The sequence below is a fragment of the Micropterus salmoides genome, unplaced genomic scaffold (assembly GCF_014851395.1).
Source record: "Micropterus salmoides isolate LMB-PRFRI ecotype aquatic unplaced genomic scaffold, ASM1485139v1 Ms_hic_scaffold_3, whole genome shotgun sequence".
NCBI lineage: Eukaryota > Metazoa > Chordata > Actinopteri > Centrarchiformes > Centrarchidae > Micropterus > Micropterus salmoides.
This window is the reverse complement of record NW_024042261.1, coordinates 14,675,908-14,747,996: the sequence shown is the minus strand read 5'-3', so window position 1 is coordinate 14,747,996 and position 72,089 is coordinate 14,675,908. Positions and strand designations below refer to the sequence as shown.

General features: G+C 40.8%; 1 protein-coding gene across 5 annotated transcripts; it reads right to left on the bottom strand.

Annotated features, from left to right (window-relative positions):
* Positions 1 to 24,756: 24,756 nt before the first annotated feature.
* Positions 24,757 to 62,438, bottom strand: ets1 (v-ets avian erythroblastosis virus E26 oncogene homolog 1). 5 transcript variants are annotated; one of them, XM_038692581.1, is made up of 10 exons: positions 62,298 to 62,438; positions 60,863 to 60,964; positions 56,340 to 56,487; positions 36,547 to 36,666; positions 35,620 to 35,820; positions 35,226 to 35,303; positions 34,605 to 34,850; positions 33,018 to 33,278; positions 28,356 to 28,474; positions 27,789 to 28,004 (listed from the first exon to the last, which is right to left on the bottom strand). In XM_038692581.1, exons 2-10 carry the CDS (start codon positions 60,929 to 60,931, stop codon positions 27,789 to 27,791), a joined length of 1,458 nt encoding a protein of 485 aa, XP_038548509.1. In that variant the 5' UTR covers positions 60,932 to 60,964; positions 62,298 to 62,438. The 5 variants fall into 5 exon arrangements, with proteins under 5 accessions (XP_038548512.1, XP_038548513.1, XP_038548509.1 ...); XM_038692582.1 differs by having other exon boundaries at positions 60,863 to 61,031; positions 62,298 to 62,392; XM_038692583.1 differs by having other exon boundaries at positions 60,863 to 60,961; positions 62,298 to 62,321.
* Between the last annotated feature and the right edge of the window lie 9,651 nt (positions 62,439 to 72,089).

Here is a 72,089-nt window from a genome sequence, read left to right as displayed (position 1 = left end):
GTTGTGCTGTGTTTTTTACAAAAGCCTGATTGAGAATTAGACAATATATTGTTAGTAGGTAGAAACTCTTTCAATTGTTCACTCACCAGAGTTTCCATAACCTTAGCCAGGACAGACAATTTCGAGATGGGTCTGTAATTGTTAAAATCTGTCGGGTCTCCCCCTTTTAACAGAAGAAGAACAAATGCAGATTTCCATATAAGTGGAATTTCATTCGTGTCCAGGGAGAGATTAAAAATATATGTCAAAGGTGGTGCAATGAATTCAGATGCTAATTTTAGAAAGTAAGGTTCCAAGTTATCAGAACCAGCCGATTTTCTAATGTCTAAAAGTTTGAGGGCTTTATGCACCTCTGAGACTATAAGTGGATTAAAACTAAAAGAATTACTCACTCTAATATGACCATGAGTATGACCTTTAGGGTGATTCTGATGTGAAATGTTGAGGGAGTCAAACAAGGAACCAGAGGCAATAAAATGCTCATTAAAACAGCCAAGCATTTCAGCCATATCAGCTATTTTATGTGAGTCCTTAAGAATGCATGGTGGCAGCTTGATGCCAGTTTTATTTCCAGCCAAGGATTTAATCGTCTTCCAAAATTTGAAGCGGTTGTTTAGATTGTTTGAAGTTTCTATAAGTAAGTGGTCTGCTTTGGCTTTTCTAATAGCGATTGTGCACAAATTGCGCAGTCTCCTGAAGAGCAGCCAGTCAGAATCCAGGCCTGTTTTCCTGGCTTTTGCCCAGGCCTTATTGAGCTCGTGAAGTGAGTTGGCTAACTCTGAAGTGAACCATGGATTGTTTCTGCCTTTTTACTCTATACTTTCTGAGGGGAGAATGCTTGTCAACAATTTCTTTAAAACTAACATAAAAAAATTTCAAAGCATTTTCAACATCAGCAATAAGATACATTTTATCCCAATCAAAGTAAAACAGGTCATGCAAAAACCCTTGTTCCGTAAAATGTTTCATGTCATGCTTAACAATGATGTGTGGCTTTGTTTTGGGAATTTTTGTATTTCTGACTGTGGCAACGACACAGTGATCACTAAGGTCGTTTGCAAATACAGAAGCTGCTGAGTATTTATAAGGAACGTTGGTTAGGATAAGATCAATTAGAGATGATTTATCTGGACATTTCAGATTAGGTCTAGTGGGACTATCGACGAGCTGGAAGAGATTTAGCGAGTCACAGTAAGCTTTAAAATCATCAGAAACTGGTTGTAACCAGTTCCAATTTAGATCTCCCATGGCTACAATTTAATTCAAATTCAGTCCTGATAAAAGTTGCATTAAAGAAGGCAGAGCATCACTGACAGTTGAAGGTGTCCTATAGCAACCAACAACAGTAATGTGGAGAGTCCTAGAGACCTCAAGATCAAGAGCTAAAAATTCGAATTGCTTACTCACTGATTTAGAGAGGAGCACATTCACACGGAACTTACTTTTAATATATACTGCGACAACCCCGCCCCTTCTGGGACGATCAGTCCTATATACATTATACCCATCAATGCTGATATCCTCATTCAGAACAGATTTGCTTAGCCAAGTTTCTGATAAGACTAACAGAAAAATTAGACACCTCAGCTTAAGTGATTTGTTGGAGGATTCATTCTTAGAATTTATTTCTAGTACAAAACTACGAAGGCAGCTTTCTGAAATAGTAAAATTGTCTTGTAAAGCCATGACACTGATCAGACGAGCCAAGGCCACAGCATTGAAGAGAAGAACAGGGGCAGGGGCAGTGATTTAATGTCCGACGCACAAACAGATGCGCACGTGCCCCGGCATGTAGTGACTGTATTTGAAGGTCCTGCACGGGAGTAGTTGGTCCTGTGAAGGTTTCCATTCCACTCAAAGTTAATAAACACAATACAACAAAGGGCAGCGACATTGTGCGTTCGGTTCCTAGCAGACGCCTTAGTAATCCAGTCGGGTTTTTCAGCCTTCTGAGACAGATGACGTTGCGTCACGTCACATGTAAACAGGAAATCAACCCAATGAAGCAATGCTGTGAAGAAAATGATTAAAAAATCAGGATGAGCGGGGGTCTACAACAACAGGGTTACAATTTCAAGCACAAGTCACAGAGGCAAGAAAGAAGCACTTCCCTTTATCGTGAGAAGTTTGGACTTGTCAAACTCAAACAGCGTGTCGGCATTTTGGCTCCATCAAACAGGATCCATGTTCTGTAGTGACAGGGTGATCCAGGCCATCCAAAACGGCAAGAGAGTAAGTTTCACTTCAGTTAAATCTAAGTTCAATGTGTGATGGACTGGTTCCTTTATACACCAGTATTGTGACTAAGCGATGATTGCAGAACACGCCCAGTGTAGGTTAGTCCCAGCACAATGCCTGCAAACCACCTGCAACGTTCGCCTGCCAGATTGACTATCGGTTTAACGGATCAAAGACAGTAGCCAAGTTTACCCGAAGCAAGTCCAATATTTCAGATGACATTGATGACATTAAATAAGCAACTGTTTGCTAACACGTTAGCATGTAACATTTACAGCTTGTTTTATACTGCTCCTAGAGGCCAAAAATCAGTTATTGAAGCTTTAATGAAAATGCTTATTATTGGTCCAACATTGTAATTGTGCTATGTGTTAACACATGTCTTTAGTTTGTACAGTGTGGGGCCAAATCTCACAAACAGCTGTTTAATCTTCTAAAGCAAAATGTTATTATCATATGTTTAACATACTTCTCCTTCAGTTTGGCATAAAAGTATAGTCATAATGAACCATCATTAGCGAGTAAAAACAACAGCGAGATAAAAGAGATTCAACAACAAACTGTTAAACAGTTAAAATTTAAGTTCAAATATCAACAATCCTTCTGTAGAATCACTTACCTTGAAACGAACCAAATCACAAAATATCTTGTTATTTATGATAAATGTTACATTTATAGCAGCCTTATTTTGAGAGCTGAAAACAACGGTGGTTTGAGTTTTTTACATATGATGGCGTCTTTGAAATGCCAAGAATCTGAACCATAGTTTATAAGAAACACAATTGCTAAGCAGAGTCAGATTAAGAATTCACCAAATCTAAATGACACCTGGGCCTACTGTGACTGTTACTGTCAGGTAAGCACACATTGTACTAATTGCATAGCAATCCAAAAGCATCCAACAAATACTTACTCATGTAGCCAGGCTATGTTTGGGTTCAAGCTCTACCTTTATTAGTGGCTGACTTAGTAGTCTAACAATACATTTACCTTCATTAATCATCATTTTATGCCCTGTGTCATGGAGTCGACCATGGTGAAGGATGAATGATGGTGAACTAGTTACTGTTTAAATTGTATCCATGGACTAGCCCAGGCTTTGATCTTCTGCTTCAGAAGCTACAAGGTCTGTATCTGGGCAAACCAGGGATTAGTGTTTTACTGCAGCTTGATAATAGTTGGAGACAAGATGCTGAGTTACTCTATCATCCCTGACAGCAGTGGAGACTGCTTGCCTATCTCATGTCTCATTCTCTTCTTCCTGATATGCTTCTTCTCCCAATTCTCCATTCGACCCTCCTCCCTGTTAAACCACCCGCTGTCTCATACTAACTCCACTCCTCCTGTACTACCTTCTTCCTCTAATTCTCTCTAACTCTTTTCTCTGTCTTTCCTCATCCTCGCACTCCCTGAACCAACGTTGATGTAGTAATGGAACAAGCTATAATTGAGTTGGACATTTGATATTTAATCCACCTTCTTACACAGGAAGATGCATTTTTGTAAGAATTTCTTTCATTAAATACATTTTATGTTATTCACTTTTTATTTTTGTTCCCTTAGAGAACAAACACATATATATGTAAAACAGAGCACATGTAACTTGTTCTGTGTTTGGAAAATAACATTTGCTGGGTTGCACAGTACAAGGTGTCTGTCATGTTTGGCTGCAGAGCTGCAAGGCGAGGCGAAATCTGAAGACGAGAAGCCGTAGCACATATTACATCATGAAATGAGTGTCAGAAGCACGCAGACAGATCACAGAGACACTGTTTGATGGTTTGGCAAATGCGTAAGTGCCACTTCTCTTCACCCCCACACACAAACAAACCCAGAACCCTACATCACTCCAGAGAGACGGCGGTTTATGATGATTTTTTTTCTCCTGCAGCAGATCATAAAAAAAACTTTTAGATGCAAATGATTGCTATGAGAAGAACTAGAAGGCTACTTGTAATTTTCCAGTGATACAACATTAGCAGATGATCATCTTGGCAGGTATATGGTTCCCTCAGATGTTTCAAATAGTGTAATAATTTTTTAATATAGTTTAATATAGTTTTACACTGTCTTGCTGTGGCATTGTGGTTTTTCATTCTTGCATCATTGTGAAGTTGCAGTTATGTAATTTTCCCTGCTTGTTCATTTTAAACCACTTTGAGAGAACAGAGACTTCAAAAACACCACCTGGAAATGTACTGGCAAATAGACAAACAGAGAGGTATCCTGTACCTACATGAGTGTCTGTCAGTCCAATGAGACAAAGATGTGAAATAAACTGCATAGATGAAGCAAAGGAAATTGTAACCTGTCTAAAGCCCTCAACGTAAATCTGTTATCAATTTTAAGTTATTTTCAGAAAGCGTTGATTCCTGGTGAGTTACTGGACTCACACCACTGGCACTGAAATACACTGGCTTTCAGGCAATGGGATCTATTTAATATCCTCCTACGTTTTATTTGAATTATAAGGATCAGAGCATATTTATAGGATGTACTGCCAAGATGTGTGATTCTTTCCAGACCGTTTGGCACAAGGCTTTGCAAAGTGCCCTGCAGATGGTTCTTTTGTTCACCTTATCTGCCTTTTTTTCTCTTTTTTTCACATTTTTCTTTCATAAAATGCTCCAGCTCTGTCTTTTTTTGGAGAACGAAAGAGGAAATCCATCAGATCTGCAGTTGTGCACTGTACCTCTGGGCTCATAAATTGTACTTGCCTCAAAGCAGCAGGAAGTACAGGCCTAATAGGGTGTATCCTCCAGGTTTCCTGTTAGGTTAACCCATTGGGTCTGGGGTATTCTACCCTGCCATTGGATCATAAGACACGACCCCCTCTTGCCCTAACACTTAAAATGAATGGGCCCATAATGCAGTCAAGCTGCAAAGTCACCATTGAACAGGTTTTTTTGCACTGTATTGTAATGTATTTTTGCAATGTGCTTTTTACGAAAACATAAGCCACCAAACCCAATGCTGCAGTATTTCAAAGCCATGATTATTATTGTTGCCATATTTAGAGAGAATTTAGTCTGTGAGGTGGATTGGGAGGATTTTATTCAATGTTGGCCATAGTGTAGCTGATAATGTCTTGTTTGCATGGTAAAGAAAGATCACAGTTGTCAAACAGTTATTGAATTTCCATATCATTATGGGGCTCAAACTCATTCAGATGCACACATGCAGACGCTATTTCACAGCTTGATTTAATTCCCAGCTCTTCACTTAGTCTCTAGGGGATGAAGTGTGGCTGGCATTGAAAGGGTTAGATCTGAGCGCAGGAAACTCCAGCCCAGAGCAGAGGGAGAGAGAGAAAGAGAGAGATGATCAGGTGCCCCATCTGGATCCAATCCCACCTGGGCCCAGATAAAAATAGAGGCTGGATGATGGACCATAGGCACACCAGTTCCTCTTCTTCAAAGGTGTTAGGGGGAGGGGTGCTGTGTGGGTCCACATTTGCCCTTGATATTGGCCCAACATGTTCTCTTAATTTTAAAAATGAATAATTTTTACTTTAATTTTATTTTTACATTGCTGCTCAAATTGACATGACTGTCTCCCCCTTGGTTTTCTTACCTTTTATCTCTATGCTATGGATGGGTTGCAGGTGTTGGGAGAGGGATTTGCACCACACTTGTATTTCTCAGCTGTTGCTGCAGGTCGGCTGGAGTTTGGCTGGTATAAAGTTAGGCACTGTGTCATCACCGAAGTAAGTTAGGCCTTTGAACCATGCTGGTCATCCCCCTTGTGCCTCTTTTCACAGATAAAATGCTCAGATAGGACATGTTGAAAGGATATGTTTCCAATTTGATTCTTGCCACCCTTACCCCCCTCCCAATCATCTTTCTTCCTATCTCCCTCCCTTTGTCTGCCTCCCTGTCTACCTCAGTGCATGTGTCAGACAGCTGATTAATTCCCTAGAGGGTGGGTGGGGAAGGAGGGGGGGTGGCGAAAGCAAGAGGTGAATTGATAAATCATCTCTTTATTCATCCACAGGTAAATAAAAAAACATGGCCTTGCTTAGAAATACATAGATCTACCCTCTGACACACACAGATGCTCTGTATTAATGTCTTCCTGACCTCAACGTTGTAATTTATAAAGGGGATTCTACATGCAGACCCCAGGGATGACTCTTGTCTCTGCTGCACTTGTATCCATATGGGTCCAGTTGCTCCAAGAGAGATTGTGTGTGCGTATGGTTTAACAGTATCTAATTCGAACACACATTTATAGTTGATATAAATTATTTGGTACATGGCCACAAGACACTGGCAATAAAGAGCTCCAGTCAGAACATAGTCAAAAAGTTGTGTGAAATAAACATATTTGTCACATATTTGTTCATTTATATCCTCCCTGTGTCAGCGCTAACATTGCATTGATACTAAGCCCCATCTGATGACATTTAATCATGATTAAAAACAAACTTTGGGATATATTTACAATTGCTCATACAGATTCCGACTCAGCTGTACTATTTCTACACTCTCTTCAGCACCAAAGCTTTTTCACACAGTGATTACTATTCATCAATCTTTTGTAAACAGTAACTTGTGGATGTAATGAATGCATTTTGTGCACATTTCTTCCTGTAGGCCTAAATGTTGTTCTAATTATATTTAACAAGGTATGAAATATGCATACAACGTTATGTCAGTTCACTGAAAAGCCCAAGCTGGTTTCGAATTTTCCTTTCCCGCTCTCTCTGTCTCTCTCATTCTTTCTCTCTCACTATACACACATACACACTTACATGCACACAAACAATTCATATCAACTGGACATGTTCGCCTATCAAGCTGGTGTAGTCTTGTTTGCAATGGGCAGTAATATCATTACTTGGTTTACGTAGTTTAAGTGGTTGAAAACTGAAATTCAGTTGTTTTGTCACAGTTGCTAATGCCAGGAACACTCTGTTACTTCAACATTTTGGTGGGGTTGACTTGTTTGCTGATTTATCAGGAGTTGGGAGAAGGATTTATATCAATGTCTTCTCCGTTCTGTGGGGAGACTGATCCAGACATGTTGGCTATTAGTGCATGGGCTGGATGGGGAGCTAGCCAATGCCAAAAGAGGAGAAATATACTTTCTCATAACTCCCAAGCTGTCTTGGGTCTTGGCTAGCTAGCTGCTGATAAGCATGCATTCAAGAATCAGCAGGGTTTGAAGCGTGTGTAAACCTGTATATTTACTGTAGGGAAAGGACTTCTGGAGTACTAAGTGCTGTCAGCGAGTCAGTTAATACCGTGTGAAATGATTAGTTTGATGGCACTGGTAGTATCAAGGGTGGTATTTCAGTGCCTCTATTCCACTACTGGATGTTTAATGTTTAGTTAGATGTAAAGTAGTCTCCCAGTGTGCTTTGTGTTCTTACTTCCGTGATTGTTGTGTCCTGAATAGTAGACACTAAAGCCTGTTGACAACTAACATTATGGTCTGTATCATCTTTATAATTCCACCAACTTAAGTGTCAGAAGTGGACCTTAGATTCTGCAAACATGCCAAGGCCCACTTTCAAAGTATCTGTATTATTTTTAATCAATTTTTAGAAAATCATGCTTAATATGCTACAGTTTGGCCATGCTGATTCTGGCTGAGAATGTGAAGTGAGCTGCTTATTTTGCTCTGAAAAAATTGAAACGGACCAGTAGCAGACATAGACAGCCTGCCTACTTGGTTCTGTACATTTTGGTGTCTGTGGACCAGCTATGGATGCAGATCTGAAAACTACGCTACTATGCTCTTGCTGGTACATTGTCAAGCCCATCTTGCCCATGTTCACTCACACCATAGGATAACTCGACTCTGCTTTCATGTAAAGAAATCATGAGGTGGAGGTGCCTATGGTAGACAGAATGAGACACAGATGAGCTCAACTAACTTTCCGCCACCGCTCCACTCCTACCCCGCAGTGTCATCCACTCAACTGCGCAGTGTGGCCAGCTCATTCAGGTCTGCCCCAGTCATCCTCTCCTGTCATGCACAGAGCTTGATGCTGGCTTCAGTTCATTTAGGTTAACAAATAGAATAGGCATTAGATGTTAGGAAACACATCTAAGTTTTACAACTTTCTCAACTTAATATGGAAATGTATTGCATTAAAGTTAGTTTTCTCTGTACAATATCCATTCGTGGCAGCTAAATCATGTTTAATGTTAGGTTAAAGGCAACTCAAATCACACCGTTGAGGTTATGAAAAAACTATTGGTTTAAGATTTTTGGATGGATTCTGAAAAAGTTAAAGGTGACCTGAGGCAGGACATGTTTACTTTTCAATATTTAACCAGGATCACAATCTAACCTTAACTGATGTTTTAAGGTAGCCTAAACCTAACCACAGTGGGATAAAGGACGCACACCCATCTCCAATGTCAAAGACTATCCATTCTGAACACCCCTCTATGACTTCTGGGCAGCACAAAAAATTAACTTCCAGTGAAAATCTTTCAAGCAATAATTATGTTTACTCCTAAGGAAAGACAGAAAGTGTGAAGTGTGAGTGTGGAGATTTTGGAGTTGTTCTGAACCTCTTTTGATGGCACATTGCTGAGAAAAGAAATGTAATGTACAGGAACTGTACTTTTGTTGTTGTAAGGTACACATTTTAATTGTAGTAATTCATTATTGTTTTCAGGTCATTTGCCCAACACTGCTTCTCTGCCATCATAATCAAAGTAATCAGTAACATGAAGTTAATGAATGTACTTTATATTGTTACTGGGGCTCCTCAAGCTCAAGAGCTCACTTTCAAAGCACTGCCGTTATTGCTGTTAAGGGGCCTGTCAGTATAAACCAACATCGTTTGGGAGGGAAGGGATAGTTCTGTTGGAACATTGTGTTTAAACAAGCAGTCTACCGTGCTGTTGAAGTTGCAGTTAATGAATATACAGCTCTGAATTTTTAGGTTCCCGTTATAAGAATTACTTTGTTTAACATCTGACCAAATTAGTGCAAAATGAAATTCAGAAAATTCGAAGACAAAACAGTTCTATAACCATTATAGGACAAAATTACTTTGTGTTGTATGCTTTGTTTTTAAATAATCCTCCTTCCTTAGTATAAGACAGTATACAACAGTCAGTGGTACAAAGCGTGCATTGGTTTGTGTGTTTTTTTTCTGTAGAACATTCAGTTTTGCGGATGCAGCAAAAAAGAATCTTCTGGGGTGGAGTTTCTGATAAAGGTGGTTTCCTGTATTTGCTTCATTTAGCATCAGCGTGTGTGTGTGTGTGTGTGTGTGTGTGACAGAGAGAGAGAGAGTTATTGAGGAGAGAAGTTCCAGCTAAACAGAAAGTGAAGAGGATTGTCAAATCAGCAGAGTACATCCTCTTGGTCATTCAGTGTGTGTTTTTGTGTATGTATGTGTGCGTGTGTGTGTATGTGTGTGTGTGTGAATGGCGGTACATTTTCGTGCTGATATGCATGTGTGACTACTCCACCTCTAATGCACTGTGTTTACAACTGTAGAGCAAGTTGCTAATGGTTGCCTGGTCGACGACCTTAAAAACAGCCCGCCTCCTCCTGCTCACCAGGCCTTATCTCTGCTACCACTGCTGGCTACTCATTCTCCTCTGCTAAGAGGGAGGAGTGACTGAGTTTGCAGAGTTAAAGAACTGTAGCTGCTTTACTTACTTTGCACACCCATTGATTTATACTGTAAGATTTTCAGTAGTAGTTAATACTTTAACTTTACTGTATTTTTGCTTTGAGTCATGTTACACCATCAAGATTCACTTTGGACATTGTAAATCAAATCCTGATACAAAACTGAAAAATACTTTTATTTGGTCCAAATGGAATTAGTGGCTGGTCTACTTGCTGAGGGTTTGTTTTTCATTTGGAATCTTTCAAAATGTAGCTGTCTCTTGCTAGTTTCTCCAGCGTTGCCTTCCCCAGCTTTAATGCATATGGCTGCAGTCAGATTGACTACATCAGTCATAATAGGGGCAACTCAAAAACATAAATGGTTTACTTTTTCCCATCATTTGCAATCTTGCCCACAATTGGGTTTTCAGATCGTAAGATGGCTAATGTGTTTGTGGGTGAAAGGCAAACTGAACTGAGATCATGTTTAGCTGTTATGTCTGTTATTTAAAAAGTTAATAGAGTAGAGAATGGTATGTTTGTAATATATGATATAGTATAGAATAATAGATAAGGTTAATGAGGCTTTCCTTAGTTTATGACTGTATTTACTGACTCCTAAATCATCCTAAGCACTGCACCATGTAACATAGTTTTATTTCTGTATATAATTTTATAATGTTTTGTATATATTGTTTTTGTGAGTAGCATAAAGGGAACTACAAACTTTGTAAAATGACAAATCAATCCACCTTATATTATTTTAATTTGTTCTAAGTAATCAATTTAGGCGAATTTTGACTCTGCGGCTTCCCACCAAGAATAAAACACATATTTCCATATATTTTAAATAGTATTTTAAAAAGAAGGCATACTGTGATTCAAGGAGTACTATTTAAAAACATTTACTTAAGTAAATGGGTGCATATTGGCTTGCAGTTTTACTTTTTATTTATATTGATACTTGTATCAATAAAGCTTAATACACAACATACTCAAGAGTGATCTCAGACACAAGTACTATCAGTTGAGATTTGAAATTACTGCCATTGCTCACAGTAAGTGCCAATAAAACTAAATGCAGTTTAGCATCTAAAGTGACAGTAGCAAAACTGTACCGAATATAGAGAAGAGTAAGCTAAATTAATATATATATGGTGCATGAATGTATCTGTGACATATGCAAAGTAAACAAATAAATATACGAAATGTACAGTAGGAATTACAGCAGCTATAATATGTCAGTAATGTAACTATTATAATTGTAATTGAGCTTACTTTTTCATCAAATAGATACAGTTTTAGATTATATGCATCTATAATTGGCACTTTTATGTAGATCAAGTGAATTACTGGCATTCATTTACATCCATACCTCACAAAACATCATTACAGATAAGTAAGATTAATAAATGAAACAACTGTAAGCACGAGGTCCACATGTTGAGTAGACATGATGAGTTGTTAATGTTGTTGGATGAGTCATTTGAAAAGGATGACTACAGTTTAGCTTAGGATATGGGAATAGACATAAACAACAGAAATCACTGAGGTCAATCAAATTTGGTTGCTATCTCACCAGGATCACAATAAACAGTTTTTCCTTCAAATGTTTAAATTCAGTGTCACTTTTACCAGTCAGTCTGCTTTGCTTTGTTTCAATTTGTTATCACCTGACAGCGAGTGCCCTCTCAGCACAAATCAGCTTCCCTCTGACTCTGTACTCTGGGCTCAGTCCCTGACCACAAATTTGCCTTGGGTATCTCTTACTCTCTGTGTCCATCTCTCTCTCTCTCGCTCTCTCTCTGCGGGGTTAGTGACTACAGAGGAAGATGGTGAGAACAGTGGGCCGTAGCATTTCCCAGCCACAGCCCAGAAGATTGCTGTGGAGCAAGGAGCCCACCTCTCGCCTCAGCCGGTGGCCCCCCGGCCCCAAGTGATGTGGGAAAAGCCTGGGAGGGTGTCCCACTGAGCGTGCTCAGGCAGTTGTCTCAGGCTCCAAACCTGTCACTATAGCCCTCTCAGCTGCAGCAGCAGTCAGGCCGCGCTGAGCTTGTTAAAGATAGCTCACTTCATGAGTGTTTTCTTTGCCATGTTGTTTCACCTTGCCTCAGACCAAACAGAAAGTGCCGCACAAGCTGCAGTGGGAGTCAGTGAGGTTGAATTGAGCCAGTGAGTCGTGACTTCTTGTTACCACTCAAAAATATCTGTGTAAACATCTGTTTGGCTTGCCTGAAACAGTCACGAGAGGGCTAAGGGTTGACATATCTTTGACATCACTATTGTTTGTTTATTGTTTTTTTGTTTGTTTTACTGCTTTTGCAACAAGCAACTGTTGGAATCATTAGTGCTATGACAAACACTTTAAGTGCAAAAACCCTTATCCAGCTGCATGGCAAAATTTTGAGAATTACACAACGGCTATGTGGAGCAAGAGTGACTGTATGGTGGCTTGGTGAGTAATCTCTGGCTCGTCCCTGTGTGTTAAACTGATAAAGAGCAGGAGGATCTGCGTAGTGTCAAGTCCTATAACAAGCCAAACACACACACACACATGCACAGATAAAATAACTTTATACAACTGCAGAGGATAAGATTGCCAAAACAAAAGAGTAAAAAGGGAAATAAAGAGAGATCATTGGTCTTCATCTATGCTTAGAGAGCATTATCATTTTAAGATCCTTGCATGTCTCCAGCAGAAGTTCTTGCCATGGGAATGGATATTGTTCCTCAGCTTACATCTCGTCTGTCACAACGCTTTCATGTGAGAAGAGGCGATCAAGCAGAGCAAAACCGCTCTGAAGTTCCAAGACAAGTGTTTTATTTTTTCACAAAATATGCAAAGAAGCATTAATCATGACTGCTATGTTCACATGCACACCCCTCTCTCAGCTGAGAGTTTTGTACTCTTCCAGTCAACCTATTGCACTAATTCAGCGTCCATATGCGAGGGCGCAGATCTTTGTATGGGAAACTCTGTGACCTGTCTCCTCTGCAGCGTGTGAACAGCCAATAACCCCCCCCCCCCGCCATTTGCACCACTTTATGCTAAACATGGCATTATATTTTTCTCTAGTCATCTTTAGGTTTCATAGTCTCAGTGAAGCAGTGACCAGTTGGCGCCAGACCAACCTGTGTCTGCTTTACATTAGCTGTGAGTAACTAGGAGAGCCCTGTTTATACTGCCTGAGACATGAACGCTTAGGAAGACAGCCAGGAGAGAACTTGTCCTCATTTTTTACAGTTTTTTTTCCCCCCTCAAAGTTTCATCTTGGATCTTGTGAGATACATGCACTGTCAGAATCTGGGGGGGAGGCAGCATAAGCAAGGATTGCCAAAGTGTGTGTGTGTGTGTGTGTGTGTGTGTGTGATTGAGGGGTGGGGCGTGTGGGGGATGGTTTGTGGTAATGTGAGCCAAGAGCTTTTTGGCACATCATCATATGATTTTATCGTCTCTCACACAGTAAGAGAAATGGGGATGTGAGCACATTGTTTTATTGTGGAAAAATATCACAGTTGCAGAGTCACAGTAAACACATGATTACATAGCAACCACATAGAGTTTTTAAGCCAGTTTATGTAAATATAGGTGAGTTGCTATTGACTCTGTGGGTTTCCAGGACATTTACTGTTCATTTAAAAATATACTATGCTAATATACTATAATGATGGTGTCCTGTGGTTACAATTGAGGGAGGAATATTCTGCTGATACCACACACCTGCACATGAATGGCATTTAGAAGGCAGATGAACTTACTCATTTCATGTCTTAAATTTGTCTAAACTTAATTTTTGGACTTCAGTTTTACCCACCTTTCAAATACAATGAATCATAAGAAGAAACTAGACACAGACACACCCTTAAGTACTTTAGTTATAGCATTTATGGTAATAGAATCTATCCATTGTGACACCTGCTTGAAGACAAACTTAATTTCTAATTGTAACATTTAGTGAAAAAGGCATGTAATCTGCAACAAAAAGTATGTAATAATTTTATAAGAATTGCATTTTGTTTTCCAGTATTATCTCTACAGTTAAAATGGTGCAAAGGCAGTAGGACAACTTTAGGTAAGGTCATGGTATGAGTTTGTAAGTTGTTTAAGGTTTTTTGTGTTGTGTAATAAACAGATGTTTGCATTTTCAAACAATATATTATACTACAAAATAAGATCTACAGGCTTACTATTGCTGACACACCTGAAAATAAAACCCAACACAGTGTAGACTGGCTTGACTATTAGCACTGGTGACTAACATGATATTGCTGAACTGCGTCTTTCCAAAGCCTGATGCATTTCTGGCCAGTGGTTACTGTAGGTCAGAAGGTGGTGTTTATAGTGTGTTGGAGAAGAGTGGAGCTCACTGTGGAGCTACACAGGTGAGCTCGTCCTTGGCCACACAACACTTAAACATGACTTAGTCAAATTACTGAATATAGTTTCAGTGAAAAAATATTGTGGTTTTGTAATTGTAACAAAGCAGCCACTGGAACATGATCAGACTATCTGCTTTGGCACAATACATACAATTTATCACAGACATTATCAGCTTGGGAAAGTTTCCTTTTATGGTTCAACAAATCTGATGCCTAAATGGCTCTATTTTTATAAATACATCTCTACTGGTGGCCATAAAAAGCTAGCAGCTCTATTAAGGCTGTTTGGCACAGTGGTGCTTTGAGCTTAATGCTAACATCAGCATGTCAACATGCCTACAGTGGCAAAGCTGACATGCTGATGTTCAACAGGTTTATTGTTTAGCATACCCACCATCTTAGTTCAACATGTTAGAAAACATTGCTAATTAGCACTAAACACAATGTACAACTTTCACAATGCATCCAGTAGTTATTGAGACATTTCAATCTGTACTAAAGTAGTTGATCGACCAACTGACATTGCCATTCCTAAAGCAATGCTGCTGACGTGGCAAAAAAAAAGTGCTCAAAATATTTAACCCTTGTGTATTAACTGGAATCCCCTGAATTTTCAGTTTTATGCCTTTGTTTTCCGTCACCATTCTGTCAAAATATCCTCTCCGGGCCTGTCCACTACAGGACTACTATAGTCTTCTCCCTGAGTGCCAGGGGAGCTTCCCTTCTCACTTCTCACTCCCCTCCTCTTCTCTGTGCTTCTATAGCTCATAGCTCAAGATCAAGCAAGGTTTACAGTGGTATTGCAACAAAAATAGTTCATTCATGTTGTATATATATGCCTTCACACAAACCCGGGGTGTTTCCATCCTTTCCCACAAAACTTTAACCTCTACAGTGTGAAAGGTCAAAATAGTACCACTCGCTGTGGTCTTTGCAGAAGAGGCTGTGCTTAAGTCCTCATGGGGACAAAATATTTAATCATTCCCTAGTCTTTCTAATCAGAGAGTTTTACTGGAGTTTTTCCAAAGCACTCAATGAACAAGGAATTCTGATTATAACCCAAACTATTATTCCCTTATTTCCAACCTTCCTTGGTATTCCGATTTATCTTGTAAAAATCATGGTCTGAGCTCATATGTATGAGGCAATAACTCAGCCACCTCCGCTACAAGGTAAGCCAATACAGAGCATGCAACATGTCATGGAGCACATCATCAGCCAGTTTTCATGACTCACTGCAAAGTAGGACAGCAGGTGCTATGGTTTAGCTTTTCACAGCCTCCTCCATTGCACTGACTTTATTTTAGTTCGTTTCCTTTGATTTGTTTTTGCTTTGCTGGACCCAGTGCGCTGTGTCAGAGGGAGCAAGTGAAACAGAGTTAAGCCAGACAAGTGCCAGTGAGCAGCCAGCCTGCAGGAAAAAGCATGCACATATTGAAGTTGGCAGTGCTAGTGAGAGTACCACTATATCCAAATAAATAGCTCTTATTAATTAATGCTCTTACTGACAAATAAACTGATAAAATCTACACCATTACAACTAAAAAGTTAGACATTGAAACTGTACCAGAGTGAAAATGACTTACTTGGAAAAATTTGTTTACATATCATCTCATGGAATGTAAAATCCATTGGATCAAAGGGCAGATTAAATGTATAATTGCTGCATATCAAAGAAGTACCAGCCAAGTGTGGTGGTTATGTGGCTTTACTTGAACATCATACTTTGTTTTCACAAATGAAGTTGTTGGGCAAAGTCCGAATGAACTTTTTTATTTTTATCCATTCTTCCTCCATCATCTACAACACCTTCAATCTTTTTGTCTTTGACTTACAAGAAGCCTAATACCAAAGTAAGCTTTTGTAATGCAATAAGTGAAAGAGATGATTGTATGATGTGTAATTGGTATGATTATGCAAAAGCAATTTATCTATATTCCCAAAGTTATGGTCTTGACTGGTCTTGAAATAAAATCCCGAGTCCTCAATATCCAAGACCGAGACAAGACTGAGTACAAATGAGGTCGAGTCCGAGACCAGACAAAGACCATCAAAAAGTTGTCTTGAAACCGTTCTCGAGTACTACAACGCTATTATAGGCTTTTATAGAGAACACACAGTCAGCTGGGATATGAACATCCCCATAACTGTGTTATTAACTTTAACTGGTATTTATTCTCTGTAAGTGCATTGTTGATTTTGCCTATACATATTGTTATTGATTGCGTGGTGCATTATAAAACTTGCATTCTAACACCACCCGCTGCTCACACACAAGAAGAAGTTGCATTTGAACACGTATGTCTGGTTAACATCAATTACATATATTCCGAACATTTAATAGAACAGAAAACTATCCCTATGGCGCTGTAACATGCTGATCTGGTGCAGATAGGTTTACAGAGGCTGTCTGGACTCTGTAACAGATGTCAAATAAAATGTTGAATGTCAAACGATTTTTAAGTAAGAATGTCATTGCTGATTGCACATACAGCTACTTCGTTACGTATAATGCACGTATAAAGTAATTATCAAACTTTTAATAAAACCGATTAACAAACAAAAAGAATAAATGACAAAGAAACACAGAAACAAAGAAAGAAGACCCATTGAAGACCCATGGAGTGGCACACTACAGATTTATTAGCTCGGTCTGACCCAGGATTACTCTTGTAGACCAGTAGCACTACTGCGCTGTAAATCAAGCCTTGTCCAGCAGAAGCAGGACCACAAAACCAATGGTGCTGAGGGTCAAAGGTCAATGGGGAGGAAGCTCAAAATAAGGCAGCCACTGGTAATATCTTTATCTACTCTGGAGGCCATAGTGTGGCTTTTGACACTACGGATGGGTATGGTAAAATGTATAATAGCAGTTATAAGTATTGTGCGATTCAAAATATCCTGGAAATTATAACACACACATACATATATATATATGTATGTGTGTGTGTGTGTTTGTGTGTACATATATGGGTATATATATGTAGCAACCTGTTAGCAGCCAGCGTTAATAATTAACGTGATGGCAGCCAGCGGGACGAAAATTATTACATTAATCGACCACCACAAGTTTGGCATGAAAACTAACGCTCATTCATCTTTTCGTTACGAACGACAGTCGGAGTAAACCTCCTGTACGTCATAGCTAAAGCAAGAAGCAAGCTAACGTTAGATGGCCAATGCTGAGCTGAACATGTTTACTCACCTATTTTGCGTTCAACGCGTCTTTGTTTGGGTCTTGTTGTATGAAGTTTTAAAGCTAAAGTTTATGATGAAGGGCACAGCAGCTGCCGGTGTTTGTTGTCCTCTCTCACATGTGACTCGACGTTGCCGCACGCAGCAGACACGTAGCACGTAACTAGGTTATAGGTAACATTAACGCAGAGGGGAAAAGGAAGAATAACAGCAAGCTCAAGACAAGTCTGAAGTCACTGTGTGTGTGACTCGGGTCTGAGTCTCAAATGCGAGTCCCCATATCTGATACCTATAAATATATATATAACGTGTTATTTATTTGTATGAACATAAAAAAGATTCAACAGTTAAGACATAAACTTGAGTTTCACAGACATGTGCGTAATAGAAATGGAAAAATGTGTCCCTGAACAAAGGGGGTCAAAATCAGAAGTAACAGTCAGTATCTGGTGTGGCCCGGTGGTCCTGTGCAAGTGTTGTCACATGGTCTGCCACTGCGAGGACGATCAGTTGTCATTCCTGTCTCCCTGTAGTGCTTTCTTAGGCATCTCACAGTACAGACATTGCATTTTATTGCTCTGGCAACATCCGCAGTCCTCATGCCTCCTTGCAGCATGCCTAAGGCACATTCACGCAGATGAGCAGGGACCATCGGCATCTTTTATTTTTGGTGTTTTTCAGAGTCAGTAGAAAGGTCTCTTTAGTGTTCTAAGTTTTCATAACTGTGACGTTAATTACCAACCGTCTGTACGCTGTTTACAATGAAGAAAGTTATTTGGATTTTTACAAAATTATCTTTAAAAAAGAGTGTCCTTTTAGTTTATATTTGTCCTTATGGTTGTAAGTGAGAAATGTTTAGATTTGCCAAGGGGTATCCTCTATAGTTCAGTCAGAACTCCCAAATTTCACTAGACCAACCTCATAACCTCCAAGTTATTTCTCCGATGATTGTTTAGCCATGTGAGCCAAAGCCTATTAAGCAGTTTGCTGGCAGAAACAACACAGTCAGCCTTACTGATATAGCAAGCTATTGCTAAGAACTGGAGTAGCTGGTGCTTATATTGTGTGTTTCTCTTTGGCTACAGTGAATCACTATGCTCATTTCTGAATATCTGTGGAAAGTACCTGCTATAATAAGCAGGGTTTTCTGCAGTTTGTTGACTTGTTGTAGTTGAAAGTCACGCAATAGGAGCAACAGTAATGACCACACAGGAGGGCTGAGCTGTGAATGAAAGAAAGAAAGAAAGAAAGAAAGTAAGTAAGAAGGAAGGAAGAGACTGACGCTTGTGGTCAAGGAAGTTGACCCTTAGTAATATTTTCTCATGAAGAGGGTGGAATGAAGTGCTGCAGGCAGCAGTTACAATGTGTACATGAGTGTGTGTGCCTGTGAAAATATTTTTCTCTTCACCGATTTCTGCCCTTTTTGCTCCTAGTTGGTTCAGTTAGATCTGACTCATCCATTGATTCATGAATAATGATGTATCATTCTCTGCAGTCAAATGTTTAACTACACGCATGTAATGTCTGTCATCTATAAAGACAGAAAACATTATACTTTAAAGACACCATTTAAAACAGTATCTGAATAAACTTGCATCTGTATGGTAATGTACATAATGCACACCTAATGTTGATTAAAATGTAAAATTGCCAGTTACAACAAGAAAGCTGTAGTGAAAAGGTTGCCTGGTGTGTGTGTGTGTGTGTATGTGCGTGTGTGGGTGTGTGTGTGTAACCCAGACAGCAAGGAGAAAGAGAAGCGGCCTTTTCACTAACATTGATTGGAAGCAGATGTTGGCAAAAGCCAAGACAGAGGAGAAAATGTTTCGGGAAAATTCTCAGGGCTCAGCCTTCTCTTTCTGGGCCCTGGCCCAGGCAGCCAATCATTGCACAGCACTCACTGGTCTTAGGGGTGAAAGAAGCACTCCTATTGGACCGAGGTTCAAACGTGGGCGTTGGGAGCAGATGTCCTGGGAAAGTTGCTGAATCCCAGTCGACTCACAGTAAAAGAAAAGCGAAAACATTTGCTTGTTCAACTGGACAGTGACCAAAACCTGTTTTAATCCAGCTGAACTCTCTCCCCTTCTCTTTCTTTCTCATAGTGCTTGTACAAACACTGTTAAAATGTTACTGTATGCCTCAGCTAGGTATATAGACCTACACATTTCCAATGGAATTGCTTTCAAATGGTAAGTTATTCAATTGCCTGACAAAAGGAAACCTAAGAATAATCTTTTGTGAGGAACGAAGGCTGACTTAAAATACTCTTTCTTTTGTGCTGTCTTCTTTCATCTAGTTTGGAGACAATTTATGAAATAAATGGGGTCAAGAGCTTCCACACTATTGCCATCACCCAGCACTCATCACCCCATCCCTCTGCACCTCTAAACCCTCCACTCCTCCTTTTCTCCTTCTCATCCCTTAACCTTCACCCTCTAGTATTCAAACATCCATCCCATTTCTCAGTTCTCTGCATCTTCTCTCCTCTCGCCCCCCACCCCCACCCCCAATCATCAGCACCCTGCTTCAGTCACACTCTAGTTCATATACAGCCTCACCTGCACACAAAGCCCCATCTCACTCTGTTATTGTGCCAGTCTATTGCCTATTCACAGCAACAGCACAGCACAAATCAATCATCCTTCTTAATGGAAAGTCCACATTAACATGAGAGGACACTCCATTTCCGTCCCAGAATGCCAGGTCGACTGGTACCTGAGCTTCAGCCAATGCAGATCCAGAGCGAGCAGGCACTCTCATTTCAGGTGGGATAGCAAGGTGATGCCGTTAGGTCCAGGGGTGGCTCTGGGAGTCAATGGTATATTAACTGGGGATGCGACAACGGCAATAAAAATGCAAATTACCAGCCAAAGCAGGCGATGGCCTGGATCTGCCCTTTATAAGCCGGGATAATACAGTCACCACAACTGCCAAGACATGTGGTTCAACACATCACAGACATAACAATACTAAAAATGAGAGGAGGGGAGGAACAGGAGAGGTATAGAGTGTGTGCAGTACGTGCTATAGCTAAGGACAACGCTCTTTTATATGTGACAGGTATTATTGGTATGCCAAATAGTCACCATTATGTTTAATCTGCATTCTGTTTATATGCTATTGAAGACTAGACATCATTTGTCATTTTTAAAAGCTGAATACAGAATCAGATTCTTTATCCTACGCAGCCATCTGTTCTTAGTCACTTGTGCTGGTGTTTGTTGATGACAAACAGCTGATATTTGTGGAAGTGAAGAAGGGAAAGCCAAGACTTTTAGTATCAAACTAATGCATGTCCAAATTCAATAATGTTAGAGCAAACATCCCTGAAATGCTTGGCTGCTTTGTTCCTGAATTTTTTTTATGCAGCTATCTGATTTGATTTATTGGTAAATTGTGTAAAAAGCTCTTAGATCTGTCACATATAGTAAGTAAAGGTGAATGTGTCCACCAACGGTAGGGGCATATGTGTGTTTATCTCATTCAAGATAATTTAGCAGCAATTAGATGTGACAATGTGCAGATGTCCAAAAGTTTAATTGAATCAACATTTCGACCAATAAGGTTATCATCACTTTCCACTTTTTGCCACTCTGACACCAAAAACTACCAGTGCAACCACAGTGTTATGTGATCTAGTTCACATCCACTCAGATTCACCTTACCAGTCTGGGAACAGTGACCCTCTTGTCACAAAAAATATATCTCCACAACTGCCTCATAAAATCAAAACATGGTCATTTCGAACATGAATGTTTGGTTAGGTCACTTATAGCATATGGCTTTGTGTTAACATGAGACTCTTGCCCACAGAGATGTACAATTAATTGATGATCCATTATTCTTTATGCTCATCCATGTCGAGCAAGGTTAATGACTACAATGTTCAGTTTTCCTCTGAGTAAAATAACATTTAACTACTTACTGGAAAATGTCTAATTGTAAGTCAATTAATGGCTTTGCTGGAGTTTACATGTGACATAAGTTGCCTGGCCCAAGTATTGTTGTGTATATGTAAGTCACAGAGTACCTTATGGCAATAGAACAAATCAGCAGAAGACAATTCACCTCTATCAACAGTCTCTTTTCCCCAAATCCATGAGAAGGCTCATTTTTGAGAAGACATGGTAGATCTTTTTTTGTTTATATGCATGTCCCTGGACATCGCAGTCAGGCCAACTGTGAAGGACAATGCGACATGGATATATCCCCAGGCAACTGTGTCTCAAGTTGGACCATCAGGGCCCTCTGGGACACACTGGTCATATTTCACAACTTCCCTGCGTAATGGAACCACTGAGTTGGTCTCTTGTGCGTCACAGGGATTCTCTTTCTATGAAGAGGATGTTAATTTAGGGCTGTGAGGATAGATATAGTTGTGTTTCATCCTTATCATAGCAGAAGGCCCGTTAGGTCTTAACTCAAAAGAATGTCGACTGTTAAAGCATTGTGACTGAAGTTAAAAGCTGATTTTGCAGTAGCGACATCTAGGCTGTTTCATATTGTGCCCTCCAATGTTCGATTTTTGTATCCATTAATGTCCCTAAAATTAAAATGCTATTCATACTTTTATTTTGGTGCCAGAGTGTAGTCAGACATTAATTCAGTGTTATTAAAATACCAGTTCGGCTACAGTTATCTTCACAGTTAATTTAGATGACATAGACATGCACTGTAACATTCTCATATGGAGATTTATGAACTTTCTTTAGAGATTTATGGTGTACATACACTGTAGTTTCACCACAAAAACAGTTTCCTCTGGTACTATTCACCAGCCCTGATGAGTGTGACTGGTTTAAGGGATACAAGGGAAGATTTACCATTTATCTATTACAAATTACTTTCAGGACCACAAAATGTTGCCACATGTTTTCAGTTTAGTATTTGGTATTTGCTAATCTGATTCTGTAATTTGGCAGAGCCACAGTGTTGTCTATTATTTCATTTGAATGTTATGCTACTAATTAAGACTTGATCCAAGTCAGGAAAGCAATGGAGCGCAACAGAAACCCTGCTACTGAGATTGAAATAGTTAAATAGTTATAAATGCTACTGTCGGCGTGATGAAGGGGTTAGTAATGGAATTAAAGATTCTCATAACTGGTATTTCTCCCAGACCTTCAACCACAGACACAGTTGACTCTGCTGCAACAGTCAATCATCATTTATAAATAAATAATAATAATAAATGTCGCCTCACAAGTGCTCATTGAATTGACCCATTAGCATCTAAAAATTATGTTTTTGGCTTCCTGTGCCCCAGCAGTACAGTGGTAACTTAAAAAGTAGACACAGTATAATATGAAACTCAACCCCCCAATCTCTCCTGTGATGATACTATAAAGCTTTCAGAGCTGGAAAAGATTAGAACAGCACCTGAGAAGTAAAGTGTGAAAAAATGAGTAAAAAAAGGCTTTGCAGTACATGCGCCAGCATGGACCTTACAGACATATACAGACCAAACACTCATCAGTACCATCTGAATGCATAAAATACTGTACTAGGACACACGCATCCTTCAATGCCACAGACAGATAAGATGGCCCCAGAGGGCAGTTACGATTACTTGATTTCACCTAATAAATTCACTCCAGAGGTTTGAGTTTTATTGCACTTGTGCCCCTAATAAGGCCAGTATTTCCCAACTTCATGGTTACACCAGTCCACCCTTTAATCTCCCTCCCTGTCATTCTCAGTCATGTTAAGACTACACGCAGGAGACATATGTAGCTTGGTAAGACCCTTTAGATAAATATTTAGGTTTGAAATCTGACAAACGGACAGCATTCCAGTGTCAAGAGAGTTGTAAGCTGCTGACGACAGGAGGTGATACTTTTTGTCGAGAGAGGCAGAAATCATCCGACATCCTTCTTGCGACTGCCAGGTGTTAAGGTTCTCACTTTCTGCACAGACTTCCTCTTTTCTTCATGTCTCTCTCTGCTGTCTTTCACTTTTAAAACACTGCTTTAAATCAGTGGAAGATTTTCTCTGAATGAGGCACAGATCGGGTAAAAATGTGTGGGTAAAGTGTGTCTGCTAGAGGACGCTTTGTGTCTGGTTTTTGATGTGGAATAAGCAGGTATGAGTGGTATCATAATGGGTTTGGATTTTGTTCCAGGTCGGTTGGAACGTGCACTATCCAGGCAAGTATTTAAAAAACCTGACTAGCGATCACGTCTGGTCTGGATCATTAGCCCAGTCAGAGCGAGGGAGGTGGAAAGGAAAAGAACCACCTGGGTAACCTCAGCCTGCCCTCTGCCAAGAACACCTCCAACAGGAGAATATGGGTCTGATTTTGACAGAAGACAGCTCTGTTGTGTTTGCTTTTGGGGTTACATGTGAAGTGTGTAAAAGCAGTCATGTGCATTCTTTTTCATGTGATATATTCAGTATGTATGTCTTATTTGATCAGCATCATTGTCATTTTTACATTTCAAAACATTACATTTGTCATTTATGTAAATGACGCCCAAACCAAAAGCACATTTCGAAATTGTGTCTATGTTTGATATGATATATATATGATATTGTCATGTACATTGTATTTTGTTTCTTCATTTAGCCATTTTCTAGAACTGAAAAATAGACTACTGGACCTGTGTTTTGGCCTTATTGCTAGACTGCTGCTGTGGGGCCAAACAGCTGTGCTGCTTGGGGCAGCAGGCCATGGCCCTGTATGTTTTCTATCTGCAGTGGAATTTATATGAGCCCGGGGTTACAAGCACATGAATGGGCCCCAGTGTGCTGGTTCTGTTTTGACGTCACCTCATCAGCGCCATGGGACATACTCGTTAAAACCGGGACACACCATGGCCCACATGTATTTCAAAGGGAACCTAGGCCCCCTTTGAAGGACCAGAGTGTGGTGATTTGAACAGTAGAAAGATTTGTTTGACTAATTTGAGCCACTTTGAGTGGGTCTGATGCATAATTAACTGTTGATTGAAACCATCCATCAATGGATCTATGATATATGTGTCTACGTAAGTATCTATCCATCAATTTATCCAATGAAAAACAATCACCAGTATGTGTTCAGAGTTGCTCATTGATATAATATATTACTGCTTTTTCTATAGATGTTGAACTGTATCAAACATCCAATGCTTTAGGAGTATCGAGTTTGATGAGTCAACATCACATCTTAGACAACAAGATGTCCTGCAGAATAAGTATAAAATAGCACTATGTTGCCATACAAAACTGTAAAACATATTTAATAGTTTTGTGTTGTTTGTATGTCCATAAAACTTATTATAGCAAAATGATAATAATATTAGTATATAGTATTATAATAGAACTAATAACTGTCAGTGTTATATGCATATGCACATTCAGTAACACCACACACAATTATGAAATCTTTGTTCACATATATTTTATAACATTTTTAAGTACATTAAGTACATTTTAGAAATAGAAGCTACAGTTTATAAAACCTTTCCAGCGGAAATCATTGATGGGCCAGCATCAGCCTTTTTTCTTTAGCAGACAGGTCTATTTTCTATATAAAAAAGAATAAAAAACAAAAAACAAATCGCTACATTACATTGTCCTGCGCTACCTTTAAATTCCCATGAAAGCACCAGCTGTCTGCGTCTTTTGTCTTTTATAAAATATAAATTATTGAAAAATATTCAAATGTTTGTGAACTAAATACAATAAAAATGATCTCATAACAAAAATACAGAGACACTATAAAATATACAAAAAAACAACATCCAAAGCAAAAAAAGGTTTTCCTTCTGAATCCATTCTGAGATATGCATATGCCACAAACTACTGCTGTGTATACACTTACCCAACTAAGGTTCATTAATACATAAGACCTGCAGTAGATTGGAATCTGTGACATTTAACAACAGTATATTTTCCTGACAAAATAATTTTCAAAATATTAACATTTTATGCAACATAATGTTTTCTTTTAGAACATTAATCTTATAAAGCCAACCATACCAATATCATGACCTTGTGTGGGGGGAAAAAAAGAAAACTCTTCAGGGCACTGACAAACATCACAACTATGTCTAAAAATCTGTAAAGTTCTCTTTGACATAAAACATTGACAGAAAAACTTTGATGAAAAAGGTTGACGCCTTGACATCAACATGCAGGAAATAATAAAAGTACAGTGCAGGTTATTACAAATTAAATTGAATTTTTTTGTCAGATGACAAGCATTGGTGTGGTTTCGCGAGTCAGTGCTTGATGACGGTGGAAAAGCTTGTTATCAATTACACATTAGGAACATGTACAGCATCTCTTTTCTACACTAAGTGGGAAACTCAGATGAGTGAATACATTTCTCTTTGTCCTAAAGCTGTGTGCCTTCTAACATATTGACAAAAGATAAAAGAAAAATCAACACTTCCCCAAAAAAACCGAGAGAATTCTGGTCCCTGTCTTCTGACGATTGTGGATGACACCCGAATTGCTGTGGCCAAAGACCTCACATGGGTTTTGGTTATTATTCCTGCTTTGTCTCTTGCTTATTTGTGTAATCTGGGTCTCAATAAAGCATTATGAAATACAATCTGTACAAATAGACATTTCAAAAGCTATTTTCATCCATATGGGTAACATTCAGCCACTGTAAACAATAACATTGTATTCTAAGATGATATTCCACTTTGGCATTTCCCATAAGGCCAGTGTACAGCCACTGTTCCCACTGTTGGAGGAAACTGTTGCCAATTTGCTCTAATGTAACCAGTGAATATTTATGCATGTACTGTAAGCAAACTGCACAAATGTGGGTGCAATCATACATAAGTTACTCACTATGAACAGAATATTATTTTGTTCATTGATAAGCAACACGAACCTGAAACTTAAATACAAATGTCTGCTACTAGTTCTAAATGTCTCTATTTGCAATGAGGTTTCACATGAAAGCTGCAGCCAACCATGATGGCAGTGGAAAATGAACTATACAACCCATGTAATTCAAATCTCCAAGCAGTGCCAACTTGCATCATTTCTGTCACCTTCTTCATCAGACCTCACAAGTGATATCCCCTGCAGTATCTAGATTCCTTTCCGCCACCTCATCTATCCCATACAACATTCCAATTTTCTCTAGTCAACATTTTTCTTTTGCCTTTCCCTTTTTCCTACACTGTACCTCCACACTATACTGCAGCCGCGTCTTTGTAGCTAAAATGTACTGCATAACAAAAAAAAAAAAAAAAAAATCTGACATTCTAAGGATTTTGTAAAATCACTCCCTCAACTTTTTCACTTGTGATTTTATTATACAGACAAACAGAAGATTATTCAAACATTTCTAAAGCAACACTAACATGGACAGTGAACTGACAAATTATGCATCTAATCTGCACATTAAACATTTCTTCTTGCCAAAGGCTCCTGAATTCCCCCACATAGATTGTCTACAGTTTGCTAATACTGGTGGTATATGCAAAAATGCATAAGTTTCAGTCACAATATGTGTTTCTACCAAGGTGGCAAACAAGTACGTAAAGGTGAAAGCGTCAGTTTCTAAAGCAACGGCTACTTTCAGTTGTCTGTCTATCAGACGCTCTTGGTATGAGTAATCTCACCAGGTCCTCACACCCTACAAAGCACAGGGCCAGTGTCTATAGTGTTGTCTGATAACAAATCAGCACATATCAGTTAAAGGCTCCTAGAGAACAGAACAGTTAAACTTGGCCTCTAAGGTTTGGTTCCACTGAAATACCTTCATTGAAAACATTAAAAACTCTTTCCAATATATGCTTGGTAGGTTAACACTGGGTCTTTTCAACATCAATAATATAATACTGGCACAAGCATACGCTCCTCCACAACAAATTAGAAACAACGTTTTTTGGTCCAAGCTGAAAACGCTCTCTTTGCAGAAGAGAAACAGTGAGCATGTATGTAAATATGACATTATGCCTTCCATAGTTTAGTTTTTACATTTTGGCAACCGCTGTTGTCAAAGCGGGAACTTTCTGCCCCCTATCTCTCTAAAATGAAATGAATCATTTAATTTTGCTCTTTCTGTCACGGTTCTTTCAGACTTTCTGTCTTGGTCCTCTCGTCTGTCCACTGTGCTACACAGGCAGAATGGAACCTGAAATCTACCCGCTAAATAATACCGGTACATATCACACATACGCACGCTCACACACACGCGCGCACACACATCTCAAATGCAACAGGGTATGAATACAGGCTTTTGGCTTGTGCCTTCTTTTTAAAACATGGTCTGAGAGACAGGAGCTTGAAGTTGACAAAGACCACAGTTAGTCATTAAAAACATTTTGGTCCCCCCAAAAAACGGTTTACCGACTCTATCAAACAGTTAAGACCACTTTTATGAGCCGCAGTCCACGTGACTCCAAAATGTTTGTCTTCACTTCCAAATTTCTTCTTTGCTTTCACTCGTCCGTATCGGGCTTTACGTCCAACATTGCATGGAGCTCCTCAGGGGTGTACCCCAGCAGGCTTTTTAAGTCACAGACAAAGCGGTAGACGTAGCGTTTCCCCGATGTCTTGTGGATGATATTCTTGTCATAGTAGTAGCGAAGGCCACGGCTCAGTTTCTCATAGTTCATCTTGGGCTTGTTTTTCCTCTTGCCCCACCTCCGAGCAACCTAAAACAACGCAGGAAATAAGCATGTCAAGATGTGTCATAAACAGTTATATAACACATGTGAAACAAATTAAAAATCAAATCCACAATTAAAATCTGGTAATAATCTGAGAATGTAATCATCTTCATTTTAACTGCTGAGCAATTAACAAATGAATTCATTTTGATATATACACACATACATACATACATATATACACACACTGCAAGATAAGTTATCCCTTCCAAAAAATATTGCTAAACAAGGCATGCAAACATTTTGACAAAGTCAGAAGACATCTTGTTCATCTGGTTAACTACTTAGGACCTCCCAGCACGTGTACCAGGGACCAGCGGGGTCACGGCCTCTCACCTCATCTGGGTCAGAAAGCTTGAACTCCCAGCCGTCGCCTGTCCAGCTGATAAAGGACTGGCACGACTTGTCGGTCAGCAGCTCCAGAAGAAACTGCCACAGCTGGATGGGGCCACTGCCTGCAGAGCAGATGGGAGAAGGAGAGAAGGTATGCATTTAAACTAAAGAAAACACTATTTACACCGAGAAGACACATTGCTATTTTTTGGTGTAGACACTGGTTGGTGTGTGGATTTAATTTAATAAATGTATATGTATAAATGCATATATGGTATTTTGATGCTAAATGAAATCCAAGATGAATAAAACACATTTTTGGGGTGAGGAAGAGTTCCAGTATAAGGAGTATACAAGAGGGAGACACACTACGTAAAACTATGCTAAATCTATATAATAATCTTAATGCACTGCAAGGATTACTAGACAACGAAATTTGTGTGGAGTGGAATATATTGCGTTTCTACAGTGTATCATTCTGCTATGTATGAAAGTACAGCATGCCAATTATTCACTTATGTCTGGAGAGGTACAAAGTAAACCTTCTAATCTGGGTCAGACTGAAGTACAGCAGTGGAACCAAATGTCCTCCTAAATACAACAGTCCCATTCATCATGTATCCCCTTGTCTGCCAGTTGCCCTGTCCAGTATGTGAATCTAGAGTCTGTGTCTGTATGAGTTCCATACTGATGAAATCACTAGTTTAAAATAAGAGGGGTTGCCTTTAGGCTTCAGCAAAACATCTTATAGACTTGCATACAGACTGAAAGAGTGAGAGAGAGAGAGGGAGTGACTCCTAAGTCTTCCGTAAAGTTAAAATGGATTGCATTTTTTCATGAATAAAGAGTAATATAATAATCTGTTAACACTAGCACTAACTTTAGTGCAATTACAACAGCTTATTACATCTTGTGGAAAAAAAAGGAGGGAAAGCAAAACATAGACAACCCAAAAAATATGGTCTTGTCTCTGAACTAGATTCACTGCAGTACACTTTGATCTTGTGGTTTTTCAGCATATACACGAACCCACCCACTTTTGAGGCTTGCATGTTGAAATCACACCTGCCTATGCTGCACACCGCCTCAGCAAAACTGAAGCTAAGCAAAAAGTCACCTCTCTCGAGTGCCTCAGAAAACCAAATGTACCCTTATACAACACAAACAAAAGCTTTCAGGGAAACAGACGTGTGGGTTGAAATGGTGCTTTTCGAGCCCTCTTAACTCCTGCTAGGATTGGAGAAGGTGCATGACAACAGCCACCCCGACTTTGGAAAATAAGCGGCTGAGCAACACTGGGTGTCTTTCAGAAAGCTTTGACTCGCATTCCAAAAGCCTGCTACTGTAACAACGAGCGCACATAAGGGTCATACAGTGCCAGTTTACCAGCCCCCTGTGCTCTCATGCCAGAATGTAGGCGACCCTTTGACAAAAAAAAAAAATAGTTTCCAAAAATATGTTACAAGTCTCCATGCACAATGGGCCTCATTGAAAAAGCATACAGTGTGGCAAATGGGTGGGGGCTCGCATTCACAGCAGTGTTAAGTATCTGACCCACGGCACGCTAAATGGGTCTTGAGCATATGCAGCTACAGCAAAAAAAGCTGGGTGCCGATTTGGGCTGCAACTGAAGATGTATCTATGGGTTATTTTTTGTAAATGTAAAATAATAACAAAAGGTAAATAATTACAACTCAAAGGTTTCTGAACCATGAAACTCATATTTGAAAAGGTTTAACCAGCTAATATGTGGGGCTTTAACTCGATAAATGACTTAAACAATGGATTATCAATATCATTACCATTTTTAACCACTTGACTAAATCTAGTAGCAATGCAAAGTGCCCCTGTGTGCATATGAATGTTTATACGTTTGAGACAAAAGAGACAAAGTAGCATGATACAGATTGAGAGTTCGCCATGCTTTAAGGCCGCTTGATGTTACTTTAGAAAGAGGTGTAAATGGCAAATTGTCACAGGAAACCGCAGAGAAGACAACTGAAGCTCCGCTTATCTCTCTGCAGCCTTATCAGGCTCCCTGTCCTCACTACAAGTGTCACCTGTCACCACGTGACTGGCACAGGAAGCCAAGCAGAGCAAACTTTCATAAACATCGATTTGGAATTTTATAAAAGCCTTTTTCTTTATGTTGAGGTTTGATTTTTGGTTGAGGTTTCTTTCTCTCTCTCCATCTCTCTCTCTTGCTCTCCCTTTCTTCATCCACCCACACATACGCACACGGGTACGCGCACACATGTACACTCAAAAAATGCTTCCATCTTTGAAAGACTACACTCTCCTTACGCTGCTTCTAATAACAGCTAGGACCGGAGCAGGCTGCTAGAGAGTTTTCTCTTTCAGGAAAATTACGGTATTTTAGCGTGATTTTTTTCATCTTTCCCTATTCCCCATTGTGTAAAAGCTCAGAGGAAGCACATTCTCCTCAGTGAGAATACATTACTATGCATTAGGCAGGAACCATTCGCCAGGCTTTCACACATGAGCTTCTTGGAGTCATCTGTCCTGCCAAAATAACTGGTACATGTCAGATGTCAGGACTGAAGTGGTAAATGGAGTCGATGTCGATGTTGTGAGGTACATTTGAAAAGGTTTTGGGAAAAAGAATTTTCCACATGCCGAGGTTAATAATACAGATTTTTGTCAAAGCAAATTTCATTACGGCATAGCTTTACAAAAAAAAAAAAAAAAAAAAAAAAACTACTCAAACTAACACTTATATGAATCTGAAAAGGTGTAAGAATCTCTTTTGTTCATGCAGAATGTTTATCTGGTCAGTCTTGAGTCCTATTGAAATCTGGCTATGAGCTTATGCATCATTTTTAAGTTTCATAACCGTCAACTTTTGTCAAACAGGGTGCACGGAGCAACGCAGCTTCTAATGGTGACTAGAGGAGCTTTCTGAATGTGTCTTGCAGTTTATTATTTGATTATATGTATATTATGACAACTTCCCAACATCATTACGAATAAATGACTCACTGTTTCATAAGCAGCTTTTTAACTAATAACTATACAGATGACCAATTAACTCGTACATACCAACTTGGGGACTAGTCTGTTGAGATCTGATGTATGTATTGTTAATGACATTGAGAAATGTGCTTGGGTTTCCCCTTTTCCAATGCTGGCAATCTCACAGCCTTGTGACTATAATTTAAACACGACAGAAAAAGTCCCAAACACTTTGGTGTTAAGAGGCAATTCAGTGTCTACACTGCAAAACTCTCCTTACAATCCAACAGCAATGATATGTCAAAGATTTTACAACTCTACTCATGAATACAAAAGATTAATATGCACTTTCTTATGCAACACATGATTTGGAAAGTGTCATTTTCATGCGATGATACAGTATTTAACATTGGGAAATAGCTTACACAATCTGAGAAAAGTTAATTTATATCTGTTTCCCATGTTCCTAGGTTCATGTAATTATAGAAACAGCATTTATGGCTCAGTGTTAACACACACATCCTGGTAAACTGTAAAAAGTAGTAACAGTCGTAGTTTCTTTGTGAACCTTTTTCACACCAAAAACCATGATAGATGCTAAAATAGTGCATTTGCTTTAGAAGAGTTTGCAGATATCTCCACATCTTATTGAACTTGGAGAACATACATAAACCAGCTCTTTGAGCATGTTCGTGTATGAAGATGGCTCATAAGATGAAGAGATAATTTTACTCTGGTGCTGTGCAGGGGCAGGCACAATTTCTATCTTTCACCAGCGTTGCTAGGACGACCTGGAAAAAATAGGTTGAGATGCAGGCCGCAGATAAGAAGGAGGTAGATGAGATGTGTAGACAGAACAAAAGGAGAGAGAGAGTGAGAGCGAGCGAGAGAGAGAGAGAGAAGTAGGTACGAGCAAAATCTATTTTGTTTCCTGTAGGGTAAAAGGTGTTGTTTGTTTTTTATTTTTCCTTTTGGTCTAAAAGCGATGCATTAAGGCACCTCCACCTCTGGGGCTTTTGCAGAGCATCAACAAGTGTGTTACAGCTGCACTGAATGTTATTCCACACAGTACCGGTGGGAGGAACTAAATTCTGCACCTTCTGAGAATATTCCACCCAAATTACATAAAACAAAGCTGTCATAAGAAAAAGGCTTTGAATTGAGCTTGGACAATGGGATTTTCTTGTGCAAAAGTAAATGTCAACCAACAGGACCTATTGAAACAAAAAAACTAAAAAAAATCTATTAACAAAAAAAAACAAGATTTGTTGACTAATGGCATGCAGAAAATTCACCACACTCATAAATACCAATATTTTTCTTTAACTGTACCAGTTAACATGTTTGAACTCTTGAAGTTGAATATGTATGTATGTATGTTAATAATAATACTATAATAAATTAATAAATAATGTAGTTTTACATTGTGTTACATATCCCTTTCTAAACTTTTAAAATGAATAATTCCTTTTTGGTGCACCAGTATCACGGTCCTGGGGTTGTGCATGCTGGCTAGCTTACAGGCACACCTAAATGGAGCAGAGCTATGATTCATGTTAATAGTTACCCTGTGCTTTTCCTGCTGTGACATTTAAAAAATATATGTGAAAAAGGTCTTTAAAATGCTGCAGCCCTTTTCAAGGCAGACTTCTATACAACATAATTTATATAACGCAACTCTAGACATCTTACCTGTGTATCCTGCCAGTGCAGCTGCTGGGATGACGGGTTTGTCCTTGCTGAGGTCTGAGCGCTCCCTCACATAGTCTTTGAAAGTGCCCTTGGGCTTGTGGCCATGCAAGGCAGTGGGGTAGTCTTCTGAGTCAAAGCTGTCGTATGAAGGTACCCGCTGCAGGCTGCTGAATGAAGACTGGCTGCTCCATGACTGGGTCAACCGGTCACAGCTCTCAAAGCTCTCGATGCTCTCAAAGGAGTCCTGGCCACCAAGCTTACCTGTGAGGGGAAAAATGAGCGGAAATAGCAAGAGAGAGAGAAATAAAGTTGTTACAAAAGAGAAAACTGTACATTTAATAGTATATCACATTTACATTTTTATAATAAAGTCTTGAATTTGTATTATTTGTGACATTCCTACTCTGCTTTTCTTAAAAAAACATTTCAAAGAATGGATTTGTAGCTATTTTTCAATGTTTTGCTTCAGTGCATAAGAATGTTAATTGTTCTTGTAAGTTTTCTGTAGCATCTGACATTATATCCCTTCTCACTAAGCTATATGGTTCTGTACAGTGCCACACCTCCCTCCATTTCACACCTCATTTCCCTTTTACAACCACCATTTATAAATGGAAGACAATCACACAAATTGCCTTGCTATTTTTGACCTTGGGAAAGATAAGAGGAGTCTTTCAATGGTGAGTCATTATCAAATGACAGATAATGCAGCACCTCGATTGATGCCATAATCTTCAACTGCTGAAATTGAAGCCACATGTGGATATCAGTTGTGCTACAAAATACTTTCCCACGTTGGGAGAGCACAGCGCAACGCTCAAAAACCTGGTATGTGTGATGCATGGGGAATGGACCTCATACATTGCAGGCAAATGCTTGAAGCCCTGGCAGGAGGCTTGTATAGTGTACATGGCACATGCTATTCATTTATTCAGCTGGGGATTTGTGAGAAGAAAATCCTAGCTTTATGGCTATACATGTAAACCATGCTGCTAATTCCTCTGTAAACTATCACTGGGAGAGCAAATAAGCCTGCAAATTCAGAAAAGCAAACAGTTTCATGAGAAAACCCCACGCTTACTAACTGAGGATGACACCTCTATCTCTTTACCCAGAAGGTTGACTCGAGGAAAGGAGAGAAAAAAAAACAAACTTTCTTGAAGCTTACACCACTTGAACTGTTTTACATAAAGGACAGGCGGTGAGAGAACACGCTGTGGCTTTGGTTCGTGCATCACTCTGACAAAAACAATAGAGTTCTTTTTTTTTTCCCAACCCAGTCTAGAGTGTATAAGACGGGTTTGCATGAACCACAAGCCAACCAGAGAGCCCGCTTTAATTCTCTTCTAATGCAAGCACACTGATGTGGCATGACAAGATTTGGGTAGTTTTGGCATAGTCACACACACACCCACACAAACATTTGACATCTACATGCACGTACATGGACACAATTACCAAACACTCGATCCAAACAAACTGTTGATTACAGCAGAAATTAAGCACAGTCTGCCATTCTCTAGACTAAACCTTGCGCTGTGCTTAAATATCAGCTATATTCCTCATATCTGGTATGTGACCCCTCACCTCTGCTGAGGCGTCCCACACACATGTTGTCAGGGGATACCACCTCCTGCTTGACAGAGAAGTATTCCCCCTGCAGTGGGTTGAGGGGAGTGTCTCGTAGGATGACAGCGGGGTATTCACTCTCATACTTAAGCGTCAGCAATTCCTCTGAGCTGATGGGATGAAGCGTCTGGTACGACTCTGTGATGAAGCCGGGCTCTGAGTATTCAGAAGGAGGGACACATTGAGCATGCTCAACACCGTAGCCTGGAGACACAAAGGGAAGGGAGTTTAGATAGAAGTCAGGGAAGGAAAGCAAGTAGTGAAGCACAGGACGAAGATCAATCTTAGGAGAGTAGCGTCATTATCCCTCTTGTGCTGAACTGCTGCCCAAATGCTTAGTGTGTGAATAGTCCCTAACAAAACACAGCCCTGAGTGCATAAGATGAATCTTACAATGTATACCCATCCCATTTTTTTATCTTATAAAATGGGACAAGACAAAATATTCTAGCACTAAACCCCAAAACTATTTTGTTCACAACACTATACCACTCCTCTTCCACCTCCATATCCATTCATATTTGAGGCACGCATTGTATGCTGTTACAGTGATTGACTGTGAGTGTGATGAGTACTTACTGACAAAGTAGTCTGAGGTATAACGGGATTCCTGGAAGTTGGAGGTCAGTCCATTGATGGGGTAATGCTTTGTATCCTCTTCATGAAAAATAGATAGAGAATGAGTGTCAGTGACCTCATCATTGATTTTCATGCATCATGTAACTGCATCCAGCATGATCAAAAATTAATGACTTGAGCTAAATTGCACCTTCCTGTTTGGCTCCTGTGACTATAGCAAATGCCAACAGTGTCCTAAATTGGTAGAAGAAGGTATATCACCCTGTGTGATGTGATATTTTCTCACATACTGTGTGTGAGAGTCTCTAGTCTCTGTCTTAAAACCATCTTATACTGCACAAAAATGACAAACACATCATTATATGAACTTGTCTTCAAAGCAACGTGGCCTTACCTTTCTGAAGCATTTCTAAATGTTCCCAGAGGATGTCACCCACAAAGTCAGGTGCTAAATCCAGGAAGCGCTCCTTCCCCATCGCACACAGGCTGGCTCCGTTCATGCAGAATTTGTCAAAGTCCACGTTCTTCAGACTGAATTCGTTCACTGTCCATGTTAGCCATGCAGCCACATGGTTTTCTGTCCACTGTCTAGGATCTGAAGGGGATCACAATTTGTATTATATTCACTGTTTACATACAGTGTTTATACAGTATATACCACACATTTATTCAAACATCCATCTCAACCTGTGGCTGATGTGAGAATATAGATTAAATTTTCTCTTTAGCACCACAGCACATTCCTTATTCTGCTCCGTTTTCATTGTGAGAAAGAAGATCTTTGGTTACTCTGCCAACTTTCACACTGCCTCTGTGGCAAATATATCTACCCATAACAAGTCAAGAGAGGCAGCAGTGGCTGTAAACAGCAGTGGTAATGACAAGCCAAAATCCTAGTCTGCATATATAGCATGATTACATAGACAGATACTGAAAGTCCTGCTGTTTCTAAACAGCATGAAGAGGATCTGTGGTCGGACTCCATTTAGGAAGCTAACTCATTACTTTACCGTCTGTCTCATGTCTCTTTTTCTCTGGATGCTGCAGTCAGTCAGTCTGCCTGGAGTGAAATGTATGTAATATAAGGCCATTTCTGGAATAACTTGGTGTCTCCTGGTTTTCAGTGAATCCTTCTAAGAGATGCCCTCACTGAACGATCTAAAGCAGGTTATGATGTAAGGTGAGTGACGCACATAGTGATGTGCCTGCCTGACATGTGACACATCGAGGTGGTTCGGGGGGATCATGCTTTACTTATAAGATTTCATTTCCGCAATGAAAACGTTAACTAGGGACTAATACATTCAGCTGACAGTCTAACCTTTGGGAATCCCCAGCCGCTGCTGTTCCTTTGTGAAGCCACTGAAGGTGGCCTTCAGAGCCTGGGACATCATCTCTTTACTTCCTGGAGTTAGCAGCGGGACATCTCCACACTCTGGATCTGCCAATGACAACAAAGAACATTGATGTTGATATTATTTAAAGAATATCAATATCTATTTCATTAGGGATTGCAATAACTAATATGCTAATATTATTAAATACCGCTATAATTATTATTGACAACCAAAGCTGCGACGATGCATCCTGTATTGTATTTCATGCCGATATAGCTTACTGAACGGAAAATTTAATTGAGACAGAGTGAGGGCAGGAAAGAGAGACTTGTGAATGTGATTCAGTTAGATATTCACACTGACACACACAACCACACCTCCAGACACACTGTTGTATCTGACCGTGATCACCAACATGGCTCAACAATTACATCTCGTCTAGACACAGTCTCCGTCTCAGAGCCAATCTATTTAAACAAGAACTGTCACACCGTCAGAAGATTACAATGGATGTGCACTATTTTTGCACAATGATACACATGTTTCTGGTATTATAGAAAGGGTATTATGGTAAATCACACTCACCTGGCACTCTGCATAAAATAACCTCGCATGTATTTATTCGTAACCTCTCTCCTATCCACACATCCTGGGTGGGAGAGCAGCGCCTGGTGCCCATCAGGGACACCATGACCCCTGCTAGCCCTCCTAACGTGCTGTGCCTACACAGTGGGCCTACTGTCACCAGACCAAGCGTGGGGTCAAACATTCTGAGAGGTCAAGGGTCGAGGGATGGGGTGATGATGTCACGGTGGCTGCTGGCGGGTGGCTAGGAGAGTTTAGGGTGGGCTGTCTCGAGGGTTTCAGTCACACACTAGGCTTACTGTTCTCTGCTCACAGCTAGTGGGCACCAAGTGCAGAACAGAGCTCCCTTTGATGACTTTAAACAGTGCCTGATGACTCGCACTCATCCAATTAGATTGCCCAGGCTGCAGAAGTGTGGGTTATGGGGGCAAAGCAGGGGAGATGATTAGGGGAGAAGGGAAAAGACCCCCGGGCCACTAACACAGGAATAGACTGCTAAAAACTAAGCTGGCCAACACTCAACAAATGACTTCTAAATAGACACCAAAAGGCTCTATAGAGTTCCAACTGACTGACATGTCTTTATCATTTAATCTGCAAAGCAGCCACACTCATTAACACAACAAAGAAAGACATATTTTAGAGTCTGCAGTATGATATAATAGCTTTATCTTTTCTGATCAACTTGGGGGGTGCACACAAAATTAAGGTTTCAATAAGGCTTCGATTTTGGTTGCATGTCTCATACTTTGTAATTGACCTGCAATAGTTACAGACACAATCGTTTGAAACCGAAATCACAAAAGACTTGGCTTAAAGGCAAACCAGTTATATACTGAAAAGTTGTGTCGCTCCCGTCACAGCACTGCCTTTCGTCTAACCCAGATGTTCTGGCATCTCCACTGGCTGGTGGTTTTATCTGCCAGCAGTGCACTAGGGCAACATACAGTTCATGCTTGTTTTCACCACTCGCTGATGTCTCGACCTCGTTTGGAATGCACAGCAGCTGTCCCTCCTTCGCCCATGTAACCAATGTCTGTCTGGCTTTTTGTAAAATTAGGTCTCCCGGTTTCTTTTTTCTGTCTTTGGCTCCTTTTTTCCCCCCTCTATTTTCTCTCTCTAAAGAAAGAAACCTCACAACAGGCCTGAGACAGACAGAGAGAGGACAGACAAGAGCTCTTTCCTTCTTCTTCGTGTGATTCAATTAGGCCTGTAAAAATATATTGCTCTCTGTTACACTGGCAAACAAACAAAGTTATTCATTCAGGTCAGAAGTAAAAACAAGGTAGAGGAGCTGAGAATAAACGCTGTTTTACAGTCCCACATAAGACCCCAGTTAAACTATTGTCAGACACAGCTCACATCAAAATAAACCATGCAGTTTCACAATGAACATAAGACCTGATCGAGAGGTCTTTGTGTTCAAGTTGCCCCCGTCACCAACATTGTCTAGGCCTCTACTGAGCTCATTTTTCTTTTTAGTAGTGTTGGTAGTGCAAAAAATGTACATGTTGCAAACTGAGATGGGACTGGGGCTCAGACAGTCTGTGCTTTGATGTGAAGGCAAGGGCAAAATGCAGCAGTTTATTTAAGCTGGATCGAGTATAGTTTGTCTGCACTTTCGAACCATTTACTCCCCTCCCTCTCCATTGCTTTTATCAACACGGCCCCAGCCTACACTTGCCCACACAGACATGAACCCACTTGAGCACTAAATCCTGCATCAAAGACACTCAACACCATCGTGCATGAGAACCACCATTAGGCACTCTAAAGAGAAAAATTTGTGAACCATGATTATAGAGCAAATTAAAATGTGAACTGCAATTTGCGATTTCTTTTGTTTTTACTTTGAATGACTTGTTTTCCCTTGTTTAAAATGAGTTTGAAGTGGGATTTTTGTTTACAGTCTTGCAGCAATTCAAAACACAAGAAATGTCTTCTAAATTTGGACTCTTAGGTCACAGTGCAACAGCAAGACAAATTGTACTTTCAACAAAACATTTTACTTTCTTAACAGCACATTATGTACATCACAAAAGTGAAGCAGAGAAACCAGCGAGGCTTAAAAGGCAAACAAACTGAAAACTGAAAAGTGCAATGATAATAGAGCAGTGTCCATGGTGAATGATCTATATGAAAGTTATCTGGGCCAAAGCTAATGTACAGCATGCATCCATTAGTGAGAGAGGCGAGCTTGGATCTAGACAATCTCTAGTAAATGATGAAGTCCTGATAGGATTTCAGTGCCTGTGAGTCCCATTAGATACAGAATGGTCAGTATGTATTCAGAGTTAAGAGCATCCACGAGTCATCACTTTCCACATTAGATGGTGTGGGTCTGTCCACAAATGAGTCCCATCCACTTAGCTCACAAAATGTGGGAGTGGGTGTAAATTACAGCCAACATTATGGAATTCGCATTTCACTAACAAGACTATAAAAAGAAAGAGTCTGGGAAGTATGAAAATGAAACCAATTTTCTTCTAATGATGTAAAAGGAATAATTAATCTATAAATCCATCTTCTAAGAATTACTGATGAAGTGAGACTGATGTCTAGTCTGAATGTACAGAAAAAAGTATTGATTAGCCACTCCCCTCTTTCCTTGATACGAGCAATGGACAGGCTGCTGAGTGTGACGACTTTATTTCCCCCCAGGGATTTTCACTGACAGACTGTCCACCTTCACTGCCATGCCCTTGTGACCAAGCCCCTACCCAACCTTAGACAGAGGATCTGTTTGGCACCTTAGGCTGTTAAATTGACACACATATAAACACACATACACACACATGAACTAAATTAGCAGCCGTCTTTGCCTGTGCGCCAAAGCGTGGGCGTGAAATTGGGATTTTTGCAATTCGGGCCAAAGTCTACAGGGCTGGAACAGGCAGGGCTGGGCAGTGCAGGACAGGGCTGGGGAAGATAGCAAGGGAGCATCCTGGGTGGGTGAGGGGTGAGCGAGTAGGGGGGAATGAGTCACTGGCCTGTAATATGAGCCCATCACAGGACAAGAGAACCGGGGGTGGGCACAGCAGAATGAATGGGAGGTCTCATAAAGCTTCCTCTCTTCTCCTCGTCTCTGGAGTGACATCACAGTGGGATCAGTGCCATCTCCCAGCCTCTGGCGGAGAGTTGGTTCATTCATAAACCCTGGACTGCTGCCTCCACTCAGAATGATGCAACGATACAAGCAGAGCAGGCAACCAGACCCAACAAATAAGGGACAATATGCTTTCTATCATGTGATTTAGCTATAAATAGCCCTATAGAGTTTTTCCAATGACTGGGTGAGTGTTGGTGTGAGGAAAAGAGAGTCGGCTATGAAAAGAAATGAGGATTGAAAAGTGAAATTCTTTCTGGTCAAATAGTCATGTATTTACAGAAGTGTCAAAGCATGTGGTAATTCATGTCTCCTGCTCTATGCCCTTCTGTAGCTGTTTTTTTTTTTTTTTTTTTTTAAATCAGCAACTCAATTTCCTGTGGCTAAGTTGCCACTTCCTGAGGGAAGTGAGGTGAGTTGTGGGTTCAGGTCAAGGTCAAACATTTGAGTTCCTGAATATCCCTACATGCATACAGGTACATATCAGTGGGGTCACGACTCGGTGCAGGGGAAAAGAGAGGCGGTCTTGACTACTTGCCAAAGGCTTATAATCGGCTCTTTAAGGCATACCAGCCTACCCACAGCAGACCAGAGGTGACAGTGGTATCTAAGAGAGCCTTTGATGGAGATCCATATCTGGACCCCTGGTCTGAGAACGCAGGGTCATAAACCCGACCAACATGAAGGGGGCCCATTCAGCACCACAGGATGATAAAGTGGCGGCTGAGGGCTGCAGTGGAGCAAGAGGAGGAGGACGGGGAGGCAGTCTGGTTTTGAGAGGGCTGCTTGTTCATCCAGCCACTCCACTGTTTAGATTTCCATCTCATTCCCAAGGACCAGAAATAGATGTGTAAGTCTGGCTCAAGCCAAAGTGAAGAAGCCAGCCCAGACACTAGACCCAAGCCTGCTCCAGCGCAGGACAGTGTTAATCCAGCGCACAAACCAGGATCATTCCACCATCACAGAAAACAGTGCTGAAACACTAGTTTTATACTGGAGGTCTCCACCACTGGCTTTTGGCTGCCCTCTCCAAGCACAAGCCTGTGGTTACGTAAAGCAGCTGTACGGGACGAGGCCACTACTGCTGACATCTGCCTTTGGCCATGAAACTAGAGTTGTCCAGGATCATCAGCACCACAGACATACCGGCTACTGAAGCAGACAATAAGTGAGACTAATTCCCCATAGCTGTCTTGCTGTCTTTCTTTCTTCCACTCCATCCATCTCTGAAATCATATTAGCTTATGATGTGAAAGTCCATTAACTCTACTGTTTATGCCAAAGTCTCAGTGCTTGATATGACATTACCTCTGAGTTTGAAATGATACGCGCCATCACCAACAGATGCTAAACATATTTTTGTTAAAAGCTAGATGGAAATTATTTCCTTTCCAGAAACAGAGACAAGGGTAGGATTTGGCTCCTTGCTGCTTTTTTAACTGCCTACAAGCTTTGTTGCTTTGATCTTAACAGTGTGAAATGGTCTTAGGTATGCCTCAAGAATTAAAGGTTGAGCAACAGTAATATACTTCTCACAAGAGCCCATTGCACAATCTTCAAGTTCTCTACTTTGAGAAGGCAAAGTAGAAAAGCTAAACTCCAGTATGCACACTAAAGGCCTACACAAGCAGTAGAGACAAATTGAGACACAACGTGAGGGTTTTCCATGACCACCATACATGTTAAATATATATAATGAAAATACTACTTAGTCCAAAAGGATTTGATTGTCTTGTTTATCCATCACTACTAGGCACAGTAGTGAAAAAAGGGAACTGACAGGAGAGTGCAGGTGGTGCTAGCCTAGCGCTAGCGGCCCTTCCAGGCTCCATCCCTGTTGTAAACAGATAGGGGATGCTCTAGGGGAACTGTTTAGGCGTTAAACCAAACACACGACATATCTGATAAACAGTTTACTCTCTGTGTTGCATTTTTTCCACAAAACATGGTGCAGGCCCCATTTTTAGTCCAAACTGATACATTCCACAACCAGGTTCCTGATATAAGTGTGAATTATGTGGGACAGTACACAGCCACAAATTCACACACCGATCGATGGGACTGTTTGCCACTCAACTGTTCTTTTGTACAATACATATGCATGTAAGTGTTGCAGTGGCTGGGTCCAATTATACACCACACATATGAGCTCGTTGATTGTTTGAAGCCAAGCTATGGGCGACAGATGTATACTTGATAAATAAATTCCCACAGACCGCTGTGTTTTCATGTTGCGTGCCTCACATTCCACCTCTGTTTTACAATCGCTAATGTGCTTCTCACAGCTTTCTTGTTTTCCTCTAATGTGACCAAAAATGACTTGTGGTCCAACATGCAAAATGGTTTCAGTTCAAGATGATGAACTGCCCTTCTATTTTAAGCTCAGTGTAGGCTCCATGGCTAATAGGACCATACAACATCAAACATCTGGCCACATCTCTCCTCCTTTATCTTATTTAAAATATATGAGTTGTTCTTCATGATGATGTGAAACACCTCCGCTTTGGCTGACTTTGCTGATTAAAAGATGAATAAACCACAATATGATAACTGGAAAGTTACAACTTAATGTTTTGTAACAAGAGATGGAACTGATTTCCACAACATGCGCATATCATTGCAGATGTGTAAACTCATGCTCATGCTGTCTCTACTGTATCTCCCTCTCTCCACTTCTCTATTTCTCTCTTAGACAAACACATATAAGTATGCATAGACAAGCTCTGACTCATTCCATCCAAGAATGACTGGACTTCAAGTGATATCGTGCTACTTCATTTGACAGTGTGACTGGTCATGATGAAAGCCATGACCATATCTTGTAAAATCTCCTGCTCAATGACTCAAAATTTGCCATGGACACGTTGTAACTATGCATAAAATAAACATGTTTCAGGCAGCAGATGCATCAGAGCATCTCTAATGAGAATTTATGCAAAGCCAAAAGATAACTTTTTACCAACACAATGGCATTTCTGAAAGTGAATCCTCCTCATGTTCTGGATATGCCCAAAAACTTACATAGTCCCATTCCTCGACCTCCTTCATGGCTGCCAGAACACAGATACCTGCCATTTGACTGTGTCACTGAGGCCAAACTCATCATGAACCCCACAGAGTTCACCTACACGCAGAGCCAGCCACCCACACAAACACACCCTTCTTTATCATTCTTTGCTTTGGCTGGCCAATCTATCAATACAACTCTGATGCTGTAGGTCTGATAAACATAAAGTCTGTGGCTGTGCCCCATTTGTTCACCTGATTACAAAAGCAGCAATGCATGCTGACTCCAAAAACAGGTGGTGTACAGCAAAGCCAGACAAAAGAGAAAACAAGGGAATAAAGTGGACTGATTCTCAAAGCAGGCGTGTTTCTAAACTAGCCCAGTTTCCATTCCATTATAAGAAACACATCTCCTAAATGTGGAACCATAAAACAGAAACAGCAACAGGACAAAAAAAGTTAGAAAGCACTCAGGACACTGTTGACATGCGTGGGTGGCTTTGGAGCCATTTTCGGGCAGCATCAGGCCAGTTAGGGTTCACAGTCAGACTGGTAATGTAGGGAGGGGAGAGGCCTGTGGTAGTAGAAACCAGTAAGCGAGCCAAGCAGACGCGCAGTCGGACAGCCAGTGGCATGTGGTGTAGCAGGCGTCTAGTGCCATGACTCAAGCATTACAAGCAAGGAATGACTGGGGATGAGACAAAGTGCACTCACCAGGAACTCACTATACACCACATCAAGGTGTTGTGAGAGGAACTCATGTGGCCAACAGAAAGATATTGGAAACAGAGGAAAAGGGGGAAAGGAGGGTGAAGGACACTAGAGGAGTAATTGTGTGAGTGGTTGGGCGATTGATTGAAAAGAATCATCGGTTACCAAACAAATTTGTTAATGCTTTATTTTCCCAGCCAAGGAACACACTCTCCTTTGTTTTGGTTGTTGGCTTATTGAGGAATATGATTAAAACAAGAAGCCTATTAATGATCTATTTATTATTAGCATAGTGAATACTATTCACTACCATCATGTCGACCACACCTTAGAAGGTGTCTTTCTCCATCCCTCAACCCCCGTCCCCCTCCCCTCTCTCTCGCCATATGCTTACTATTTAGCAGACTGCTGTAGCTGGTGCTAACACGCCTTGCTTTATGACTAAGCTTTATAAGCAAAGATTAAGGCGTGTAGTCACCAGGGAAGCGTCAATATAGGACCCACGCAGTATAATGGTTTTATGGTTATATGGAGAAGAATGAAGGAGCAATGAATGAAACACTGACTGAATGGGGGGATAACCCATTTGATGTAATACAGTGGCATCACTGAGTAGCTTGGGAAAGAAAGAAAGACAAGGTCATTGTGGAAACTCACAGACAGCTACTTCACTAGTATGCGTCCAGTCTGTTGACAAGCCTGACCAGCACAGGGAGGTCTATTTAGGAAGCTGGTATCTGTTGCCCTCTAGGCACAGACATGGCCTGGTCAAACATTACCTAATGACATATGGGTGATGCACTGAACACTGGACTGACTAATCAAGTTTTGATCATAGTTCCGGCAAACCATATCGTCCTCGGTTTTGACACGGGGCACATCAGATTAAAAAATGGAACGGTTTGCTCTGTTTGGCCCAATTCATTTACAGACCACATCAAGAGAAGCCCAGATCACCCAAACAGTGTTTGCACAGCTGCCAGGCAGCCACGCACACTCAAACATTGGCATATATTACACTGCGCTACTGAAGGAGTGCTGACACCAACACACCGAAGCAAAAACCTGAAGCTTATGTAACACCCTCAGTTCTAACACAAGCTACCCCTCTCCACACCATGCCAACATGGGAGGCACCTTGGAAAAGTGAAGCCTTTCTAAGAGTCATTCGTGTGGTGTGGCCTGTGTGTGCTTGTGTGCATACTGTTTGTGGCGGGCGTGGAGCGAGATACCTTATAAGGGCTCTCAGCAGATGCATCAGGCGTGCCAGTTACAACAAACAGCAGCGTTCTGATCAGATAAAAGTGAGCCTCCCACTCAAGCTCCTTCTATGCCTCCATGCATGCCACCCAGCAGGGCATGCTCACAAACATTCCTGTCAGCCACTGAACCCTGACCCTCAGGCCTGACGAACAGAGAAGGAAAGTAAAAGAGGAACGACTCACTCAAGTCTAAAACACAACACAGTTCTGTGTATTACCAATGATTGACAACTCTCTTTCATATTAAATCTATAATTGGATAAGCTCAGATCTTATTTGAGTATAAATTAACACTCACTAAGAACTTCTGCAATACAAGAGTAAAAGAAACACAAGGCACTTGTGCTTTCATGTCTATAACTTTACAATCTAACATTGTCCCCGAAAGTTATGCTGTCCCCTATCTTTCAAACCTGTCTCTGTAGAGCTGACAGTTTTGTTATGGCTACATGATGCTTTCAATAATAAGCTACCATGATCTGGGTTACACTGAAGTAACAGTGCTGTGTCAGGAACTGGCTACTATAACTGAAATGAAGAATAAAAGCTTTACGGAATGTTAGATGCCTTGTTTGGGTGCACCTCTGACCCTGGCAGTGTGTGAACGCTGTAAATGGAATTACCTCCACTGGAGAGAAAGAGGGCAGCTAGGCCTTGGGTAAGCAGACACTGGCTGCACCTCTGTTGCAAAGGAAAGCAAACAATGTAGTAAGGTGGGCTGGAAACCACTTAAGCATGTTAGTGGAGTATGCATGTACAGAATGTGGTTGCAGGTGTTTGGAGAAAGAAAAAAAGACAGCATCGTAATTCCCACAATGCCATAGTTCCGTGCTTGCTTATGAAACGCAGAGCAGCTATGTCCACTGGAACAGCTGCCACTTGGACAATCCCACAAATGCATTCTAGCTTTTCATAGAACGCTTATCTCTTTCAGGAAGTTGTAAGCAAAGCCGTACATGCCTGCAACACAGAACATCACTTGTTGTGTCTTCTTAGGATCAGAAACAGCCATGGACATTAGTAGTACGCTTGTCTTGTAGGCATGGTAATACCAAGGAGTGAACAGAACAGCATGTGTCTGTGTTTGAGAGAAACATGGAAAAAATATGTGTTTGTGTGAAGTTGTGAACTGCTCCTCCGTCAGCTTGACCCGAGTGCACCCAAGTGAGCATAAGCAGGAGCAGGCATTGCGAAATGGTTTTGCAAGATAGCGCTATGCTGTGGCAACTTAACTGCAGCTGTCAGCACTTTTTCTGTGAGTTGTGTGTGTGTGCGCGCGCACGTGTGAATCTGTGCTTTGCAGGTATTGACAACGTTAAAATAATGTGGTGAGTCACAGCCCCTTAGTGGGTCAACACTAGCAATTAGTATCAAATTTCCATAATGCACCAATGTTGCTTACTGCTCTACTAATAGGCTCATCGCCACCTGAGCTGCAAAAAAAGCACAGGGGATTAGTTCATGTAAAACGCTGCACAATGCAAATTATCCAAACATGCCGCCATGTGGAACATCGCTCTGTGTAAAGATGAGAAGTGAAACCACTCAAAGGTTTAAAACCGAACACAGCTCACAGTTGTGAACTTCCCTGTGTGTTCCTGGACTACCCCTGGAGTAAGCCAAGTCTTCTAGGCAGGGTCAGAGAGGCAAGCCTCAGCACTGCAGATTCATCACCTCAGCCTGCCTCTCCTTCCCTCTGGAAAGTCAGTTTCGACCACTTCAGGAGGGGGTAGGGAGGGGGAGAAGAAAGGGAGGTAGAGAAGACAGTGTGGTTGGTGGGGAGGGAGTGATTAGGCACTACTGCCTGTCTCCCATGCTGGGCAGTATGCCCGTGCTCTCCCTGTGTGGCAGTGAATATAGGGTCAGAGTTGGGTGCTTAGATAGAGAAATAAAGGAGATGGAAACAGATCCCCAGTGAGATCAAAGCAGGATGACAGAGAGGTAAATCACTTCTACATCAACTATAAATCGTGTATCAATAGTCAGTTTGAGCCACACATGGCAAAACAAAATGTGACAGAACTTAATTATAAGTAAAAATAAAACTGAAGAATGTAATTAGTTTATCCCATGACTACTTTAAAGCATGCAGTGTCTAAAAGTTTGGTAGCTACATGAAAGAATATTTATAAACTGGAAATGACTGTTGTATGAACTAATCACTTTTTTTGCCAACGTGCCATCATTAAGTCTACTTTTATGATGAATGTCTACAAACGTATAAATAACTTTTTTTTTTTTTCATATGGGCCTTTGTTTCACACAAATCACAAAAGGCACACCAATCACAGTATGATTCATTCAATACATACACACGCAGGTTAAGAAGGCTGTTGCCAGTCTGTGGAGCCTCTGGCGTGATTGCATTTTTCTGTATTGCGTGGTGTCCAATATTGAGCAACCAACAACGTCTTCACACTGAAATACGTTCAGGACGGTATGTCCCTCTCAGCGCATCCAACAATCATCACTGTAGCTTACATCAACGTAATCTGCCACCAGCTGGTTATGTTACGAGCAAACATTTAGGAGTAATGTTAGTCTCGTGTTAGCTGTCAAGCTCTCACAGAAGAGTTGTATTACTCACCGTCCATCTTTTCAGCCTTTATGATTGTTAACGTCGGTTTCATATCGACAGCTGCCGTCATGATCATCAGATCGGTGTGATTTAATAACGCCGCGTCCCCTCTTTTATTCTAACAGCTCCAAAAACACAATATAAGGGAAAATCGTCTCTTCCTTTGACGCCCCGGTCAATTCTACAGGCCGATTTCTTTTTACCTTTCCTCTCACACTTAAAAATCAGTTTCTTGTACTCCTAACTTGTCTTTCTCTTTCCCTCTCTCCCTCTCCGGTTCATGTACACACACTCCCTCCTTTCCTCGTTCTTTCTTACTCACTCACTCACTCCCTCCTCTCTATCTCTGTGCTATGGGCGTTGCATTGCACAGACGGAGTGCGACGACAGCTGAAGGGGGCGGTGTTTGGGGCTGACTCGCCAGTTGATTCACAATTCAATTAGAATGCCCCCCCCCCCCCCCCCCCACACACCACACACACACACACACACACACACACATACACGCACTACTACCACCTCCCCTAAATCTCTGTGAGAACCAACTTCTACCAAGACCCTTTCACGTCATCAGACGCTCTTAGGAGTCTACATGTTCCCGCAAATTACTCTGGTTTAACAGGATGAAAAACACTGGAGATGTGAGAGCTGCTGAGTAGCCTGCAAAAGAGCTGTAGTAAGGCTTGACCACAGTACTAGTCAAATATGACAGTTAATTCAGCAACTCCAGCATCTTTCATGCCAAAAGCAGCAAAGTTTTACAAATATTAAAATACAAATTACACGATAGGGGGAATTGTACTGGAATGTTAGAGGAATAGTATACGGGAAGAAACACACAGTACAATGGTGGCCATATTAGACACTCTGTGAACCCCCCTGTAGGAACATCTCAAGAACAATATTGTGATACATTAGAGTAAGTAAGAAAGCAATCTGTTGTGATGGTTGTAGATCTTAAAAGCTTATGTGTGAAGAACCGTTAACTATGAGCTAATGGGAGAGTCTGGACTGTCTGTTTCCTATATTCTGTAGGTCCAGGCTTCCTCATAACTTGTAACTCACCCTCATAAACACCACAGAGTATTTCCTGTTCACCTCGTACTGATCAATAAAACCAAGCTCCGTCTCTTTTCTTTACACAGCTGCATCAGGTGTTGGTAAGGAGGTAGTCTACATATTTGCAAATATGTACAGTATTATGGTAATGAGGACTATAAACAGTGGATGGTTTAAAAGGAGGTCAGTCGTATGGATATTTAAATCACTCCAGCTGGGTTTCTGTCAAGAAGACCATCAATGAAAATTCAGTTTGAACAGGGCAAACTGCCTGTTATAATTCTCTGTTTGGATTTCTTTTTTTTTAGACTTTTGTGCCTTCTTATCTACAATAATCAGGAACAATGGCCATGCCTTACTGGAAATTGAATCAAGAATTTGTTCTGCCACTGGAAAAAAGAAAAGACAAGAGAAATATTGGGCTTTTTAGCCGCAGTAAGGCTCCACTCTGAGCAGACCGCTACCATTAGGGAACACCTCCCATGGCAACAGAAACAGTAATAACAGATTATAATAGTAATTCTCACACAAGTTCCACTGGAGCCTACTGCTTTTAACAAAAACAAGAAAATTGAGCTCCAGCAAGAAATAGTGAAGGAAAAGCATGGAATAGGCTATTTTGTTCATTAAATAAGCAAAATAAATGGTTTTCTCTATGGCATCCGCCCTCCTTTTCCTTACATCAAACGTCATCTTAAGCTACCTTGTTAGTCATACGATGCTACTACGATGCATGTCAATATGATACTTCTGCATGCACTGTATGCTTCTGTATACGAAGGCTGGGGAGCCGGGAATATTGATCACACATGGATTTTTAAACCGGTGGTACTTCACTGGCTCCATTAGCAGCCCTGGATCAGGTTTCATTGGCCTGATAGGAGCATCGTCTGGGAAGAGTGCTGGTGGGTTCTGCGGTGAGAGAAGCTGCCTCACCAGAGGCAAAGTAGAGGGGGTGATGGTGAAGAAGAATGGAAGGGGGAGGCGAAAGGTACCTCACTTCATCTATGTCAGTCTCTCACTCTCTCTGACTGGACCTCTTTGTTTTCTATTAATGAACTCCCTCATATCTGTTCTTAAAAGGACAGCCCGGATCCTTTTGTGCCTAAGGGCAGCCATTAGGGGTTTAATGGTGTTGCTGACTAATATCTGGGCTGGCGTCACCGTAGCCCACTTCAATTTGGGATTTCTTCTCCCTGTCTTCACTTTTTCACACCAGATTTTTAAAATAGGCCTACAAGCACATACATTGTATTTTTACCAATTCATTTTCAGAGCGCATACTAAAACTGATGTGATGAAAACTGTTTAAGTTAAATTGTAAAAAAAAAAAAAAGTAAAAGGGCAGTTTTCTGATGAAGTTATTAAATAAAGCATTGTTGCTCTAAGTTCCCAATTCTAGGAAACATCTGAATATATTTCTGTTTTCTCAGAACGGTATGTTACTGATCTGTTTCTCAGAGCAATGACCATTTCTATCGCCCTTAGACAGACTCCTGTACAATGACCCTAAAGACAAACATATTTCTATGAGCAGTACACTGACACGAGGAAAGTGATTTGAACGGTTAAATGCTAAATGCGTTTGGTTTATCTTCATAGAGATCTTGATATCAACTGTAGGAACTGCTTGTGTCAAAGATTTGCACAATACGAACCCAAAAAAACTTTTGTTGAAACAAACTATGTCATTTCCTATTTAGACAGAGGGATTATTGTTAATTGTCTTACACTCATGAAACAACCAGCCAGTGTATGTACAAGCACACTTGAGGACACATGTCTCAGATCAAACAAGTTTTGGTTTCAGGGTGTCTTTTCTTCACCTGGCATATGCTGTTGCCATGGTTTTGACAGTTAACTGGCTTCACTCATTTGCGTGGCAATGTAGTACCCCTAGCTAAAGCAGCTTTTTCTCTCCTCGCTGCTCTCTCCTTCTCGCTGTCTGTCTCTCGCTGGCACATCTGTTTTGTCTGCCTGTCTATAATTCTTAGATGTAACCGTTGCACCTGCTACTTTTCACAGAGTTAACTGAAAGGTTATTCGATTTAGAGCAATCCATACACCTGTCAAGTGATATTTTCCTTTGATGTTTGTGCCTATGCAGTAAGTCGCAAGAGTTTTGCTTTATGTATTTAGATTTCAGAGATATACTTTCTTTCACATTTACGAACATAACATCTGAAAAGATGACCAAATTCGAAACAAAATCAAAGTGTAAAATGCCTCAGATAATGATTGTGGCCTGACAGGTTTGGTATGTTGTGAGAACAGACATCATTTAGCATGTAATCTATCAGTCACTCATTTACATTCAAGCACCCACGGAGATGGGTGATGGACACACAGACACACACACAGAGCCAGAGAGAGAGCAGACAGTAAAACAGTAAAACAGCGGGGTCGTTGTGGTGTCTGTCTAGTAGCTCAGTCTCAGCCCTATCTGTGGTGGATGCTGTCTGAAGGTGCCACAGGCTGGATGCACTCCTGCTGAGATCAGAGGGTTAGGTGGGACAGGAGCACTGTAACCCTGTGTGTGTGTGCTCACTCGCATGTGCACTGTGCGTGTATATATTTCTATTGTGCCTCACATTCCAAAGTCTATTCTGAGAGTGTGTGTGTGTGTGTGTGTGTGTGTGTGTGTGCATGTGTGTGTGCGCGCACTACTAAAACGTGCGCATGTAAGTGCACTGGGAAAGTAGCAGGGCCTCCCTGAACAAAGGCTCAGCTCTTTTCTGAACAATTAGCTTCGCTAAAAAGGACATCTCTTCCTCCATTAGCGGCACCACGTGCCCCCCATCACTCCATTGTGCAGATAATTAAATTATCCCCACCCCCCTCCGAGTCTCTTTGCCTCCCAGACCTCCCTCTTCTTGTCTTGCCCTCCCTCCTCTCTGTTACCACCACGCTCTCAGATAAAGCTCAGCTAGTCCTCGAAGCTGAAGGGAAAATACATCACTCTGCGGTTTTAATTTATTTCTCATTGAATAAATGAAGGTTGAACATAGTAAGTAGCCACACTCAAAATAAGCGTACATACACTATGAAAAGATAACAATTGCTATGAAAATACAGTTGCTGGTTGTTGTATAGATGCTCTATATATTGAGCCATTATAGGGAAGAATTGACCTTTACCCACTACAGGATGGACTACATTCAACAATGAACATGCATTACAAAAGACAGTAAGAGGTACTTTTAACATTACTGGTGTACACTCATTGTAGTTAACAGTCTGTGAATATTGCTAAGCTCATGATATAAACAATGAAACAATGGGAGGTATCTCTAAAGGATTCATTAAAGCACCACCTTTCCTGATGAGCTGGCATCTGTTGCATCATCTCCCGTCAGTGATTGCATGTGTTTCAGAACTGCGTGTTCTTCAACCGAAGTGGTTTGTAATTAGTCACCGCACTATCAAGAGGAACCTACCACACTTACACTTCCTAGAAACAAAATTCGTAGAACTCTGGGACAGGGACCTTTAAAAACTGGTTATTTGGCTGATGCTTTAGAGCGAGAACATTCCCTTAAAATGCTAACTTTTAGTGTGAGGAAATAAGAGACATTTCTTAAGGTCAAGAATATTTATTTGGAAAAACAGTTAAATAAATGGCTTATCAAAAGAAAATTCATTTTCACCATCACCACACGTTATTCTTTGAGATGGTTTCCTTTTAGTTCAGCAAAGCTGTACTTTGAGTAATGGGATAGAAATTCCAGAGTGACACTACTGTAAATGCCTGATTTCAATGGATATGTAACTTCTCAGAAGTCTTATGTGGAAATAGGTGTCAAATAATTCAGATTTCTAAAAATACTTCAAAACCTTACAAATATAAGCAGCAACATATTGCCTCTTTCCTCTGTTTGTTGACCAACACCTTTTGCCTCAGAACTATCATCACACTGTGCAGTTCAAATCTAGGACCATGGCAGCAGTTTAGCCCATTCCTCCACAGTTGTCTGTCGCTTTTCCGTGTTTCCACTCTTGTTTTGTTTTATTGTTGGAGGGGGAAGTGTGCACTGGCCTGATTAGCATCACTGTTTCCTCTTTTCCCATAACCCTCCAGACCCCCACAGGCTGCCTGTTTACTTTTAGAAATAAAAAATGGGACTGCGCCCGTGAGGACGTGCCCCTCATCAGAGGCAACCCCCCCCCCCAAGGCTCCACATCTCAGATCCTCCTCCCCTCATCTCTTCTCCTCCCACCAACGCCAGTCCTGTGACTTATTCGTCTCCTTATCCGTCTTCTCTCCTCAAACTGTATTCCGCCCACCCTGTCCCCCTCCTCTTCCAACTGTCCAGCTGTCAAATCACATCAAATAAAGCAGGCCAATGGTCCCTGAGTGCCAGATCACAGCTGTGTCTGCGTGTACTAAATGGGAGGGCATGTTTAAATGTACAGTGAACTCATGAGTGCCTGGGAGTAAATGTGTGTGCGTGTGTGTGTGTGTGTGTGTGTGTGTGTGTGTGTGTGTTTGTGTGTGTATGTGTGTGTGCGTGTTGCTGCTTTACTGAATGGGAGGATGCTGTAATACAATACACACTAGAGTGCAGGGTGTGAGTTTAATGAATGAATTTTGTGGAGTATGCATCACTGCAGGATGTTGGTGGAGTGTGTATGCATGTGTGTGATATCTGTGCCTGGATTTCAATGAGATTGCACAGAAATACACACAGACTCTGTTTTCACCACACACGCATGGTGAATTGCCACAATGATAGTTTACCCCAGGTCCTATGGTGTGATTGTTGGATAGTGAAGAGTAGAGCTGGGTTAGTGTAAACCGTCACCATGGCATGGCTGTTGTCAGGAAGCAGTGTGTGTGACTTTGGGCTCTGAGCCAAACATGCAATGGTCCTTTAACATCCAACATCCCTGCCTCACATCTGCTCTGTACTCTTTCCTTCTCACACTAGCACATTTCATTTTAACAACACCCAATCCATTCTCCAAGAAGTGAGTTGAGCTCCTATGTAACTTGCCCACTTTCAAAGATAAATAAACTATATCAACCCATATGTCCAAGACAGTGGATTTAGTTTGTGGGATAGTTAGGAATGTTGTCGACTACGCACCTTAGTCGACATTTTCAAAATATTTTGAAATGGGTGATTTAAAAAAATGTAATTTCATTTTAGACAACTAAAGTGGATCCATATTTTAAAATAAAAATTTGTTAAATGACAAGGAGACAATGTGAAAGGGGATTTATAGAGAAGTGTAACCAGAACAGTTCCCCTCTTTCAGAGGTTTATAGTCATTGTTAGCTCATTATTTAGCTGCCTGGACCAAAGATTTGCTATTTTGGTTCACTCTCACCATAGTGTCATTTTCAGACACTGCAGGCAGCTAAAAAAGCTCTAAAACGCCACTGTGCACTACCTGCTCAGCACCAGACAGACACCGTTAGTGACTACCTGGGGAACACAGTAAAGCATTTAGCAGCTAAAGAGCTGATATTTCCCTCACGGGTTGGTAAAGACAAAAACAGAACTTGCATTCATCAGGTGTACACAAACATGACACAAATGAATGATAATGTAGCTCCACAACTACTGAATGTGTGAATAAGCAACTGGTTGCTTGCATGTTTGCCATATTAACGTAAAAGGTGATATGTCAGTGTTGTGCACTGAACTTGTAGAACCTGTAACCACTGCCCCCAAGTGGCCAAAAAGTTTAAGGAATGGATAAGTTTGTATTTACACATATCTGTTTTTATTGTTGCTGATGACAGTTCTACCTTTACACACCTACCTTTGAATCAAACAGAATAAACTTAAATTAGCGTACTAGAAAAGTTTTATATTCCAGCAAATCTTCAGTTGATCGACTACGAAGTTTCCTGTTAATTAAATAAAACACGTATTTACTGTTAATGAGTAAAAACAACCTCACCATTAAAAACTTCCACTTCAAGGCTTAAAAAATGCATGTGCATGCACATGTGACTTCAAAGTAGAAATCTCTGAAGCATCAAACACACAGCAGGAGGAAAATGAAATCGTTTATACCTCCATTTCTAATTATATACAAATTGAATATGAGGGTTCTGAAATTGCAAGTACTAAATATTCAAGGGTAGACCGTGTTTTCTGTTGGAGAGAAATGAGTCACCGTAACGGCTGCAGGGTGTGGAGACTGTGACAAAGGTTATTTAGCTGTGTTTGAGGTCAGCACAGATGCCAGATGCTGGTAGTATAAAAACTTCAGCAGCTCTATATGACTTTGACAACATCTTCAGGTGACTTGTATGCTCTGAGACCTGAGCTCTGCATAGTGTAGGATTTAGAAGGATGAGAAAAAAGGTCAATGCTCGGTCATTTTTTTTCCACTCAGCAATGTTTATGTCAACGGTTTAGCGCTGGGAGCAATGAAGTGAGGGCTCCAAAGGAGTGTGTCTCTGGCAACAAACATCAGCAAATCCCATCAAATCCTGACTCCTTCTCTTACACACACACATACACACGCACACACATATGCACACTCATCCCCCCTCCACCTCTCCAGAGACCAAACCAGAGGCTTGGGAAAAAGATGGCCGCCCTTTGGCCCCCTGTCTTGCCCCCTGCATCCAGCTCAGGGAGGTGACGGAAGAAAGCTTGTGCCCCCCAGCACCCCTACCCTACTCCCGTGGCGTGCGTCCCAGTCCACCAGCATCAATCACTTTTAAGGACATGAAGAGGCCAGAGTCAAACACAGGCAAATGCACTGGAAGGAATGTTCCAGTTAAAAATAAAACTCATTTGAAAAAAAATGGCAGAAAAAATAGAACGGATTGGAAGCAGAAAAATGCAGGGCATTTGGATGTCCCCAGAAGAAAAGAGGGAGACAGAGAGAAAAGACGGAGGTGGAGGGGTATCTGGTAAAGGCATTGCCCTTAGGGTCAGCATCACCAGCATCCCTCGTGCAGCAGACGCAGAACAACAGGCAACTTTGGGACTGTGTGTGTGTGTGTGTGTGTGTGTGTGTATGTGAGTTCTGAAAACTAAATGAGGGAGTTTGAATGTGTGTGTCAAAATGAGAGACATGAATGCTAAGAGAGTGACTGATTGTCTATTTAGCATTCCAGTTAACACAATATCTTTTGTTTGCTCCAAGTTGAACTATGAACTATTGACTATTTTTTATCATTACATATTAAAGCATGTACAGTATGAGTAAACAAGAAGGTAAGTTGTGTGTTCTTTTATTTTTATAGATTAACAGTGAAATATTTTGGTTTCACATCAGCTGCATCAAAGTTACTAACAAATAGTTGCGTATTAGACACAATGAAATATTATTTGTTAATAAAAGTTAAACTCCATCAAAAATACTGTTATATTTCCAAATGGTGTCATGTGGTTCTATTAAAAATATTTGCGAATTGTTAAATCATGACTTATTATGCATGTTGCCTCTTCTTCAAGTACCTTGTACCATGTTTGAGTTCCATTGACTGTGTCTATTTCTTACCTGTAGGGCACATGTCGTGTCCATTGGGTACCTCCTGCAGGGGAATATCCTGGATGTAAAGGGGCTGTGATGGGTAGTACTGCTGCTGAGGGTGAACCACACTTGGGAGCTGGGTCTGAGGGCCCATTGCCACCCCTCCACTCTGCCTCTGGAGACAAACAGCATACAGTATGGTTTAGCCAAAATGAACTGAGCTGCATGGGGAAAAGGGTTCTTTTTCAGAAAAAATGTTTACTGCCTTTTGATTTATTTTCCTATTTTGCTTTGTTGGTGCACTAAAGAGAATATCAATCAAACTGGTGTTGGGTTATTCATTTTAAGAATGGCTTTTATCTGTTTTCACAAATGAACTCCGTACTGCATATGTTTCACAGCTGATTCACTTCTGTATAATTCATTTTATCTGCTTCGGGATGCTGTTGGTGAGCAGTTTACCACACCGCATAGCTGTGAAACCAATAAAATGCTGTGTATTCTACCCACCTGAATTAAAAAAACTAACAATCAAAAAAAACCACTTAAACCATGAATGGAGCTGTTATTTTGTAAATATTTTACCAATTACTTAGCTCAATGAACACTTTACAATGCAAAGACATAGAGCAGTGGAAATAGATACTTGGTATGTAGCAAGGGCTCAGTAACTGCATCAGCTCAAATAGCATAAACATTTGAGTGCTGGACAAAATTCAATCTATAAAATCAATTATTTCTATAGCTGCAGCAGCTTGAATTCTAAGCACAAAATCATTCTTGAACCATTAGCGGGTAAGTGAAACTTTCTAGTGTTTTACTGCTCTGAAAACAACTTGGTGTGTATTTTCATGTAAAAAAAAGTTTAGAAAATACATTTTATCTGTTAAGCAATGAAAACATGTTTTTGATCAAACTATCCATTGGCTTTGGCCGACAGCATAACCTTGGAAAACAATTTTTCCATTGTTTTCATGCACAGATAACCCTTGCAGCTAAATTTGACTCATTCAGATTATCTTTGTTGTGTTGTTTTATCTTGCTTATCACAGAAATGTTCGCATAAGAGGTTGCACCAAGGGGGGAAGTCTAAAGTCAGCCCTTGACAGGGGAGCTAAGATAGATATGAAAGTCTATGTGGATACAAGAGATACTAGGGAAGAAGATAGCCACATGGCCATTTTTAGCATATCCAAACTTTCATTTGACAAGAAAACAAAAAACTCAATACATATTGTTGGATGTTTGTGTTTGAAAGTAATGTGAACAATGGATTGACAATTTTCTCACAGGAGTGTGTCTAATTAGATATAATGTGCATTTTTAACTTTTTAACTTGCCGTGTTAAATAGGGGTTATAAAAGATGTTTTATTATACAATTTACAATTTTGATATAAAGTGTTTGTAATGTACTTTCTACGTAGTGTACCCACCGGGTTATCTGTCTTTAAAGTATATGCTCATTTCATGAACTTTAATTTAAAGAACAAAAATGTCTGTAATGTTTGTAATATGCAAAACTAAAAGCAATGATTCAGTTATAGCGTGCAATAAGAGGGATGTTAGACTGTCATATGTTATATGTCACATGTGTAACCAGCAGACTGTCTGAAAGAGTGACTGCAGATCTGATAAGCAGCCCCTGTTTAAGCACAGCAGCATTTATCAGTAGCCAGCCAGCTTTATGGATGGCAAACATGACCTGAGGATCAGGGAGGCCAGTTTACAAGTTTCTTTAGAGGTTTGTGGGGGACGCTGCCTTCTCCTATCAGTCCAGTCAGCAAGGGGGAACAAGTTGGATAGGCATTGAGGGAGCCACATGGATGATTTATGGATTAGAGGAATAGACTGACATAGATAACAGCGGAGATATCATTAGCACCAAGCTGTTCTGATCAGTTCAATTGGAGAATAACTTTTAGTGCAGAAGTCAGTCTACAGCTAATGAAAACCTTGAAGGAGCCTTCTACGTCTTTTTAATTTGAATTAAGAAAAGGTATAAATACTGTACTGTACATTAGAGGCTGACATTTTTTCAGGTATCCGGTGGGTCACTGGATTCCCATGGTATAGGAGTCAATATTCATGTTTATCACATCACTGGGACGGCACAGGAAAAAATACGGGAGCGAGTGGGATGGGAATTGTAACAATAAGTGAGTTTTTATGTATAAATAAGCACTTCTAATATCAACAAAGACCATTTTCTTTATATAGAACATAATGCTAATCATGCTCCTGTCTTTTTTTATTATTTATTATTCTCTCCTGTCTGCATGGCGTGTGTGGAAGGTGGACTGACAATACATTGTCAATGCACTGGCCAAATTGTGTGAATAAAAAACTGTGCTCTTCGGCATTTTTAGTATGAACAGGTTTGTGCATTAGATGTTGTGCCTCCTGTCTTTTTATATCCTATGTTGAGATTCAAGTTCCATATTAGATTTGTTAGTTTGTGCCTGCATGGTTGTTTATTTACATGTTTTTTACACAGAGTAATTAAACATATATAGAAAGGTACATATTTTTTAAATCAGTTTTGCAATATGGGAACATCAAACCTACAGTGCATACTATATATAAAAATGACTGAAATTTTAAGTTTATAAATATGGAACCATTCTCATGTGTCAACTTTCCAGTGCTTGCGCATATTCATTGATTCATTTGTTCATCCGTACGTTCATTGTCTCGAGTGTTTAGTTTATCTGCCCCCTAGTGGCTCTGTGAAGGAATTAGTTAGCGAACAGGTGTCATTACCTGTTCCTCTGTGTTAAAAGGAAAAGCACAGGTGTAATTAATGACAACAATAAAATGCTGCATAGCTTACTAGAATAGCTTAGAATCTGTTTGGAACTGAACTGACGTTAATGTTAATGTGCACATGTGCTTTTCCTGCAATGACGAATTTAAATATCTGCCATGTCCCCCCATGTACCATAACGTACTATGTTAACCTTTTGAGTGTCCAAATTCTGAGTGGTAAGATTTTGCACTATACAGTACACGCAAAAATTCACACAAAAATATAATGCCTATTCATATGTACACTGCTCTTTGCTATCAATCCCACAATCCAATGTGTCACATTTTATAGATGCAAAAATTCCAGCAGTGAGACTCTACACTGGTTAGTGTTTGACACAAAATGATGCTGATTCATAAATGTTTAAAAATATCAATTTTCTACTCACTTTTGAATAAACTTTTGAGTGCCTGTTAAATACTGTAGAGGGTAAAGAATAAGTGAACAAGGAACTGATTTTAGACGCACTTGCTGCTTCTCTCTGCATTATTGCATAACTATGCAGATGCCATGACTTTATTTATATTTATCATTAGAACATTATTTTATTTTAAATCAGAAGGCTGACTGCATGTCATTCCAAACCAAAGGTGCATACGGAAGTGCTAAAAATGTGTTGCTTCTGTAGTACTCTAGAAGGGAAACTTCACACTGTGTTGTATAATTTCTTAGATCACCTTTGTAGTAAGGTGGCATTCTCTTTTTAATTGCTACAGGCTGCTTGGAGGCCCAGATATTTTTCCACTGTTCTCTGCATACAGTCTTTGTGAAGCAGAGAAGATAATGAAAAAGTGTAAACATAAAAAAACACATCAGGCCCTGCTGTGTTTTGCTGATAATTCATGTAAATTCAAGACAATAGAGCTATCGAGGTGACCCAGATTCACCTTTTGACCAAGTCTGCCCCAGTATACAGTAGTCTCAATTTCAAAGGCAAGCCCCACCACCTGAGCCAATTAGGACTCAGGGAGCTGTATCCTTCTATGTTTTATATCAGGCCGGGTGGGGTTTCCATTTGCATATAACCTCAGTCTCTTATCCTAATGTGCCGGCGCTCTGCATACAAATGGAGGCATTTATTCTGCTGCTCCTTGGCCTTCACCCTTCAAATGCTCATCTGACAGGAATCCCAATGTTCCCAGCTACCACTGTCTCTGACTCTGTATTCAGCTCTCTCATTTGGAAAGCGTTAAGAGCTTTGATGTTCTTGCAAACAGACTGCTGCAAAGCACTGTGCAGGTGGCTTAGCTGAGAAAAGTGTTATTCAGTAGGGATGGTCTGACTCCAATGTGATTGGTTAGTGGCAAGGTTGGAGGCCTACAGGTCTCAATATTTATAATATTACTTGCTAAAGAGAAGTGCATCTTGCCACAGGCTGTGTTGTGCAACACAGAGCAGTTCATAAGGGCAATTTCACAGCCTTGCAGAAAATCATCTTGTTCAACAGCTCTGTTTCCTAACTTTTGACGAAACCATGAGGAACAGCATGTACAGATACAGGCACTATTAGTGCAACTCTGGTGGACTAAACCCAACAGGAAACATGTTCAGATAGAGTGTGTTCCTGTGAGGTGATGAGATCCAGCTCAAATGCCCCTGCACACATTCTTACACTACCATGTGGTGAGTAGCTAACACTTGTATACGCACACAAATACTCATTCCCTCACACTCCTGGCTGGCTGTGTGGCAGGTAGCTGAGGCAGCCTTAACATGGGAGGTAATTTACGAGGGAGGTCTTACCATTGTGCTCAGACGGTCACAGGGGTGAAGGGCCGGGTAGGAAGAAACTGGATCCATGTAGTAACTCATCGCGGACAGTGTGGACAAAAGAAGCAAGGCCTGCTGAAGGGATCAACACACAAACAGACGAGGCAGGGTGGACTGATGTATCTATCACACTCTGTTTACACTTTGTGTGCAAGTGTGTGGTATATATTATGTGTGTGTTTGGGGGGGTGTGAGAGAGGAGAGAGAGGGAAGGGGGTCAAAAAGAGAAAGAGGGGGGAGAGTGAGAAATTTGAGCTGGGTTAATAACCTGCAACATCAGCTCGCTTAGAAGGGAGGTTTTGGTTGCGATTTTTAAAAACACAGTCAGTTTGTTTGATTTTAGTTATATGGCTTACAGGAGTGGTTTGATATATTTCATTAAAACACTGCTAATTATTATGTGGAATATTAAGTATTTCAGCTGAAGCAGATCCATCCATCAAGAGGCTTCAGCCTAACATTTCCATCACTTCTCTCTCACCATATAACTCCCTTCACCTTGTGCAAAAAACTGCCTTCTCCACTCATCTACCTCACCTCTTCCTCCTCCTCTTTCTCCCCTTCCTCTTCTCCTTCCTCTCCATCCCCCTTTCCCCCCTTCTACACACTTTGCTTATCACTTAACATTGTTTACTTGAAGCAGCATCAACAAAAGAGACTAGAAACTGAGCTGAAGGATTACATTAGAGGAGGAATGGTGTATATGGACAGTGGCAGGTCCCATCCTCCTCACATTCATATGTTAAGCAATTTGGCATATCTAGTTTGTGGCAGCTGCTGACAGACTGAGGGATGATGCACTGGTGCTCAATGCTTGCAGATGTTCATCAGCTCAAAAAGATTCAGATGCTCTTGTTTCAGAAAAAAAGTACCCATACACTAAGTGAATAATGTGCAAATCAGTTTTGTCATTCAAATGCATGCACATGCCTTAGGCTTTTACTTAAATGCCATTGATCTGGTAAGAAATAAAAGAGCAAAGCAGCCATATAGCCTTTATTATGCATGCTCTTATATTAAATAGATCCTACTTATGCATTACATATTTTGAGTTAACTGTTTAAGGCAGTCTCTAGCCCTCAAAGTGAAGGAAAATGAAAAATACTACCGTAAAGTTCATTCTTAAAAGAGATAAAAATGTACTTTTTATTAGCTTTTTATTAATAATTATTATTATTACAAGGAAAATACGCAAAAAATAATCAGAGTTGAAACAGATAGAAAGCAGCGCATCTCAATTAAAAATGCGCGTTGCACGCTTTATGAGAATTCCTGACGGGAAGAACAGAAACTTTAAAGCCAACACTTTCACCCTGATCCATCAAAGGAGCGTCGATAATATCTCACACACTCTCATCCTACAAGATGATTTGTAGTTAATTTTGGTTCAATAAAACTTTGGACTTACCGACTGCTGGTGCGAGAAGTTTCCTGTAAACTGGAAGCGCTGGGCAGCTGAGTGTGACAGCTGAGCGGTGGACTGCAGAGATGCTGTACCTGCTTGCAGCGAGTCCCACAGAGGAAGGAATATTATGCACACTTTTAGTCCCTCCCTCAATCATATGGTGATCCTCTCCAAATTCTATTTCCCTCTGTATAGTCGTTGAACTTTACATGTAGCCACAATACAGGTGTAAATTTGTATAGAGCCCAGTCAATAATGGGTTTAGTGTGACCTAACTTTTACAGTCTAAAATCCTTAACTGTAGTTTTCCAAAATCAAGTCGGTGAAGTGTATTTATCGAATATCAAGTCAACTGGGACTTTAGTATTTTGCAGGGAAGTTAAAGGATGAAGTTAATAAAGCAAGGACCTGCAACAGCATATGTGTTATTCTTGACTCCTCATTCCTTAAATAACTCAGATCTATATTCTCTCTTTATTTAGGGCAATATTTCAGTAAAATGGCCTGTTTAAATGCAACCTAAATTTTAATTAAGTTTGTTTATTTGTTTGTTTGTTTTCCTCTTACAGACAACCAAATGTCTTACTGGGGAAAATAGCAGGAAAGAGGCAGGAAAATATCACATGGGTGTGGGGGTGTGATGATAATGACAATGGCTGGTCTTCCTGTGATTTTGTCATATGAAAACCCAGCTGTGTGGGTGTATGTGTCACATCAGGTAGAGGTTTGTTTAAAACAACAATTGGCCATATTTGGACATTTGTGTCAAATTATTTTCAGTCAAATCCCCCCCCCAAAATTTGCTAAATATCTCCTGGCATACACTTGTGTTGTCCTGCATGGTGAACCTCTAAAATCTGGCATCAAACAAGGTTAAAACTAACCATCTGAAGAATTGTAGCTGTCAAATCAATTTGTTTCAGGTCTTGCCAGAATGCACCTGAGTAGCTTCTTGAATATGTATTTACTGTACATCACTGACTATCATATCATCCTCCACCTTGCACCTCCTACGCCCAACCAACAGCCAATGCATGTGGGACACTGATTAAAGCTATGACAGAAACGTTGACCACTCTTCTGCGAAATGAGAAGTTCCCCCTAGTGCAACACAATATCTACATCCACCTGCTCTGATTGAGGTTAGTGATAACCAGGTAAGAGCGTGAAGCTTTATCTATTTGATTATTTATCGCTTTATTTATTTAAATATTTCCCCGCTGCATTGCTACCTAACAGCATAGAGTGCTGTCTCTCTCTTTCTCTCTTCTTATGTCTCTCTCTCTTTCTCTGTATCAGCTTAACACTCAACACTTGCGAGTCATCTGAAACACCTTGTGACTCCATGATAATTCCGTGACCCCAGTGCAGCATTTGTTTGAATTAGAAAGTGCACGGTTCAAACTTCCTGACAGCCCCTGCTCTTAACAGTAAATCTTAAAAGTCTTGGGGTAAGGAGGTGTGAGTGCGTGTGTGTGTGTGTGTGTGTGTGTGTGTGTGTGTGTGTGTGTGTGTGTGTGTGTGTGTGTGTGTGTGTGTGTGAAGAGCTGGTGGGGTGGGCGGCGGGTCAAGTCCAAGGTGAGAGGCATGAAGAAGTACCATAAGGGGCTCAGTGGCAGGGAGCCTATATTTTCTCAAGACCTTGTCTGAATCCCTTTGCGTTCTGTGGGCTCAGAGCTCCGGGCCCCCAGGGGACACAGATGGGCAACACGTCGAGGGCAAAAGGCGAAGGTATGACTTATTGCCATGTGGAGAGAGAGGCATGGGACGCGCCCCCGTGATGACACCAAATTGAATAAAAGCGGGAGTGAATGCGATCCAGATCTCCAGCCAATGCCCCAGCAATGCTGTTTCAATTAGCTGGCTCACCAGTTCAAAGGCGAGGCCCTCGATACACTTCTGCTCCGCATGAAGCCACTATCATCACGTTGCCCCCTTGCCTTTCACCTCCCCATTATGGTGCCACCTTTTTCCGATCAGAGCCTCTATCTATGCTAGGCTGTGCTCATGTTTCGCATTAAACAGATAGTGCTTGCTATCAGCGCCAGTAGAAGCCATCAGTCAAAAGACCTGCAGGGGTTTATGGCCTCCACCATCACTCGCTTAGTAAACTCTTACAGTGTTCTTGCAGCTACATCAGATAGATGTGATATGGGTCTGTTTCAATATCCACCTGAATATCTGAAATCCTGAAAATAATGCAGGAATATATTTTCCTCCATACTTTTTTTCCATACTTGACAGGGCCCACGTAGGGTCATATTCATACCCTTACCATCTGTTCAGAAGTGACAATTCCACCATACAGTACACTGATGAATCAAACCGCATTTGGGGCTACTGGAACATCTGTACAAAAACACTAAAAAAAAGATAAATAAGTTGAAGTCCGACCAAAACGAGCAAACCACGCTTTGGGACATAAATTCCACAAACCTAATGTTTCAGCTAGGAAATCCAAATGTTTTGTAGATGAAACATCAGTAATAATAAATGGGACTGTCCTGTAGCCCATGTGTTGTCTTTATCATGGGATACTGATGGATGTCTGTCATCCCAATGCTTTATTTAAATCAGTACATACTGCTGTCTGTCCTCCACTGATTCCCTGCGTTTCGGTGAGCAGCTCCAGACTGTGAATCCTTTTGTCTCATTTTCTCATTTTGGATCTTCCAAAGATAGAACTGACAGGTAATATTAATGGTCTTTTATTAGCATCGTCCTGATTGCTACAGATTTTTGGAAGCAAGAGATAGAGGGAAAGAGCAAAAGAGAGAAGAAAGGAAAAAAAGAAAGAGAAAGAGAATATGGAAGTCCTCCGCCCACCGCTTCTCACAGGAGATCGCCTCTCTCTTTGATAGCCTGCCCGAATCTGTTCCCCCCATAGAAACTGCCCTGCAGATGTTGTTGCTGTATGCCGACTACAAAGAAGGAGCCCTTTATGAGAAGAACATCTATTTTGGGCCTCAGTGTTTCCGAGCTGTGGTGCTCAGAGAGAGAAGCAGAGGCCTAATCTTTCTGCTGCTGAAAACTCTGTTTTATTCCTTGCCCATGATATTTTTAGATTAAAGCCCAGTTCTAATGAATAAAGTGAGGATGTAATATTTTATGACAGTATCAATATGCCTTCACTGCGGTTGTCTTGGGCCAGAAAAAGCCTGCGTTGCTATTGGCATCGGCAGAGAGAAAGTGGGGGGAAATTGGGGAGTAACCTCACTGAAATAAAGAACATGGAGAAGCCTTTGTATCGGGACTGACTAGATTCATTTAGAATTGTTTGTGGTTACAACTCCCACCCTCACCCACAGAACCATGACTTTGTTGCACTGTTGACTGTGAGGCAAAGGTCTTGGGGGCAATATTAGGTCTTGATATTATCTTTAATTAAAGCACCAATCCCTCAGCCAAGTTGTCCAAACAGTCCTAAATAGGCCCTGTAAATCAGACAAACATCCTCAATATCTGATGGGTTGAGAGTGTGTACTAGGGCCTCCAGATGGTTTGTGTTTCTCAAGCGTTTCACAGGGGATGGTACGGGACAGCAATCTTCTGTCCGAGTGTGCCTCTTGACAGAACAAGTTCCTCCGAACCACATGCTGAGTCATTGGATTTCTGCCTAGTTCGCTCTCTGTCCCTTTTCTTTTCTGTCTCTTTCGTATGTGGGTTTGTCTGTAGGCTATGTGTCTTCATATACTGTACCTTTTGTCAGTCAGTGTGGTGTCTATTTAATGTCATGCCCACAACCAACTGACTGTGCCAATGAAATTAACACAACACATATAGGATTTTATGCAAAAAGCTAGTTCAGCACAAAAGACACTGAGCAGTGACAGATCATGGATTTGCATGTATTTTACACCATTCTTCAAAGACTGTGAAAACAAGTGTCGTTTTCAAACCTTATACCATGTTTAATAAGTGTAAAGGTAACATTGCTTGGCAAAATAACACCCTCACGCCGACCTTTTGTGAGAGAAAAACAGATGACAGAGTTTAGAGATGAAAGGAAAAAGCAAGCCGAGGAGGGAGGGAGAGAACGAGATGCTGAGTCCAACATGCCCCGCTTGATAAGCTGCTGGACTGGCGCCAGAATACTCCCCCCCAAGCACACACACATGCACTCAAACACATACACAAACACCCCACCCAGTGGTCAGCTTGACCCCCCCCCGCCCCGTACACACACCATCCCCACTCCAGTGGCGTCTACCGCTCACTATTCCTCTTCATTAGTGTCCCAGAACGAGATGCTTGTCATGTAATTAGCCAGGGAGGTTTTCTGAATGCCTGTGTAACACACACTCTCATTAGAGAAGTGAGAGAAGGCTGGAGCGAGAGAGGAGAGGTGGAGAGGCAAGCCTGGGAGGCATGCAGAGGTTGCGCAATCAGTGACACAGATGGGGAGAGAGAAAGACAGGGGGACAGAGACAACACACCAGAAACAAGTGTTGATAGGAGGAGCGAGATTTTTGACTTGAGTGCGCCAACTAGGGACATGGAGTGGACAAAATGATGATGACTTACACTGGCATGCTCATTAACATACAGATGTTAAGACATTTACGCCAACCTCTGCTCAGTTTTCTTCATCCGATTTCAATGTGATTATCAATGTGACAAGTGAATACAGAACAAAGGACAGAATAAATAAAATGCATAAATTGTAATACGCTAGACACTGAGGACCGCTGAACCTTCCCACTTTTCTACACTCCCACAGTGTGGAAAGTGGCTTTTCCCTCTGACAAGTTATCAATTACCTTTGGGTGGCTTTACCTCCTCAGTGTGGACTCATTCATACACATTTTACACACCCTGGGATAGTTAATTTGTTAATTTTTTTGTTTAATGTGAGAAGTAAATATAGAAGTGGTTTAGCCCTTGTAGTATTTCAGGATTTCTCTGGCCACTTCTTGTGAGAAAGAGGTATCATTAGCTCTACTACATCCCTGTTGTGTTCACACTGATAACAACATCAGTGCCGCTAGTAGATCTGTCGGCTTTGTCCAGTTCATCCAGCCTGTGATGAGGTGTGTGTGGTTCAGGCCACAGAGGAGGGCTTATCGGGGTGATGAGAGGGAAGAAGGAGCTGCTTGTCAGTGGCTGGTTTTCAAGAGAGTCTGTCTTGTGTCCTTTGTCTGGTCTCTTCCCTGTCTATATACTTCAATTTCAACATCCCCTCCCTACCACCAGACCTGCGCAAAGAAAAAGAAAAAGAAAAGCTTTGTTTTTTAACCCACCCAGGTAACAGGTAGGCAGCAATAAGTTTGAATTAAACTAAAGAAAATAAATATTAACTGAGCATACTTTTTATATTACAGTTTGGTTTACTGTGCTGATGTGATAAGCCCAACCAATTCAAGCTGTGAAACAAATGCTTCGAGATGTATTTATTTGAAGTAAAAAAATTACCTGTCTTCTGATGAGCATCTGGAGAGTGTGTTTCAGGTAAGTGCATCCTGACATTGAGAAGTCCATTGAAATAGCATGTTCTTCTCAGTGAGTGCAAGTAGCAGAACATGTGAAAAGCTCCTGATGAACTTGCAGTAATATGAACAAAATCACAGGAATGTGTTTACTTCTTTTGCTGAGCGTAGAATACCCAAGTCTTTAACACTTTTCGGGATCAAGCGGAATGACGTTTTTGGACACAATATAGCAAAAAATGTTACCAGATCTCTGGGAAGACAGCAATTTGATAGATTTAGCATGATGCAGGTTGACTTGAATCTAGTTAGGATTTCTTCCAGGTGATGGCAATGTTCTCTGAAAGGGTGGCTGTAAATTATGACATCAACTGCACTATGGGAGGTTTTCCATGGGAGGCCACGAAGTCTACATTAAGCATTGACATGTGGCTGGAGCACAGGCTTAACATTAAAGTAATATAGTCCACTGCCTGTTGTAAATGCTCTTTTTTTACTGCCTTTCTCTACCAGCTCAACTTGCCAGTAGCCTTGCTGAAGGTCCATTGTGGAGAACCAGGCAAAGCCCGACACAGCATCCAGTGTGTCATTGACTCTGGGATGAGGGTGGGAATCTTTGATTGTCCCAGCACTGTGTTCCCTATGGTCTAGGCAGAAATGCCGTGTGCCATTTTTGTTGTGCACTGGGACTATAGTTTTTTTCATCTGCTTTCAACAAGTTTTCAACTTGCAGTCAGTATTTCACCTCTCTGTTTAATTGGTGTGGCATCACCAGTGCAAAGATGATGCTTGATTGTCCCTGTCGGACTACTGATCAGTATTTCTAAAGCAGTGATTTCAGAGACTGAACTCCAGAAAGTGACAGGTTTGTACAGGCAGAGTTGCATCACATGGGGGTAAAGTTGCACAACATTTCTCTTTAACTGGTATGACTGCAAGAGATGAAGCAGAATGAAACTGAATGAAACCAAGGTGTCCAGAATTCATCTCAGTGTTAACTCTGGATAGATTTAGGACTTGAACAATAGCTATTTCCAACTTCGAGAGAGTGTGCCACTATTATGTCACAGGCAGAGGCAAACATGAGAACCATGCAGTAGTCAGTTGGCACAGGCGAAGCAGGTGTAGCTGCTGACACACAGGCTGTGATGACCATGATTATGACTAATAAATTGTAAAGTGTCCTATAGTAAGATTCTTGCCATCTATGTTTTCACCAACTATGGTATTACTTCATTTTTATCTGTTGTGCTATTTTATTAACTGTAGTAGCTCTATATATTTCAAAAGTAATACTAGCTAGATCTTTCCTATAGTAATACTATAATGATAAAATAAAATGTCCAGCTGTGTTGTGATTAAATGAGCCACATAAGCATTTCTATATTCTTGGCTCACGCTTCAGACAACAGAGCCAGAGTCAATTGAAGAGCACACTTCAATACCTTCAACAATAGCAAGGATGTTGGAAGAAACAGCGCTATCAGGTTGTGAATCGTTGTCATCGGGCATTAACTGCAGGGTGTCACTGAGGCCCTGTGATGAAGTAGCTGATGTTTGCTCCTCAACGGCAGCTAATGAAAGTTTTTGGTTGGAGCTGAAGTGTACATGCCTTTCACGAGACTGGAAGCGAACACTACCACTTATGTCTGGACAAATCTGAATCTGCAATATACACTAACTAGTAACTATACAGTAGGTGTTGGATAAATGTAATGTACTTGCTAACTGCTGCAAATTGATTGTAACTCCCAAGTCAGTCAGCAGGTAAACAAGACGGAGAAGAGGGTTTACCAAGTGAAAGTAATGTCATAAATTTGTGTCTGGGGTCTAGATTAGGGTTCTCTCTCTTCCACTTTCACACTCTTACTCCCACTCTCTATCACTCTCCATTTGTGTGTCTCTCTCACACATGCACAAGCAGCCACACAATCTCTTGCCCATCTCTCATCACCAATGTCTGGCAGGGTGGTGTTTCTTTGTTTCTCTCCAACTTTTCACTCCCAGACTCATGCTCCGATTCCCATTTCCAACCGCCAGCCGCCCCCACTCACCCCACACCTAACTCACCCCCATACTCCCACTCCCACCTCTTACTGTGCAGAAACAGTTATTTTTAGCTCAGTTGATGGTTTAAGGATGTTAAGTCCATATTGTGCCATGGACTTTCAGGGAGGAAACAGGCTATTTCTCTTTTTGCCCCCTAACCTCCACTTCATTTCCTTCTCTGCATCCTCTCTTTCCTTCTCAGAAGTCCTCTCTCCAAAACACCCCCTCACCAGCACACTTTCTCTTTTTCCCCTACCCTAGCCTCACCCTCTCTCTAACCACCATTGTCAACACAACATCACTGCCATGCTCTCACCTCCCTCTTCACACCTACACAATTCTCTCATTTTCTCTTTCTCGTCTATGTTCTCTCTCTTCCTAGCAGTGATCTTTTTTTCTTTTCTACATGCAATCTGGGCCTGTAATAGACTGCTCACCCACTCTGCTGTCTGTCTATGGATGGACGATGCTTTCAGTATGGCACCTCACACTGCTGTGTTACCAACCCTTATACTCTATAGTGACTGTTCGTGTTGAACAAAACATTCCAAGAACATCCTAAAGTGCTATCCAACTCCAGATTTGTACACTTGTCACTTGCATGTACTGATTTTGTTGTAAATAATTTTAACCAAAACTTTATACCAGAAGTTCTTGATGCAAGAATATTAGAGGTCAACTGATGTAATAGGAAATTATTATTTATTATAATATTATTATTTAACTTGTGAAAGTTATAGTTCTCCAGAAACTTCTGCAGATAACAATGCAGAAATTTTGAGTTACATTTTTAACAGTGGTTTACTCAAAGGTTTGTAACTTATTGAGAAAAGTTTCACACAATCTCGACATAACAGACTGCCGCTATCACACTTGTTTCACAGCTCAACTCTGCCCTCTATCAGTCAATTTCTGCAATGCAGGTACAGCTTAAACTATAATTTTAGCAGTTGCAAGACACATACCCAAACTAAATGTCGGCTTGGCTTTGAATTAAAATGTTGGGGTTTTTTTAGACATTATATCAGTTTCTGTCACAAAAAATCTCTAAACTTACTTTCTCTAAAACACTACCTGACATACATTTTGAGCTGATGGTGTCTTCTGTCAGAATGCAATCAGAAAGCTGGCATGGCCACCTACCGGCTTCTGTGCGTCTCACCAGCTGTCTGAAATAGCCCTCACCATATGTTAACACTTTACTCCCCTAATACCCATGATGACAGCGTCGCTCTGTCTCTTTAAGTCCCGGCGTGGAATGCTGTGGTTTGCCTAGGCGTTTGGGGTAGTGCCCTCACCCACACATAAACACAACCCTAAATGTGACTCACTGTCCTTCTTTCTCGCTGTTCCTCTCCTCTTTCATTCTTAGATGCCTCCCTATCCTTGTCTGCCCTTGTGAGGATGTTTCTGGTGTTGTTTTTGCGGCCTGTACTTTTCATTCTGCTTCACTTGAGTGTTTTAAAGAAAACAATGTCCTGCCCTCATCTGGCAGGCACAGTGTCAGCGTATGTTTCCTGTTTCACATGTTTGTTTGTGCCACAGGTGAAAAAGGAGGGTGCCATTGTTGACTTTGGCCTCAATAACCTCAGGAGGCCTTTTTTAAAGCTTCAAACAGTTCAGAATAGGAAACAAAGAGCTTAACTTGCAGATCCCAGTATTTTAAGGTTCTTTTTGTATTCTGTACACTGCAAAAACTGAGCTCTCAAAAACAAGGGAAAAAAGCATTAAAATGGGGGAAATAAAACTTAAAATTAGCAAAATTATCTGTCAACAGAACAAGAATATTTCACTTGCTACTAAAGGCCAAAAAAACTTGAAACAAGTGAAATTCTCTAACATAAAAGTCGCCTGGTAAGAAGAAATATTTTGTCAGACAAAAAACAAGTGTATTCTGCCTTCGATTAAGATAATTAATATTACTCAGATTTTAGTTTTTGCAGTTTATGTTGTCAATGGATAAATTGCAGGTAAAGGTATCTTAATATTTAATACAAACACGTTTTAAAATGCCTTTCTTAAGAACTTTAACACATTTTAATGACAAATCACTCAAGTTAATGTGCACAAAAAAAGTTAATCATCACCACTTGTTCATAATGTATCCCATTCTAAACTAAATGATGCCAAAATCCTGAGTGAGCCACTCCTAACTTGAACCAGAGAGCCCTCCAGTGGTAGAATCTGGCTGCAGCATTCCCTATGAATGGGATCAATAGGCAAGCTCCCTTTATTAGATCCAGATTTGACCGTCTGAAGGCACAGATGAATGATTTTTGTAGTCTGGTGAGCAGCCCACATCGAGTTCAGCCTGTCAGAC

Coding starts and splice junctions, on each gene's coding strand:
- ets1 (XM_038692581.1), bottom strand. CDS start 60,931: ATGAGTTACTACATGGATCCAGTTTCTTCCTACCCGGCCCTTCACCCC. Junction 35,821..36,546: donor GCGGCTGGGGATTCCCAAAG/GTTAGACTGTCA, acceptor GATCCCCTTCAG/ATCCTAGACAGTGGACAGAA. Junction 35,304..35,619: donor TTTAGAAATGCTTCAGAAAG/GTAAGGCCACGT, acceptor TTTTTCATGAAG/AGGATACAAAGCATTACCCC.